This window comes from Coenobita brevimanus, chromosome 33, assembly GCF_032717465.1.
Source record: "Coenobita brevimanus isolate Jiangsu-jjx chromosome 33, ASM3271746v2, whole genome shotgun sequence".
In the NCBI taxonomy this organism is placed as follows: Eukaryota; Metazoa; Arthropoda; class Malacostraca; order Decapoda; family Coenobitidae; genus Coenobita; species Coenobita brevimanus.
This window is the reverse complement of record NC_136986.1, coordinates 23975832-24047920: the sequence shown is the minus strand read 5'-3', so window position 1 is coordinate 24047920 and position 72089 is coordinate 23975832. Positions and strand designations below refer to the sequence as shown.

Genomic DNA, 72089 nt, shown 5'->3' with positions numbered 1-72089 from the left:
TCTGTTTCAACCCAACCTTCAAGGAGAAAAATTCACTTAGTTCCTCATCCACACGCCCTGCAGCCTGGTGATGAAGTCATAAATTTACTTCCTAGCAAAAGCAGCAAATATCTCATTGCCTGGAAGGGACCATACCAAGTTCTTGAACAACGTGGAAAGGTTGACTAACTCATCAAAGAGCCATTAGGACCTAAACTCTGCTACCTCAACCTCCTGAAAAAGTAAAATTGTCGAGCCCAGGCAAACCATATCGTAGACAAGGTCCTGACATTAGGAGAGGTGAATTTCCACTATTGGGACGGAGGAATGGCGTGTGTCAAGAAGGACAATGATGAGTCAGCATCAAGCTCCGTGTCTCCAGTTGGCTCAACTATCGAGTCCACCGTCTGTCAACCAACTCTCTTAAAACTTGGATGAGAACCAACAGGTCAATCTCCAGGAACTGTTAAACAACTTTAGCTCTTTATTTTCTGACATTCTAGGTTGTACCACCGCCATCAAACAAGAATCTTCCTTACCACCACTGAGAAATTCCAGGCCAAACTCTACCCTGGCCTATTCACCTCAAGCCGTAATATGAGCAGGAAGTCGAGCAGTTATACTGGCAAGGGATACTCCAGAGATCTTCCTCACAATACTGTTCTCCAGTCGTCATGGTCCACAGGCAAGATGGTATCTACCGCATGGCGATTGACTATCGACACTTCAGCTCCAACACCATTTTTCAAGTTGAGCCATCCTGCCCCATCGAATATGACTTATATATATTCTCTGGGGGCAAATATTTTTCAGAATGACCTAAGTATGGCATACTACCATGTGCCTTTGGCAGAGAGGGCCAGGCCATTAACAGCTTTCCCAACCCATTCAGAATTAGTGGAATTCTGACATTTACCATTTGGCATTGTCACAATCTGTGCAACATACATACAACTCATGTGTATATACTGTTTTGGCAGGATTACATAATGTATCCTTTTTTTTTGTAACATCTTTGTTAACTCCAGAAGCCGAGACAAGCACCTTGAAGCTCTATAACTAGTCTTCGAGAGACTAAAGGAACATCATCCCATGCTCAAGATCTCAAAGTGCCGGTCTTGTGTACCATCCATCCATTACCTTGGTTTCATTCTCGGTGGAAATCATCTCCAGCCTCGGCCTGACAAGATCGGTGCCCTCTTACAACTGGGGCCATCTTCGACAAAGAAGCTGCTCCAAAGTTTTCTTGGTATGGTCTTATTTTACAGGATGTTCATTCCTCTGGCATCTGACTACACTGGACCACTCGCAGACTTGTTGATGAAAGGAGTGCCAGAACTTCTTGCCTGGAATGAAGACCTCCTGACGAACTTTTGGCAACTGAAGGTTTCCCTCTCCTCATATCCCATTCTGAGGTTGCCTGACATAATCTAACCTTTGTTTTAAGATCTGATGCTCCTAATTATGGTCTTGGGACCATGCTGTTTCAATATTATGATGGCTCTCCACAACCCAAAACTTATGCTAGTAGAAAATTGATAAAAAAAGATGTTCTCCACTATAGAACGGGAATGCCTTACAAAAGTTCTGGTACACTATAATTTTATTACTACCTCAGGGGAAAGGTGTTCATTTTCGATGCTGCCCACTAACCTCTCGTTTTCCGCACCAACTTCAAGGGACGGAACGATCACATCCTACGGTGGTCACTCAGCCTCCAGCCTTACAAGTTCAAGGTCATCCACGTTTCGGTGTCGACAACATCGGTCTGGAACCGCTGAGTCAGTCACCAGGGTTCACTACTGATGATCGTCCCTGAAGCGTCCCTGATATTTTTTCAGAGGCTACTCTCGATTAACGTCTCTGGGGAGATCTGTGTAAGGGGGAGAATGCCAGCTTCCTCCCAAATCATTGTTACTGCATTAATACGAGTGCTTGAGTCCATGGGTCGAACAGGAGGAGTTGGTGGCAGGTGAGCTGCTTCATTGACAGAGGAGCGGAATGAGGCAGAAACTTCCAGATAGCAGCGGGATGCTGCCCACACCACACACACTCGCTCGACTGTCCCCTGCCTTCTAATGTAGAGGAAATATGGGCCGATTTTCCTCTCCCCCTTTTATCAAGTGGAGGCTATCTCCATTATTATTTGTTAACAATCCTCTTGCTCTGTCATATATGTTGTAAATAGTGTAAATATTGCGTACACCCGTTTTTTTCTGGGTTTCCTCTTATCTACCTGGAGGTAAGCACGGTGGACCTGGTACCTTTGAGAGCAACGTCGACAGACACACTTCCCATAAGAGTCACACAATTATTGTTTCACATCCTCACACTCCACATTCATTTGCGCACAGAGTCATGCAGATTATGGGAGATTTAGGTTTCTCTGCAGTGTCTCTGCCCTGTCCAACTCCCCAAAATCGCTCCTTGGTGTCTTCTGGAGGTGCAGATGGGCAGCGAATCTGAGGCTACAAAGTCTTCTGCCTCTTCTCTGGCTTTCCATTAGTTGTTCTGGAACATTCGTCCGTTCACCGAGGAACTGTCCTTGTATATAAAGATTGTTCAGAGTCAGACACTGGTGTCGGGTCTGGGGTGAATTTCCCAGACTTTGTAAGGGCAGGAATTCTTCTAAGTTCCACTATTTTTACTGCAAAATTGAATTCAGTTCATCTCCTATCATTGCCTTTTTCGAATGGCTTTTCCTAATTAAGAGAAGAAACAAACTAGTCAGATTTTGTTGGGTTTATGCACATGTCGGTGTGGTGGGCAAAGAGATGGCAGATACATTAGCAAAATCTGCTTCTTCTTGATGACTCCTGCCAACTACCTTTTTCATGCTTCTGATATGACACTTTACTAAGTGGTTATAATTTGTTGGCAAAACCATTGGGATGCTGTTCTTAATAATAAATTAAGGAATGTTTTTCAGAGAATGGTAGTGCCGAGGATTCTCCCCTCCATGTCTTAGAGATTGAAGGTGGCTGTTTCCCGTTTTTGCAATTGGCACTCGTGGCTTAGTCATGAGTTCCTATTGTGTGGCGAGGCTCACCTGTATTGTGATGCTTGTGTTACTGTCCGTCACTTGCCAGTCCTGTGTCCGAGTCTGGGGGACCTGCAGTGGAGGTTTCTCCATTGGTATAGTAGGACGGATGGTACCTACTTTCTGTCCTTCATGCATGAAGGAGCCTTTGGCTATCTGACTGATATATTTTTCTTAACCCCTACACCGCGGGCTTGTTTACCAATTACTTGCGTGTGCCGCGGGGTTATTTGGGCTCCGACAGACTCTCAAAAAATATTTGCCAAAAATCAGTTATTAGTCCAAGAATAATAAAATTACATATGCTTATGGCACATACCTTCAGCTTTCTCTTGGAATGATTGTTGAGCCTTCGTCGGTTACCGTAGGACTTGTGGAGACCTCTGATGTAGGGTAACGAAGTCTCCACTTTACACTTCCCGACAACCCGTAATATGATTACCACAGCCAGATACAAACACTATAAACACTATTCTACAATTTCCAAGTAGTTTGGGATCCATACTAAAAAAAAAAACACTGTGAAAGCAATGGAAATTACGAGCGCGTCTGATCGTTGCACTGGCACTAGTTCGCTCTTGGTAGTCTGTTATTTATTATTCATAAAACCCCTCACACTTTATATTTCTATTACTATATAACACATATATATCTACAGTCTTTATCCATAAGTTTCCTTCAGTAGTATTAGTTTATTGTCACTGTAGGGATTCAATTTCTTTCAGTAAAATACGTAGCATTCACTTTCTCGTCCTGTATACTGGCATCGAGAGTGAATGTCACTTTCATCTTCACTCTCATAACTCATAGCATTCAGACATGCTAGAGTGAAACTTTCACTTTCATTACTCCTAGGGTATATACTCGTATTCTTATAATACTACTCATTTACATTTCTATTTACGTTCTCTATTTTATTTACGTTATTTACATTTCTATTTTATTTACACTGTGTTGTGCACTGTCACTTGAAATAACTTATAAAACTATTTTCCATTGTTTACGTATATTTACATTCATTACTTTCACTTGCTGTTTACACATTATTTACACATTATTTACAATTCCACTTGCACTGTTTTACTCAATACAAAGATCGTAGTCACTCTTTTATCAATTGTCAGCCCTTTACCTCTTTCCACACGAGGTTTAGTAGGGGGTAAAGGTCACAGAGCCATTTGCATGGGGGTGAAAAAAGGCCTTGAAGTCAGCAAGAAGAAACATACGTCCTCTCACTTCGGAAGATGACACTAAACTGATAACGCAGGGCCAGCCAGCCAGCCTGGAGGCCTTTTTAGGGGTTATTCAGAGTTACCAATATTACTTCTTGAAACAGCTAAGTCTAGCACTGATATGATTGGCAGGAAATCTAGACAATACATTATAAATTTGGTAGTTCCAGGTGAATGTAAATATCACTTAGGCTTCTCCCTTCCCTCCTTACATGTATATTTATTACGAAAATAGATTAGAGGCCTACTTAGGAAATATATAATCAGAGCTACCAACGTTAAATCTTGAAACAGCTTTGTGTAGCACTGATATGATTGGCAGGAAATCTAGACAATACATTATAAATTAGGTAGTTCCAGGTGAATGTAAATATCACTTAGGCTTCTCCATTCCCTCCTTACATGTATATTTATTACGAAAATAGATTATACGGCATATATCAAGGGGAAAAAAACAGCGAAAATTAGCGAACGAGTGCACGTGAGGTGTTGTCAGGTGATAATTAGCCAATTCCAGGTGTATGGCACTCTCACTTACCTGATTTCTTTCTTGTATATATTATTTGGTATAAGAATACGACATAGGGCTTATTTCAATGGATGAAATCAGTGAAAAATTCCAGGGATGATTTACTTAGCGTAGCATGGCCGGGCAGGCGAGAGGATAGGGTAATGGATGGGGGGTAGGGAGGGTAGTCAAGAACGGGGAGAAATGGCTAAATTGTCAACAATGGATGGGAGTACAGATGAGATTAGGAGTGCTGACTAGTGTTGGACATTGTCAGTACTGATAGATGATACAAGCCCCCACTTGGAAGCCCGGGTGAATTCAAAATAACACAGAATCACAAAAGTGACGCCCCGCGGTATGATCCCTTGCTCCCAAGCGTCACGAAAGTGACGCCCCGCGGTTAAGGGGTTAAGGATAATTGATAATTTATTTACTTTGTTGCATGTTTTATCCTTGATAGAGGTATTGATTTTTCTTTTCTTTTTTTTTAGGACACAAGTTTTTACGTTTATTTGGTGTCATATAATCTTTCCAGTAATTCAGTTCAATTCTCTTGTCATCTACAGATAATTTTTATTCCTCTCAGGATATAACTCTTCGAAGGCTTGAAATTAGTGATGATTCGTTCACTACTAGGGATTTATCCAACAATGGATCAAAGTGCTTGGAGGTTACAAAAACACAATATGTAAAACATCATCCTTGTGAAATAACTAACCGAAGTTCTTTACTACAACGATATCTTCAAAAATATTATCTGCAGTCATTGTTACTCAGATAATGAGTGATTTCGTATAAACAATGTATTAAGCTCAAAGATAAAATTCTCTTACCCACCTGTGATATAATCCTCAGGCATTTATCAATCTCAGGTGTGTACGGGGCATCGTGAGGCACTGGCCAGGCTAACGAAAACCATAGCACAATTTCCTTGCCTACATACAAGGGGGAAGTGCCGTCTAGCTTAGCAAAGTTCCGGGATGCTATCAGCTGCATGTTTACGGGGACACCAATATGAGCACTCCTGAAATAAACACAAAAATAGTAAAAAGTATTAATTCACCTAGACGCTTTCCCCACCTAGAAATAGCATGACGTAGGGTATATAAGGACATAATATTCGATACTGAGAAAATTATCAATAGCATCAATCAATCAATCAATCATTTCCTGTGGCACCCTCGGGGATGCATAGGACCTCGATGAACTCACACCACCACATCCTATCTTGTGCTAACTCCTCAAGATCTCCCCAACACTCATCTCCAGCTTCCTGTCTCATTGTCCTCACCCACGTCTCTTTTGGCCTTCCTCTACCTCTCCTACCAAGTGCCAACCACCCTGGTGTACCTCGTACTATTCCCTGTCTCCTATACACATGTCCTAGCCACTTCCATCGTGAGAATCTAACATATTCATCGATCGGCTGCACTCCCGTTATTTCTCTAATTCTACTATTTGGTATCCTTTCCCACCACTTAACTCCTAATATTCTTCTAAGTGCTTTATTTTCAAACACCAAAAATTTATTTTCCATAGTCACTGTGCTGTACCAAGACTCGTGTCCATAAATTAAGATACTCCTAACCATTACCTTATAAAGTTTGATTTTTGTATGCACAGAAAAATTGTTATTATTCCAAATATTTTAAAGCATTCCCATTGAATTCAAAGTTCAAAGAACCATCCTTGGCTAAATAAGTACCTAAATATTTAAACCTATCAACTTGCTTTACAACCATACCTCCAATTACACATTCCTGCGCATTTTCCATATTCATATTGATTATTTCAGTTTTTCCACGATTAATAACCAAACCCACCTTGCGACCTTCACTCACCAAACAGTCCAACACTCTCTGCATCTCTTCTGGCCCATCACAGATCAAAACTATATCATCTGCATAATCTAAATCCAAAAGTTTCCTGTTCTCTCCCCAAAGTATACCTGCACCGGTTTCTGTTCCAACGCGTTTCATAATGTAATCAATGACCAATATAAATAGTAAAGGCGATAGAATACCACCTTGAATTACTCCGGACTTGACTTCAAACGAATCACTCAGACAACCATCAACCATCACTTTACAAAATGTGTCCTCATGCATGTTCATAATGACCCTCACAAACTCCTCTGGTATTCCATAATGTCTCACGATCTTCCCCATAGTCCCTCTCGAAACACTATCAAAAACCTTTTCAAAATCAACAAAACAAAGACTTAACGGTACTCTCATTTCATTAACTTGCTGCATCAGATGCCTAACTATAAAGATCTGATCATTGCAACCACGTCCCTTTCTAAAACCAGCCTGTTCATCCCTCAGAATACCCTCAACCACCGGCTCCAACCTATTTAACAACACTCCACTGAAAACTTTCAAAGCTATCGGTGACAAAGAGATTCCCCTCCAATTACCACATTCACTCAGGTCTCCCTTCTTCGGAACTTTAACAATTACCCCATTCTTCCAAACTGATGGTAGCAACCCCGTCACCCATATCTTATTGAATAGCTTGGTCAAGATCATTATTAATCTATCCCCCTCCACTTTAAACATTTCCGGAAATAAACCATCCTCCCCTGGTGCCTTATTATTCTTTAACTGTTTTACTGCTTTCTCCACTTCTGCAAGCCTCAACTCTCCTGTTTCTATATTTAAAGCTTCCTGAGTAGACGGTATATCCTCTTCTGGTGGTATTGGTCTATTAAGAACTGCCTCAAAATGCTCTTTCCATCTATTTTTAATATCTCCATCTTTGGTCAATAAATTTCCTTCCCTGTCTCTAACTAGTATTTCCTTGCGTTTACCTGCATTACCACTCAGTTCTCTAATCGATTCATATGCTATTCTTTGACTCTGTCCATCATATTTGTTTATTAAGATTTCAGTCTCTGCAATCTTTTCATCCACACATCTTCTTTTATCTCTCCTAGCTAACCTTCTTACTTCTGAATTCAAACTCCAGTACGCAGCTCTTGCTAATTCAATCTCTCGTTCATCAACGCATTGCATCTCACTCCTCAATTTAGCCTCACCTCTCTTTTTTATCATATCCCACGTTTCCTCTGATATCCATTTCTTTCTCCTGAATCTATGTCTCCTTCCAATCGTACATTCAGCAGTCTCATGCAAAACTTTGTTCACATCCTCCCACATCTCATCTACATTTCTCTCCCCCTCTTCCAACGTTTCCAACACCAAAAACCTATTTCTGCATTCTAATCTGAATTCCTCCTTTTCTTCTCCTTCCCTTCTAAGCTTAACAATGTCGTATCTACCAACACCAGATTTTTCCTTCTTCTGATTTTTAAGTTTAAACCTTATTTTTGCAATGCTGAGTTGATGGTCACTACCAATATTCGCTCCCCGTTTAACATGAACATCTAGCAGAGAACTTCTATGCCTCCTGCTGATAGTGATGTGATCAATCTGATTTTTATATTTTCCACACGGCGACACCCAAGTTGTCTTGTTGTAATGCTGAAAGAGTGTGCCCCAGATGACAAAGTTGTTTCCTAGACAGAAGCTTCCAAACCTCACTCCGTTTTCACTCATCCTACTACCAACTCCCATCTTACCCATACATGCCTCAAATCCCTCATTTGAACAGCCCATTACTGCATTAAAGTCTCCAAAGCAGATCAAAACATCATGTCTAGGTACCCTTCCTACTCCTTCTTGCAACTTTTCATAAAACGTGTCTTTCCTTTCATCGAGTGCATCATTAGTAGGTGCATAACACACAAACAGACTGATGTTGCCATGATTTGATTTAAACCGTGCATATAACAATCGCTCATCTATAGGATCCCACTCACATAAAGCCTTATTTGCCTTACAACCCAGCAACAATCCTACTCCCTGATAATGCATTCCGTCCTGTCGGCCAGATATCAATAAACGTATACCATCCTCCAAATCCAACTTATCGACTCCAGTCAATCTAGTTTCTGTCAGAGCACAAATATCAAGTCCGTAATTTTGAAAAACCTTCACTAACTCATCGATTTTACCGTCATGATTTAGCGTTCTCACATTCCAGTTACCAATTTTAATTGTATTTTTTGCATTAACAAAGGAATTAGATTGTAACTGGGGCAACCGTGAGATTCTTAGCACCCCCTGCCCATTTAAGGGCTGCACGGGACTGGGGGCCATTATTGTTCTTTCAGAGTCCATCAAGGTTTCTTTGGCTAACTTCCTGAACACCTCGCCATTGTGTTGCAGTCGCCTGATTGCCCACACCCGAAAGACCCAGCTATGCTGTAGCCAGTCACGTGCCGGCATGCTTCCCAGCCATTTCACTCTCAAGGAGTTCCTCTGCCTGAGAAAGCAACCACCCACCTGCTCCCGAGGGCTTTTGATCTGTGTAGGTAGAGGGCGATCACTCCCTCACTAGCCATATACAGTGTATACACAGTCTATAGGCTACACTCACCACCATATATATCTATATATATATATATATATATATATATATATATATATATATATATATATATATATATATATATATATACACACACACACACAGTGTGTGTGTGTGTGTGTGTGTGTGTGTGTGTGTGTGTGTAATATATATATCTGTCACAGAACATGTGAAAGAACTACAATTACAAAATTAATTCCTTAGTTCATTACCAAAGAATTTAAAAAATATATATGAAGGTCAATATAGCATATAGAATAACACAGAAACTACATTTCTACTTCAGTAACAAAAATGTAAGTCTTGCACAATGTTGCTACAGATTTGTAGTAAATTTCTAATACCTATTTTTAGTATTCTATGTAAAACACTAAGTTTTCCTTCCCAAGCTGTAAACAAAAAATACTACCTCAGTATACAGTACCAAAAGAAACTTGGATTGGAATATAAATCAATATTATCTACTCATGCTAGCCAGAGGTGTCCTTGTTACCTTCACAAAACAGGAAGTTTTTTTTTTTTTTTCATTCATTGCCAGACGCCATGTATCCCAAACGGGGTGGCCAAGGGCTTAGAGTTAATTGTTTTACAGGGAGGGGCACTAATCCTCCACCAACCCCACTTGACACGTAGGGAAAACGTTATGCCAACAGCATCTGGTGTTCCTAGGCGGTACCCATCCAAGTACTAACCAGACCCAACAAAACAGGAAGTGCTACAAAAAAATATTATGATACCTAATCTAGAGTTTTCTTGAGGCTCAGGACACTATTAAAGTGGGCTGGATAACTAATACGTATATACTCCTTTGTTTACATTTTACTGCCACAGGAAAATCCACCACAAAACTAGCCTTTTAATGGATGGTTCTTTCTTCATATCATGCTGAATCATGTGAAAAAACAATATCAAAGAACTAGAAAACTTAGATAAACAGCCTAGCTATTACTGTATATTATTCTTTATCCATTCTCACCTTACTTGTCAAAGGCCTTAACCGCTGCCACCCAACGACTGTTCATATCATGAGACCTTTCAAACAACAGGCAAACTTCAGTTTAACAATGTAATTGGTTAAGTAAAAAAGAACCATCGCTAGGTGTCGTGAATCAGGGACGATTTAACATGTAAAGTATAGGGATGCATTTTTGAGCCTTGGACTTCCCCCAACCATGTCCTAAACCCAGCCAAAAAAAAATAATAATAATAATTAATTTAAAAAAAATTAATAATGCCAATCTAAATGGCCTAACAACTGTTGAAGAAGATATTCTAAGCCTAACACCATTTAATGATGCCCTAAAACCAACAAATAAAATTTGGAAATCATAAAAAATAGGTGAGAAAATATCAAACACCTCTTATCACTTACTTATTGTAAGTCCATGTTCGGTCCTGGTCATCACAAGGTGGTGATGGAGTGTGATGCCCATCACAAAACTTGGGGGCCTTCGATAAAAGGGGTAGGGTGGTATTTCTACCCCATCACTATTCCAGGGTATTGCACTTACGGGTATCGTAAATTGGAGTTTGCCTGTGCTGTATTTCGACAACTTTCTCTAAAGCAATGTGTTGGCTAGAGGCAGTTAAAAAAAGGAAAAAGTACTGTATGGGCTTATTCACCAGTACATAATCTAACTACTTGTTCACTGGCTGGAGGAGGTCCAGCACTTGGTTGATATCACCCTGTTTCATCTCCAGCAAGTTGGTCAGCCAACCACCTTCATTGTTGTAACCCATTGCCTGCATCTGCTCCAAAGCTCGCTGGATCTCTGGGTTTGGGTGAGGCTGAAGCCATTGAATCATTCGTACACCATTCAGTCCTCTGGAATCCTGGCGCCTCGTCACATGCCAACCATCTACACGTTTTGGCTCTTTCAAATTCAGCTGCCAATTTGCATTTCAACTAACTATACATACATACATATATATATATATATATATATATATATATATATATATATATATATATATATATATACATAGATTATATATATATATACATATATATATATATATATATATATATATATATATATATATATATATATATATATATATATACATATATATACTGTATATATAAAAATATATCTATCTATCTATCTATCTATATATATATATATATATATATATATATACTGTATAGATAAAAATATATCTATCTATCTATCTATCTATATATATATATATATATATATATATATACTGTATATATAAAAATATATCTATCTATCTATCTATATATATATATATATATATATATATATATATATATATATATATATATATATATATATATATACTGTATATATATATATATATATATATATATATATATATATATATAGGGGGGTTTTCAAGAATACTCCCCCAGTATCCCTGCTTGTCGTAAAAGGCGACTAAAAGGGTTGGCGGAGGGTTAGTGCCCCTCCCCGGAAAACAACTAACTAAAAAAACAAACAAGAAGCCTCGGACAAGGACTGACCAAACGATGACGACCCAGGACCGGACAAAGGACTTGGTAATGAGTACATGGAATGTAAGAGGAGCGAATGATGAGGTGAAAGAGAGAGAGATTGTCCAGGTGCCTGAGGGTGCGAAAGTGGATGTATGTGGAATAACTGAAACAAAATGGAGAGGAGAAAGTGTGAGAGAATGGGAGTATGGATGGGGTATATGTGCAGGAGTAGATGAGAATGAGAGGGCAAAGGAAGGAGTGTGTATAGTTGTGAGTAAAAGATGGAAGAAGAGCATAAGACAGTATGGATCAGTTGGGTCAAGGATTGTGTGGGTAAAGTTGAAAGCTGGAATACAAATGTGGGCGATTGTGTGTGTGTATGCGCCAACGCAAGATCGTGCTAGAAGAGTGAGAGAAGAGTTCTGGACAAATGTGGAAATGTACATGGAAAAGTTTGGAAGGAATGAGAGAGTGTTTTTGATTGGTGATATGAATGGTAAAGTTGGTAATGTGAAGGTGGATGGAATAGTTGGTGAGTGGGGTGTGACTGCCGAGATAGATGAGAATGGGAGTGCGTTAGTGGACATTTGTGCTGGGAGGGGGTTGGTGATAGCCAATACCCTCTTCAGGCATACAATGATCCACAGGTATACATGGCGAGTGATGAGACGGGTGGGTGGTGAACTGAATGAAAGGAAGGCAATGATTGATTATGTGTGTGTGGATGAAAGGATGCGAAGATGTGTAAAGGATGCAAGAGTGTATAGAGGTTGGGGGAGTGGACTTTCTGACCACTACTTGGTGGTGGCCAGAATTAGGATGCAAGTGAGATGGAGGAATAGAAGAAGGGAAAGACGAGAGGAAGGAGTAGTTGCAAGGAGAGTGGAAAGGTTACAAGAGGATGGGAAAAAGGCAGAGTATAAGAGAGAAGTGGAGGAACGATTGGGCAAATATGAATTGGAGCAGATGGGAGACGTGGAAGGTGTGTGTAAGATATTTACAGAAGAAATATGTGCAGCATGTGATGTGGTGTGTGGAAGGAAGAGAAGGCGGAGGGGGGTGCAAGGAACAGCGTGGTGGACTGAAGAGGTGAAACAGGCTGTGGCACAAAAGAAGAAAGCATACAATGAATGGGTGAGAAACAGGGGCGTGGAAGAAGTTGAGAGGCGGAAGAGAGAGTTATATGTGGAAAGGAAGAGAGAGGTGAAAAGATTAGTAAGAGAGAGTAAGAAGAGAGTGGATGAGGAATTTGGAAGGAATTTGAGTGTAAAGTGGAGGGACTGTAAGAAAATGTTCTGGAGAGAAGTGAAAAGAGTAAGACAGGGTGGAAGTGAAGTTAGCAGGGGAGTGAAAGATAAAAATGGTAGATTACTAGTGGAGAAGGGAGAAAAAGTGAGCAGATGGAGAGAACACTTTAAGGAATTGTTGAACATAGAGGATGGAAGTAATGCGAGTATACGTGGCTGGGGAATGGGTGGGAGAAGGAGGGAGGTGAGAAGACAGGAAGAAATCAGTAGGATAGAAGTTGTGGAAGCAATGAAGAAAGTTAAATCGGGGAAAGCCCCAGGAATTGATGGAGTGTGTGGTGAAATGCTGAAGCATGGGGGAGAGATAGTAGTAGAATGGATGTGGAAGATGTGCAGATTGGCCTGGGAGGAAGGTAGAGTCCCGGAGGATTGGAAGTCAGGTATAATTATTCCCTTGTACAAAGGAAAAGGGGAAAAAGAAGTGTGTGGTAATCATAGGGGCATTTGTCTTCTTAGTATAATAGGAAAAGTGTATGGTAGGATACTTATAGACAGAGTTAGAGAAAGAACAGAGAAATTAGTTGGAGAAGAACAGGGAGGCTTTAGGAAGGGAAGAGGTTGTGTAGATCAGATATTCATTCTTAGATCTTTAGTTGAAAAGTTTCTAGAGAAGGGAAAGAAGTTGTATGCGGCTTTCATGGATTTGGAGAAAGCATATGACAGGGTGGATAGACAAGGATTGTGGAAAGTGTTAAGAATATATGGAGTAGATGGGAAGTTGTTGAATGCTGTGAAGAGTATGTACGATGGTGCGAAGGCTGCAGTGCGTGTGGATGGTGAACTAAGTTAATTTTTCTCTTTGAAAGTTCGTTTGAAACAGGGATGTGTCATGTCTCCATGGTTGTTCAATCTGTACATGGATGGGGTAATTAAAGAGGTACAAGGTAGGGTAGTGGATGTTGGAGTGGCCCTGGTGAGAGAGGATAGTGTTTGGAAACTCCCTGTACTGTTGTTTGCAGATGATACTGTGTTGTTGAGTGAAGACGAAGGGGAGCTGCAAGGCTTGGTGGATGAGTTTGAGAGAGTGTGTAAGAAACGGAACCTAAAGGTGAATGTAGGGAAGAGTAAAGTGATGGTTTTTGAGAGAGGTGAAGTTAGTGAATGTACAGCGAGGTTAGATGGTGAGGAATTGGAAAATGTGAGTACGTTTAAGTATTTGCGTAGTGTGATGAGTAAGGATGGAGGTTTGGAGGGTGAAGTGCTTGAAAGGGTACAGCAGGGAAGAAAGGTTGCTGGTTCCTTGAAAGCAGTGATAAGAAACAGGGAAGTGAGCATGGAAGTGAAAAAGTTACTACATGACAGTATTGTGATACCAACTCTAACGTACGGAAGTGAAGCTTGGACAATGTTGGAAGGACACAAGTCAAGAGTGAGAGCAGTGGAAATGAGTTATTTAAGAGGAGCCTGTGGAGTCACGTGGAGAGACAGGCTGACGAATGAGGATATAAAGGAGCGTTGTGGTGTGGATGTGGATGTGATAGGAAGCGTTATGAGGAACACACTGAGGTGGTTTGGCCATGTGGAGAGGATGGAGGGTGAAATACTGACGAAGAGAGTGTATGTGAGTGAGTTGGAGGGGGGAAGAGGGAGGGGGAGGCCGAGGATGAGATGGAGGGATGGGGTGGAGAGGTATATGAGAGAGGGGGGTGTGACCTGGGAGCAGGGCAGTGAAATGGCGGGGGACAGGGCGACTTGGAGGCGATTTGTTTGTGGCCACCCCAAACGGGATTGAGGCGTCTGGCAATATATATATATATATATATATATATATATATATATATATATATATATATATATATATATATATATATATATATATATACACAGGGTGTAACAGAAGGTTATGTCAAAACTTCACAGGGTGAATAATTGGGTTAATACAAGTATGATCTATTATATGACTATTTGTGTTATTTTCAATAGTAATAAAGTTATGGCACTGGAATGTGGCTTACAGGTAAGGAAGCTACAATAAACCACACATGTAAATAGCACCAAAGTATAACACATTTTGTGGGAAAACTGTGTTTCACTGTGTGAACCATGTATTCGAATCACTGAGCACATCAATACGAGACTTACGAGTCATGAAGCTTTAATAATGAGCTACATCATCTCAGTACCACAGAGTGTGGTCATAGTCAGGAACTGGTTCAACTTGACTGACAATAGTCTTGGAGATCCCATTTTTGTTTACAAACGTGGAATACACAGATATGCACTATACAGTATTTATGGGTTTTGTGATGGGAATGCGGTTGCAGCCGTTGAAGAATATCGACAACGGTCTCCAGGACGACGAACTCCTGATCGACGAGTGTTTAATAATGTCCATCAAATGTTGCGAGAGTCTGGATTGGTTCCTGGTGCGAGGAGATATGTGGAACGTCCCCAACAAAGAAATCGGGCACAAAGGAGGCAAATTATGCGAATGATAGAGCGTGATCCACGAACCAGTACCCGACGACTTACTGCCCGTCTACGCACACTGCATATGACTGTTTGGCGAACACTGCACAGTGATGAACTGTATCCATATCATATTCAACGTGTACAACACCTGGAACCTGCAGACATGGATAGGCGACTAGAGTTTTGTCGGTGGTTTGTTGCACACCATCAACAGTGCCCCTACATTTTATATACTGATGAGGCGCAGTTCACCCGTGAGGGAGTTCATAATACTAGGAACTCTCATGTTTGGACGCATGATAATCCGCACCCAACAGTCCAACGTAATCACCAACGCCATTTTTCTGTGAATGTATGGTGTGGTGTCATTGGAAACCAGTTAATTGGACCATTCATCATGCAGGAGCGTCTGACAGGACGGGTTTACGCACAGTTTGTGGAACATGAGTTTCCAGCCCTTCTTGAGGATGTTCCACTACAAACATGAGCACAGATGTACTTCCAGCATGATGGAACACCCGCACATTACGCATTAATCGTGAGGAATTACCTAGACCAACACTTTTCTGGCCGATGGTTTGGCCGTGGTGACCCAGTGAGTTGGCCACCACGTTCCCCAGACCTCACCCCTTTACACTTCCACGTATGGGGATATATGAAGGAGCTGGTGTATGAACGTCCAGTAGACACACGAGATGATCTAGTACGTCGGATATTTGATGCAGCGACACGTGTGAATGACCCTGCTGTTCTCCACACTGTTACAAGGTCGATGTTGCACCGTGTTGAGATGTGTATGCAAGAAGATGGTGGCTACGTTGAACACCTACTTAACTAACTCTTCCATAAGACTATAAAACCCATACACGTGTGTTACAATAAAGCTTGGTGTTACGTGTGTGTTTTCCTCTACCTGTTTTACCTGTAGTCTACCTTCCAGTGCCATAACTTTGTTACTATTGAAAATAACACAAATAGTCATATAACATTTCATATTTGTATTAACCCAATTATTCACCCTGTGAAATTATGACATAACCTTCTGTTACACTCTGTATATAGATAGATAGATAGATAGATAGATAGATATAAACAACTTCATACTCTTCACCTCCTCGGAGTAAGGACGTTAATAATGGTAAATTTAGACTCATGCCAGGAATTATTTATTCAGCTGAGAAAAAATATGGGCGATGAAAGGATTAAACAACGGTTGAAAAGCACCTCACTTTTTTTTTAATCCTTCCCCTTCAAAGTCTCTCTTTAAATCCTTTACTTAGAGAACGCATTTCCCATTTAGTTCTAATTAAAGTTAGTTTACTGTATTCAGCCTGATAAGAGATTATTGAAACTTGTATCTCTTTTCATTCTCAAAATGTCTTCAATTTAATCGTATGGAGGATACTAAGATGATAACATTGTGTAGTGAACAGATAATGTATGAAAACTAACGTGAACTGTGGCGATTTAGTCCATGGTTTCTTAGTTTAGACATTTCTGTCATTATACCACCAAATATTTCAGTGCAAAGGGAAACAATTATGGTAAGCTTGTTCTATTTGCCCTCTGTATTATCTGATAGTACTTTATGTTCACTCTGAATGATATGTAACAGACTTAGTTTATATAACAGGGGTCACTGTTCAAATTGCCATTGTTGCCCGTACCGTCGTTGGACAAGGGAGCTCCTTAACATCTTTTCCTAAGCGTGCAATTTATAATGATTATTTCACCTTACTAGCATACGGCCATAATCTGCATAAATAACGTAATATTCACCAGCCACATCCAAAAATAAATCGCTACTTATGAGGTGCTAGGAAGCCTTCTTACCCAACGAGAAAACGGCTCTGTGTCTAAAAGAGATGCATTGCTTTGGGGAAGCGACTAAACCTAAAATATGTACGTTTTCACCATGCCGGAGAATCACTGCAGTGTGTTTACCTGCATTTTTTAAACTCTCGGAACAGTATGTTAAAGTTTCAGCGATTCTGAATCATAGGGAAAAATGCATTTATAAAATATACAGTATACTGTGAAAAATTACAAATGTATAGAAAAAATCTTCAAAAGTTTTGCATAATTATAGTTATTAATTTGTGTTTCTCTAGCTTTATTTCTTTTCAAACTATTGCCATGACTTTCTATGAGGTCATAACTACTGGACAAATTATCACCAAACAGAATTATGGTTTGTCTTCCTTGTATAATAAGTAATTGTTTTAAGTAATTACATCACATGGAAGTCACTGCTGTAAATGGTCGAGAATAAATACAGTCGACAAAAGCACTAGCCAGACCCCTACGTTCTACTGTTACCTTCAGTCTGATGACATTTGACTTTTCATCCATGCTGTCTCCAAGCAATGTCATTCAGGTCTGGAAAGATTATTCAAACAGATGAGGACGGATGGGACATCCATTTACCTCTTCATGACAAGAGATCTGCCTAAAGCTGAACAATGTCGTCTGATGAAACATGAATAAAGGAAACAAAAACATTCAGAGGCCGAATGCCAATCGCCCGCCAAAATAGGTCGCTGGATAAGGAACAAATTAGCTACAAAATAAATTTTAAGAAAATTCGCAAAACTCTTCGGAAATCAGTTGCCACGCTTCGCAAAAAGCCCGTCCATTATTGAAAAACATAATGGCTGTTGGCATTCGGCCATCATTGATCAAATCCACAACAAAAGTAAAAGCTTCAGCACAGCCACACAACTGCTAATTCCTGAAAGGTTGGTGAAAATTCATCCACAGCTTTTTGAGATATGTTGGGAACAGATACACAAACACACACACACACACACACACACACACACACACACACACACACACACACACACAGACGCTGGCAAAAAAAAAAAAAAAAAAAAAAAAAAAATCTTTACGCGGGCAATAATGAGGCTTAAGAATCGGACCCTGGGTGATAATTATCGTTATCTATCGGCGGCCGAGTCGGTAGAAAGGTGTTCACGTATCCCAGTGGATGAGAGTTTAGATCCCTGCTGGGGCAGGGAACAGTTTATGGATTTGAATTTAGAAACAGACTTTACTGACCTGGTATCAGACAAGCTAACATGTCGTAACAACCTCGCTGATACCAGTAGACCAGTCCCGTGTGAGACAGCGCATGTTTTAAATATGGATGGCGGATGTTAGGGCAGAAGTGGTGACATGCGAAGGTGTATGGTACAGCACTTAGAGGGACTGCTGGACTTCAAGGAACGGGATCTGGTGCTTATTTGGACACATTTAAAAAAATCATCACATTAAATTATCTTACTTTAAGCAGTAACGTAAAATGATGTATAAAATACGGTATGTAAAGTAGAACAAACAGTTCTCGTAAATAATTAAGAATGCCAGTACAGTTTTCCTTTTCTTTTTTCTTTTCTCTTTTTTTCATAATCTGTACAAGTTTTTTTTTTCTACTGGAAATGTATGTGACAAAAGATTTATGTACATAAAAAATTCAAATTTATCCATGCAAACTGCCCAATAACTTCAATTATCTTATGTCAGCCAACATATCTCCGAAATACCAATAATTTATGTAACAAGTCGTCACCCATTCCCCCACTAAAATCTTCTGACGATAACATTACAAATGACCCGCGTAGTAAAGCAAATATTCATCCCAGAACATTTGCCACATTTTTTTTCGTTACAGGAAGTCAGCCAGAACGTCCCAGTACCAGAACCTGATATTGCTCCACTTAAAATACAGACTAGATACAAAAAATCCATCCTAGACAATTTACCAACCAATAAAGCTCCAGCACCGGATGGAATTCCTCCAATTGTTTGGAAAAAGTGTTCCCCAGAACTTGCTTCCGTTCTGGCTAAATTATCCAGGCTATGCATACATACATCTTCACTCCCCAGTTTTTGGAAAGAAGCCAATATCCACCCCATTCCGAAAAGAGGAAGCTCCTCTGACCCCTCTAATTACAGACCAATAGCTATCATGATTTCTCTTGATAAAGTATTTGAAATTGTAATGAATAAGCACATAGATAAACATCTTGAATCCAACATCTAATTACTGTAGTGATAGTATGGTTTTCGCCACGGAAGACCCACCATTAATATACTCGTCTCCTGGCTCACACCATCCATCAGTCAATACATGAAGAAATTCATGCAGCAACCCTTTATATTTCTAAAGCTTTTCATAGAGTGTGGCACCGTTCCCTGCTATCCAAACTCCCTTGCTATTGACTAAGGTCTTTTGTTCCTCTGATTTCCTCATATTTCAGTGACAAGAAGATTAAAGCAGATGATGTATATTCAAATTTCCACTCAGTTAACGCCGGTGTGCCACAAGGATCAGCTTTGGCTCCAACCCTATTCCTAATTCATATTAATGATCTCTCATCTGTCACCCGGAATCCCATCCATTCATATGCAGATGACTCAACACTTCACAGTACATTCACATTTACACACCCATTCACAAAGTTTATTATATCTAACTCACAACTCAGTACAGCAATCTCCATAAATCAAAACTTATCTAAGATCACTGGATGGGAACAAAATAACCTTGTCTCATTTAATTCTTGTAAAGCCAAATATATACTATCTGTCTATATACCTAGGCTGCTTCCACCAAGGAAAGGGAGGTAGCCGAGACAGGACAACACACTCCCCATTTACTCATCCATTCAAACAATTCATTCGCATCTTAGCCCCAAAGGAGAGAAGGGACAGATCTTCACCGCACCACACCGCACAAGGGTCAACTGCGCAGTGCAATCAGTGACATCCGCAGCAGGGCCCAACAGCAGAGCTAGTTTATCCATGCCACATCATAATAGACCCATCCCCTTACCCGCACCTGACCTGACTAGCTGATCAGACCAAATGCGGGAGAATATCCCCTCAGGGTTGCATCATCATTTTTTCATTCACAACTTCTCTCCATTTATTTCTGTTATGCACAGCCACTCTTCCTTGCTCAACAGACATCCCTCTCACATCCAGCGCTCTCTTCACACTGTCCATCCATACTATTCGTGGTCTCCCTCTCAGTCTTACACCTCTCACATCAGATCTAGTTATCTTTTTCACCAATCGCTCATTATCCATTCTCTCCATATGCCCAAACCATCGCAACACCCTCTGCTCAACTCCACAAGCCATCTCCCAAACAACACCAATTTTCCTTCGCACTTCATCATTTCGCACTCAATCCATACGCGTCACTCCACACATACCCCTCAGACAGCTCAACTCCATTACATTCAAAGTTTTCCTCTCTGATACACCCATAGTTTCAACCCCATATAACGCAGTCGGTACCACAACACCCTTATACAGCCTTCATTTTACATCCATTCTAAGCGAAAGACTTCTAAACACCTTTTTCATTCCTCCCAGCACCTTTCCTGCTTCATTCATTCTAAACTTCACTTCTGCATCTTTTCTTCCATCCACAGCAACATATGACCCTTAATATTTAAAACACTCTACCTCCTCAACCAACTCAACCATTCAAAACTATTTTCATCCTCATACCATCTACCAACCTCATACACATCATCGCTTTACTCTTATTCTCATTTACTTTCAATTTCCTCCTTTCACACACCCTTCCAAACTCCTCTACCAACTGTCTCAATCTCTCCTCTGAATCAGCCACCAGTGCAGTATCATCTGCAAACAGCAGCTACTTCAGATTCCACTCTCCACCATCAACTTTCACCAGACTCAGACCTCCTCCTAAAACTTTTGCATTCACCTCCCTTACAACACCATCCATATAAATATTAAACAACCAAGGCGACATCACACATCCCTGTCGCAGCCCCACTCTCACGGGAAACCAATCACTCACAGCATTTCCCACTCTTACACACGCTCTACTATATACATAACAACTCTTCACCCCTTTTAGTAACCTACCATCAAGTCCATACAATCTTAAAACAGTCCACAAAGCCTCCCTATCAATTCTATCATACTTTTTCTGTAAATCCATGAATGTCCAAAACACATCCCTGCCTTTCACTAAATACTTTTCACACACTTGTCTCACAGCAAACACCTGATCCATGCATCCTCTCCATATCCTAAAGCCACACTGCTCATCACCAATCACTCCCTCTGTACCCTCTCTAACTCTCATAATTAACACCCTACCATACACCTTACCTACAACACTCAAGAGACTTATACCCTTAAAGCTAGTAGATTCATTCTTATCACCCTTGCCTTTATTCAATGGGACCACACAAGCACTTGCCTAGTCAGTTGGCACCATACCTTTTACAAGGCACACATTCAACAATCTTACTAACCAGTCAACAATAGTCACTCCACCACCCTTCAGGCATACCACAGCACACCCATCCATACCTGCAGCTTTCCCTGTTTTCATCTCCTTTACTGCCTTGTCCACTTCCTCCTTCGTGATCAAAGAATCATTCAACTCTCCCAACACATTTATTCCTTGCATCCTTCCATCCGCCCCAATCTCAGCCACTCTTTCCTCCTCTACATTTAACGATCTTTCAAAATACTCTGCCCATCTCTTCCTTACTCCATCCATCTCAATTAACACCCTTCCATCCTCTCCTTTTACTCTCTCTTCCTTCCCAGTCTCTCCCTTTCGCACCCTTTTCACCTCCTTCCAGAACATTTTCTTATTCTGTTGAAAATTCTCAGTCAGCCGCCTACCCCACCTCTCATCTGCTACCACTTTAACATCATGCACAGCCCTTCTCGCCCTATTCATCTTTTCCTTATACCTCTCATATGACACCTCATCCTTCCTCTGCAGCCACACTTCATATGCAAGTCTCTTCCCAGCCACAGCCATACTTACTTCCTCACATCACCATTCACTTCCTTTTCTCACACCACCACCCAAACGTCTCACACCACACACCTCTTCTGCATGCCCCACCACAGCACTCTTAAACAACTGCCATTCCTCCTCCACACTGCCATTTTCCTGAACTCTCACTGCGTTCCACTCAGCTTTCGATTTCTCCTGATACTCTATCATTTTCTCTCTTTTATACAACTCACTCACTTTCAAAACCTCCCTGTCACACCTAACCCTCCTAGCTCTCACCCATCTCTTACCTACTCTTAACTTTCCCTCCACCAGGTAGTGGTCAGACATACCTCCACCCTCTCCTCTCAGAACTCTCACATCCAACAATCTTCCTATTACATTCCTGGACACAACCACATAGTCCATCAAAGCTTTATCAACAACCCTTCCACCCTCCTGTCTCACCCATTTATACTTATAAATATCTTTCTTCTCAAACAGTGTATTTCCGATCACCATCTCTCGCTCAACGCACATCCCTATTATTCGTTCCCCATTTTCATTTCTTCCAGGCACACCATGCATACCAACTACACCATCAAATGCTACATTTCCCACTCTAACATCCAGATCTCCCATCATTACGACATTCACATTCGCTCCAAAATTCTGCAGACTTCATTCCAGAAAGACTCCCTCTCTTCCTCATCACTTTCACTACCAGGCCCATATGCACTCACAAACACCCACAACTCACGTTCAATTTTCGCTTTCACCCACTTCAGTCTCTATGACACCTCCTTCCATTCAATCACACACTGCTTTACTTCCGGACTCACTAACAAGGCCACACCTTCTCTTGCCCTTCCTCTATCAACACCTGACAATCTTCCATTCACACTTCCAAACATAGACTCACCTTTCCCTTTCATATTCGTTTCACTCAAAGCTAACACATCCAACTTTCTTCTCACAAACATTCTCCCAATCTCCTTTTTAGCCTCAATCGTACTACATCCACGCACATTCATAGACCCAATCTTCAGGGTACGGGGATAACTCAATCCTCCATCCCTTTCTCTGGCCTGTCTCTTTTTAGGAACTAAAAAACAGAGGAGGGGGTTGCTAGTCCCCTCATCCCGCCTCTTTTAGTCGCCTTTTGCGACACGCAGGGAATACGTTGGCAGTATTCTTCCTAACACAACCTGGCCGCAGAGTAGTAGTACCACTCCATAGTGCGGCCAGATTGTGTCCCCCCCGCCACTACTAATATTCCTGCATACAAAAGTATTGAAATTCTCGGCGTTTCATCTAACAATGCTTGACTTTTCATGTGAAATCACTTGTTAAAACTGCCTCGAAGAAACTTGGATTATTGTACAGAGTTCGTAGCTTATGCATTGACAAGCAGTTAGCCATAGTTTATAATAGACTCAGCTGGAATATTGCTCACCCTTGTGGAATGGATGTGGAGACGTTGCACTAAAACAAAAAGACAAAATTCAGACCAAAGCTGTTAGAATTATTATTTACCCTGCTGTTATAATAAACTACCTCCCCTACAGGTAAGAAGGAATGTTGCCTCCCTTGCATTATTTTGCGGATAATTTTCAGGCAAATCTCAGACAAAGTTGCAACCATTGTGCCACCTCTCCATGTCCTCCCTCGTGCTACACGGGCATCTGGTAGCGCTCATGGCAGGAATATCACACTGTCATATTGCAGAACTTCCGCCTATCAGAAATCTCTTTTTCCCCGAACTGCATCTCTTTATAACTCGCTTTCCCAGAGTTGTTTCATCCAAAACTTCAACCTAATTCAGTTCAAGTCCAACTGTTGTTAATTTTTTTATGAATGGAGGACACCAGTTCTCTGGTGTATGGATTATTTTTCTTTATTCATTTGTTTTTCCATCCTCTGTTCTGTTATTTAAAAAAGAATAAAATAAAAAGTATCACTGGAAGTAAAACCAACTCACTTCATCTTCAGAGCTGCGCTGAGTCCGACCATAGCATCTCCCTCGACCATAATTTTCCCAAGTTCTCTATAGGCACTTGATTCAGAGTTTAAAAACAACTTCTTGTATGGACCATCAACATATTCTAATGTCACCCTGTAACATGAACAAAAAATAAAAATTATTTACTTAGTATTATAAGTGAGACCTTTAGAATAACGCAACACCAAAACGCAACTCCAAGACACATTTAGTAATATTTTTCTCAACTTTAAAATTGGCCTAAAATTGCCATCTTTGCATATCGAAAGCTAACTTGTGACAATAAATTAAAACCAAGATATGATGCTAGTAATGATGAAGTGTTATGGAAAGGAAGCGAGATGTAGTATCGTTTCTTCCTGCCACTGAGTTTCGTGAAATAAGCTACAAATGGAAGACAAAAAATCTGGGGTCAAGTTAAATTGAAAAATATAGTGCACTTATTTGGCCTTTCTACCGTTCATTACTACACATTCCTTGCATTTATCCTATTGTAGTAGAGGAGTAATACTGATAAAGTTACACAACTGTCTGGATAAACGATAAGCTATGAACTGGATAATATCCAGAGTGCTACAGGATGTGCGGATCCAGTCCATGTATTAAGGCAGATAGAGGAGGGAGCCTAAACAAGAGACTGTGTGGCTGTGATGTCTCTGCTGAACAATGCATGTGGAAGTGAATAAGGTTACGAGAGCGGTGAGCACAAAAGTAGAAAAAAAAAGTAATGCTGGAGATAAATATTGAGGGATGGAATATCTCCAGTATGGTCTAAGTGGAGGATGTATTACTTGGTACTTGAGAACACCATTTGTAGATTTCTTCAGTGTTGCCCTGCTTGTGAACAGTCAGGTGTGAAAGTAACATATCGATGAATATGAATAAAACACCGGCTGCTGGGTGAAGACTAACTCACTGTGTGATATGTTGGTGAACAGGGGGAGAGTTTAAGAACTCAGATGCAGTGACAGAGCAGAGATAAATAACCAAAGGGACCAGCATTAACTTATATTTCAATTTCATCCAGAACCTTTGCATCCAAACATTTGTTCTTCGATATCTCACCTGTCAACTACTTTGACCAGCTCCTCAACTGTCTCTGGTCTGGGTGGCAGCCTTGGGAGGGTGAGGGAGGCGATGAGACTGGCGCGATATGCTGTGCCCACCACCACACTGAAGAACAACCAAATGCCGACCAGGATGTGGTTGGACTGGCTGGTTGAGAGGCGTCCATACAGTCCCTGTCCCAACAGGGTGCCCACAGACTCCATCACCACCGACCCAGTACTCAGCACTCCATGCCGCGTTTGCCACGTTTCTCTCCTCGTAATCTGTAAAACATATACATACAGTGATATACATATAAAATGAAATGACTGCATAGTTGTTTCTTTATTACCCATCCCCTTCCGGGGGGGGGGGGCTCGGGGGCGGGTATTTTTTTCACTCGGTTTGTCTGTTTGTTTGTCTGTCCTTCTGTCTGTCTTTCTGTTAACAATTTTTCGCAAAAACTACTGGTGCGATTTTAATAGATGGTGGGCTATGACGTTCTAATCACCAGAATAAATTTGGGGCCAAATTGAGCCAATGCCCATGCTGTGGGCCCCCAAAAGGTAGATTTTTTTTTGTTGTTGTTCACCATAACTCCTTTCGAATTCGTCATATCGATATGAGACGAAAACCTAAAGGTGCATCTTTCAAGCCTGCATCCTATAACATGCCTCATTACATCAGGGGGGTCAACCCCCAGTTAGCTATATGGGGGCCACTGTCAGGTGGGTAGGGCCTTAGATTTCAAATGAGCATTAAATCGGCATTTTTCACCCGATGAACTCCAGATTTGATAAGCAGCATCTTTGAATAGATATCCTGTTGTGTTTATACATCAACACTAAAATGGCTGCCGGTGACAGGTTTGCTGTGCCTTGGCACTGCTTCCTGTTTTGTCCTAGGGGTGAACAGTGATGTTTCGGACAGTTGAATGGTTTAGACAACAGCAGTCATGAAAGGAAGTGCACTTCCGTGCATAATACCGTAAGGAAAACACATAATTCTAATGGGGCCATTCGTGTCATTTTTTCCCGGAGTTGCTTGGTATGTCCAATTTCGTAAGGTATTTTTTTTCCTTTTTCTGCTTTTCCAAATGTAATTTCCTGGCAACATATTGCACTCTCTATAATAGTTAAAATGCCATGCAATAGTTAGATACTGCTTGCAGTGAAGGTATGATGTGTTATTATTAATATTATTTTTAGTTTATTTTTTTTTTGAATGGCTAAAGTTCTTTGTTCGTCAAAAAAAAACACCCCGTAATAAAACTGCATGAAAGCAGAATTAATTAACAATGCCATGCTGTGGCTTCCAGAAATCAACACGTGCGAAGTAGCCTACCACTTACTTGACAGTGGCGGCTGATGGGGGGGACGGGGGTGAGAAGTAACAATCCGAACCCTCCATTTACTCATCTATACCATAATAATGTGTGCCAGCAGAGTGTTTAACGATATGTTGTATAAAAACAGTAATATGTATTCGTTAATTTCTTTCTGCATGAATGTGACATCATCCAAGAAGAGTCACTGCATTTATAGCTGCAAATGAATCTAATATTTTTCGATTATATTTCATTATCTCTTGCTGTGATTTTCACCAGTGAGTCTCCTGTTAAACGCTCACCTGAACCTATCGTCTGGAGTTAACTGGAAAAAATAATAGAATTTACTTGACCAAGAGATGGTTGATGGTACCAGAATGAATACTTGTCTCCAATGACTCACTCACCTGAATACAAATCATATACTGTTGGCTCATGTTATATACAAGGGATGCATATGACAACGCGACCATGAGAGGGTTAAATGCATCATTGTCCTCGGTGAGTATAAAACAATAAAAAACAATGGCAAGACATATTTGGCACCATACGGGCCTTCGCTAAAATGAAGAACCATATTGTGCTTCGCTAGAGTAAAGCACATTTGTGTAAAAATCCTGAAGGAGCTAAACAGAACCACTTGCCTTGTGAAAATATATTTACGTGTGCGACTAACACTGGAAGACGGCCCCGGGCTGCTAATTGAGACTGTTCCATATCTAAATTAAATATGACAATGATAATGACAGTGCTACTACTACTACTACTACTACTACTACTAATAATAATAATAATAATAACAATAATAAATTAATAATATTATTATTATTATTATTATTATAAAAAGAACCGCTTTCTGCTCCTGTTATTACTAATACTGTATGCGCCCGTGCCTGACCACTTGCATGTTTACCTTGACAAGTGTGAAGCAGACAGTCAGCGTACAAGCCAAGACACCGATCCACACTTGGCCACTCAGAGGGTCGTAGAAGCTCAGCCAACTGGGTGTTATGACCGGCGTGGCCATGGCGAATTTACCAGTAGTTTGATCATAGGAGAAAGTCAAGTCCAATCTGGAAACGTTATTAGATTTAAAAATGCTACGTTTGTAGATGTTATAGCCATTTGTTACATCTAACCATAGGAAAGAATTTGTTCTCGAATAACAACAACAACAACTATAATAACAATAATAATAACAATAATAATAATAATAATAATAATAATAATAATAATAATAATTATTATTATTAATATTATTATAGCTGAAAGTGAAATCCCATCTGGAAACAGTGCCGGAATATTACAGAGTTTTTACATTTCCGGCTTCGTTATCTCCCCATAGCTCCATGCATACCCTCCACATCTGTCAGACCACAAGAAGCGACAGTATATTATTTACAACTCCATCATCTTTCCATCCATCTGTCCTTCCCAGTTCTGCTTTTTATGTTGGGAAGACGAAAGTAACCAAGAATCAGGAGCAGATAATACATTTTTATCGCAGATTAATACATGTCCTTCATGGACGCACTGCCAAAATATAATGTGCTGCAACTGACACTTTTTTTTCTCGGCTAAAAAGAGAATCTTTTTAGCAGTTAACTGACGCCGTTTCTAACCCTTTCAGTTTAGGATGGACTAACTTAGGCTTACTAATGTTGCCTAGTATCATAAGTGAACCAAAAGAAGTGTCATTATTGTGAACAAGCAAAAGGAGGTAATATATGCAGAATGCAGTTTCACATTTGTAGGCAGTCAGTAGAAGAATGCTCTTGACTTTTGTGCACTGAGAGGTTCATTATCTAATTACTTCACCATAACAAGTAAAAAAAAAAAAATGAACCGGAAATTACTTTCATCACTTACGTTATCTCTGATTAAAAAGACATAAGGCAATTTCAAATAAGATATGCTATCACTATCTTTTGACAATGTATAGTTTTTCTTTGCTGCATAAAACAATCTGTTTTTAAATTGGATTATCAGTAATAACAGTGAAAACTGCAGTGCAAAAGTTGATCTTAGCTTAGAATCTCACCTTTCTAGTTGTTGTGGAATAACAGCATATAACACTGGTGCCATGAATGATTTACGAATCTCCACCTGATGTGTCACCTACAAGTAAATATAACATCAAAATAAAGAAATGAAGACCCCAATATATATATATATATATATATATATATATATATATATATATATATATATATATATATATATATATATATATAATTTCATTTTTACCATAAACTTCACAGAAATGTTTGGAACTAAAAATTATGATGTTGCTTTCCTTAAACCTTTCCAGCAAGATGCCACTCCTAATTTTAAAGAAACTGATAATTTTAGTGCATATTAAAGTACGAACCAAAGGCGTCAAGTATAATAATGTATTTTTCTTCCTAGGAAGAACTAAAATAATCATTACGTTTACTTCGAGATATCTGGAATGGACACATAGTGTAAATGTTTGGAGGTCATAGGCAGAGGGAAATATAGTATGACGAAGACGGTTCCTTAGTTGATCAACTGTATACATGAATGACTGAGAAAACCCGGTACCTCTTGCAAGAAAGAGCTGGACAAGAAAGAGGACTAGGGTTCACTGCTTAGTGAATGCTATATGGCTTCCGTAAATGGGGAGGGACAGAGGCATTCACTTCAAAAAAGTAATGATCTCTGAAATGCCAGTAAAAGAAGGAAAGAGATGTAACGCTGTAGTGACGTGTGAGAAGTAGCAAGCCACTAAAAAGAGGGAGGATGGCGAGAAGTTTTTCCTTTACCTCCATTGTGTTTAGAGAGAGAGAGAGAGAGAGAGAGAGAGAGAGAGAAAGCAGAACTCCTTAGAGTAAAAAATATCGCATGGACAAAGCCAGCAAACTGTTCAGGGATAATGGACGAACTAAGGCAAATTTCCTTTTATTTTCAAATTTTCAGTCAGGGAATACTAAGTCAGAATGAAACATAAATTATTGCTTTCAGCACCAAATTGTTTGAAAAGAAATTTAATAACACCTGTAAATAATGAGATATGTATCGAAACAGAGATAATATGAGGCCCTGTGCAGAGTATGACACACAAGCGCCATCCCCTAAACATCAGATTCAGATTTCAGATTTCAGATTTTTTATTATCCACCAAAGTGGTTATTACACAAATTACAATGAATATTCAGTAATTGCAATAGGTAAACGAATTACAATACTTACAGATGCATAGGTCTCCTACAATTATTATATGTGGTAACATAAAATTTGATAAATTGTTTACCACTAAACCTCAAAGGTAAAAAGTTAAAATAAAAGAGACACACATACACATACACAAAAACGTAAAAATAAAATAAAATAAAATAAAGTAAGATAAAAGTATAAAGTAAAAGAGACATACTAGAGAGTAAATTTTTTAAAAAGATGACAATAAAAACCTAAGTCTAACTTAAACATTATTTGTTAGCAGAAATTCCTTAAGTCTAGCTTTAAAAGTCTTAAGAGAGGGCGCGTGTGTGAGGGAGGGCGGGAGGGCATTCCATAGCTTGGCTCCCAGTACAGCAGTGCGCCTGTCTCCACTGTGTGTCTTAGTGCGCGGCACATACAAGCTGTGCCTCTGTCTGGTGATGCTGCTGGTGACAGCTTGTCTACTGCTTAATGGTAAAAACCAGTCTGGATAAAATCCTCGTAAAACTTTAAAAATAGTTACACCTACGTCAAATACATGTTTCTGCTTTAATCTTAGCCATTTCAGTTCCTTGAAAGATGGAGATATATGGTCATATTTCTTTACTCCTCCCACTGCTACCCTTGCTGCAAAATTTTGCAATTTCTGCACCCTAGATATTACCGTGTCACTTGTAGTCCCCCATATGCTAATGCAATACTCAATTAAGCTTAGAACGAGTGTCTGTACAACAATGACTCTGGTTTGTTTATCTAAGCTGTCACTTATTCTACTGATATACATTAAAATACCCATAGCTTTTTTATTTAACTCATTAATGTGGCCGTCAAAAAGCATAAAACGGTCAATATAGACTCCTAAGTTTTTCACATGTTTGCTTGGGTATATGATGTTCCCATTAAAATTTATCGTTGTGTTTGGTGGAATGTTAGATAACAGCTGACGAGTTCCTATAAAAATACATTGAGTTTTAGATGAGTTGAACATCAAACCATTCTTTAAAAAATAATCTTGACATTTAACATGAGTGTCCTCAGTGTCTTTAATGATTTGATTAAGATCTTCTATAGTTCCCGAGTGCAAAAATTGTGTATCATCAGCATATTGTATCATGAAACAGTCAACGTGTGCATGTAAGTCATTTACATAGATGCCAAATAAAATTGGACCAAGGATCGAGCCTTGTGGGACCCCATAGCTAATAATTTTCTTTTTAGATATGTTGTTTTCGAGACGAACTGACATACTTCTATTCTTCAAATAATTATCGAACCAAAAGTAATCAATATATAATAAAGAACATTTATTTAGAAGGATATTATGGTTAACAGTATCAAATGCCTTGGAGAGGTCACACAAAGTTAACAAGGATACTTTCTTGTTGTCCATATTTTCATATAATTTATCTGTGACGGTAGTAAGGGCCGTCTCAGTAGATAATTTGGGTCGAAAGTCATGTTGACTCTTAGACAATAAATTGTTGGATTCTAAGTAAAATGACAGCTGTTTAGCAACAATTTTTTCCAGTACTTTAGATATGATGGGTAGTATAGATACGGGTCTATAATTATTCACACTGTCAGAGTCACCATTTTTGTATATCGGGACAACCAGTGCGTGCTTCCAGGTCTCAGGGAACACTCTCGTCACCAAGGATGTATTGACTATACACGTGAGGAAAGGAACTATGACACATAGCGCGTCCCGGAGAAACAGTAACCCTATACCATCAGAGCCAACAGAGCTGGTTGCATTAAGATCTTTGACTGTTAATATAACGGTGTTAGTATCTACTGGTTCTGGTCTAAAAGCAGAGACAATATTGATATTAGAGTGAGGAAGTTGGACGACAGATTTACCTTCATTAGTTAGTTCTTTCTGTGAGCGTTTAAAAGTGGATTCTCCAACGCTAGAAAAGAAATTATTGAACTCTTCGGCTTTCTCACTTAAATTATCAAAATTATAGGCATTATATTTATTTTTCTGACTAGGGATAATTTCTCTAATGACGTTCCATGTGGCCGAAGTGTTCCCTTTACTGTCTTTAAGACGGTCGTGGTAGTGATCCGTCCTAGTTTTATTAATTAGTTGCTTTACCTGTTTCTTGGCTATCTTGTAACGTTCCCGTAACCGTGAATTACTTGTGTCGATTTTAAGCTCTCTTTGTAAGTTATTACGTTCCTCCATTGCCTCACGGATATCGTCATTCATCCATGGTGTTGGTTTTCCTCTCACTGCTCTAGTTACAAAAGGGGCACACATATTAAGACAATTAATAAAAACGTCATTAAAAATGTCTACTTGTTTGCTGACATTGTCAGTTAAAAATATATCATTCATATTATGAACATTGTCAAGGAGGAGCGAGCAGAAAGTGTCTCTATTATAGTTCTTCAAATTACGAAAAGTTTTTACCACAGGCAGTTTTCTAGGTTTTCTTACATTTAAAACAACAGATACTAGATCATGGTCAGCTATGACTTGAGGAACTACATCTTGTGATAGAATGACATCAGGTTTATTAGTTATTATAAGGTCTAGTAATGTAGCTGATGTTGATGTTGTTCTTGTGGGTTGATCTATTATTTGTGTCAACTTGTTATTTTTTATTATCTTACTGATTTTATTGCCCGTTGTCATTATGTCATCATTAAAATCACCTAGGATAAAGACACTTTTGTCACGCAAACATACCATCTTAAAAACGTCTTGAATGTAGTCAAATGATGTGGCTAAAGCCTTAGGATGTCTATATACACAACCAATGATGATGGCCGGCCACTTCCTACACTGTATCTTTACCCATACATCCTCCACGCCTGTCGGCCTTGGCATATCTAGGTTAATGACAGAGGGATTGAGGGTACTATGGACATATGTGCATACCCCGGCTCCTCGACCATTGTCGCATCTAAAAATCTTGTAATTAGGAATTTCTACACAGCCATCTGGGGTGTTTGCTTGAAGCCATGTTTCACTTATACATAAAACATCGATTTTTCTATCTATTATCAATAACTTCACCTCGTCCAAACTCGATATCAGTGATTGTGCATTAATGTGTTCAACAGTTAGCAAATCCTTTTTAAACTCCTTTATTTCAACAACGGCAGATGCTTCTTCGCCATCATCCTACGCCCTATACTGTTGACATAAGCGGCTCTTATGACCTAAACGTTGACAGTTGCCACATAAGAGTTTGTGGTCAAACCTACAATTTCTTTGAATATGATTGAATTCGCCGCAATTGTAACACCCTGTTTTATGTCTCTCACTAGCATATCTATTTCTTTCCCTTCTGTAACCATACGAGTTATCACTGTGCATTTTCTGCGTTTCAAACACCGCGGTACTCTCACTAGCATATCTATTTCTTTCCCTTCTGTAACCATGCGAGTTATCACTATACATTTCCTGAATTTCAGACACCGGGGTACTTGCGTGTTTCTGCACTGGGTGGCCTCTGTTCCATCTGCCCACTCGTAAGGTATAGGCGGGAGCTTGATTATAGGCTGTATGGTGTCTATCCTCCCGCGTTCTCCTCAGGGCTACATCGTGCAGCTCGGGGCTGAATGCATCCTCCTCGCTGCTCCAGCCTGTCTCATGTTCTCTTGTCATTGTTCTGGCAGGTGTGAGATGGAAAGGGCCTCGTGGTTTAGGAGCAGTAAAGGACTGATGGGAAGCTCTATGGGTGGGAGACTTTTGAGTGTATGGATTTTCTTGTTGTGTTGTTCTGCTATGAGAGCATAGGGAAACCACACCTGTGTAGGTTGGCGGGCCGCGGGAGCCAGCGCTCTGGGCAGGTTCACGGTTTACTGATCTGAGGTTATTATGACCCATGTATCTATTTTCACTTCGTTGTGGTGTTTGTGTGTTTATACTTTTCTTGATATCCTCCCAATTACTGCAGAGATGGAAGTCTGGACACTGCCTTTTAATGGTACTGAGTAACTTGACTGCGCCCAGTCTATTCAGCGTGGGATATGGACTAATTTTCGTTTCGAAGCAGAGATCATCTATCTCACCTGTGCTCAGTGTGAATGAAGGAACAGTTCTGATTATATTTATACCGTTGGCTTCACCCCATTTAATTAGCTGTTCGTTATAGTCTTGTACTCTCGCCTGTATTTCATGTGAACTGGGAGGTGACACAATCTGACAAACATGTACCTTCATTTCACTGTTTGTCTCCTTCAATTCAGCGATCAACAGACTTAAGTTGTTCAGTATTGTTGTTGGTGACTTCTCTTCAAATATATCTGTGATTCCGTTGTATAATATACACTGAGATGGAATATAACTTAGTTTTTCATTTATCCAGCATCTGAGTAAATCCATATTTGCTTCAAAGATTGTCCTTATTTGGCAATTATTTTGGAGATCGGAACGTAAAATCGTTCGTAAATTTGTATCTCCAAGGAGGAGGCAGTTGTAAGGTGGTGTAGAGCATGTTTCCGATGCATGATGATGTGCTTCACTCCCACAGTGATGCTGTTCCAACTCAGCAATACGGTTCTGAAGTTGCTCGATCGTGTGGTAGGCCGTCTTTATTTCAGTATTTAGCAAGTCAATTTCAGAATCTTTAGTTTCTAGCTTGGACATGATTGTCTCGATTTTTCTGACGATATCGAGCATGTCCACTCTGTCATGGTCTAGGTTAACCTGCTGACGGGTGTCAGAGGGAAGAGTCTGCGTAGCCTCATGGGGTGTGGGCGGTGAGTGGCTGGGTGAGGGTGGTGTGTGCGTACCATCACGTACAATATCGTTAGAAGGTGGCCGTGACTTTTCAATTATCATCTCAATGAGTTGGCTTTTGCTACTTGTCCAAACATTTGTCAGTCCCAATTCACGGCATCTTTTTTGCAGGTCTGGCTTACGAAAATGTTTGTTCAAAAAATCCCTAGTTGGTATCTCAGGGGATGGCTCTACCACAGTCTGCGTTTGAGGTGATAACAATGGTGGCACTTCCGTTACTGCTGTGGGTTGTGCTGTAAAGTTATCCTCTAACATGTCAGGCCCATAAATTACCTGGGCTTCAAGGCCTTGAGGGTTGTTTTGTGAATTCTCAGTCATTTTTAAATATATAATGTGTGGTGGTTTACAGAGGTGGTATTACTAAGGGTGGTTGCTAAGGACGCTCAGTCGTTGTCAGGTCTACTGCGCATGCGCAGAAAATGGCCTGCTGGTCAAGGGGGGAGTGGTACTCAGCTACAAAATTTTGGCCTTATATTGTAACAAAGTCCAAAGACCCCCCAACTCTATCTTAGCACCAACAGTTCTTCTTATAATCACGCACCTCTGGTCTTAGTAGTTGCTTCTTGGGCCCTCTACTTTTCCCATTTATTGTGTTGAAAATAGGAGCTCCTCGATGCGTTGTTTACACCACCACCTCGCACCTCCCACAGTCCCTCAAAGTATGTACTTTCATGTGGAGGTAATGGATGTTATGAAACACCACTGACCGCAAGGTTGGAAAGCCATGAAAACAAACACGATTTTCGTTCAAAGAATGCTCAACCCGCATTTGAAAAAATGTTGGAAAAGTATGATACTTAAACACCAACATATTGTACAGATGCGACGTGTGCTTGGCTGAAACATGAGCGGGATTTGGTTACCAAGTGCTCGGAACATACCTGTGTGGCATCGTTCACAGCCAGTGTGGTTGCTGATAACAGTGGTTCCAGGTTTCGTCCCCAGCCTGGGTACATTGCTAAGAACACTCTCTGTGGCTTTTTATTCTTTATTATATACTATGTAAATAAGGTTATTTTTCTTATTGCAACACTGTTTTTATTGCAATAGCGTTTTTGAGTTGTATTTACATTCTTCTTATTATTATTACTGTGTTCCTTTGTGTTTATTGTATTAATATTGCATTGTCCCCGTCTGTGGAAATCCCGCGGTATAGGAAACTTTCTTGTTATTATTACCACGTTTTGCTAGTACGTGTACAACTTGTAAAACACTATAACACTTCATCAAAGTAAGTGAAACCATGGTGTTGTGGCTGTGCAATCAGTTTTCATAGACAAAGGAATGTCTATTGTTCACAAATGAAACAGTGCAACTAAGTACCAGGTATTCAGTTGTACCTTACATTATTCTTCTTATTAATTTTCTCTTGTTTTTTTTTTTTTTTTAATTGCATAGTACTGCATTATCTCCGTCTGGGAACATCCCGTGGTATAGGAAGCTTTCTTGCTATTATTATCAGGTTGTGCTTGCACCTACAACCTGTAAAACACTGTAACACACTGTCAAAGTATGTAAAACCATGGTGCTGTGGCTGTGCAAACGGCTTTCATGGACAAAATTATATATATTGTTCACAAACCACAAAGTGCAAGAAGTACCGGGTATTCAAATAAAACGGTGATTATAAATATTCATTCCAAAATGTTGTCAAAATTACTTTGATTAATATTAATTTTGCATATTTTTTTCTCCAGTCTAGTGACATTCAGCTTCATTTTAAAACATTAAGGAACCCTGTAGCTACAGGCCATCGTATTAGTGTTTGCATTATTGCAATGGGAAAATCGCACAATTGCATGCCCCCCCCCAAAAAAAAAACTGTGGTTATTTTTTTCAAACTAACAGAGAAAATATAAGAAATAAGAGTTTCTTTACCAAAAAGTTGTTGGATAATGTACAGACATTCAGCTTTACAATGCTGCAAACAGCATCATCCTAGCTATAATAGTTTTGGCTTCATCGATCATCACACGTTCAAAAACTCTGACCGCTTTTTTTTTTTTTTTTTTTTTTTTTTTTGGCGCTTTAAAAAAATTGCCCTTGTATATCGCCCTCCATGCAGGGCCTCATATTATAGGCGAAAGAAACGTATCGGTCCATATCAAATCAAGAAAAAAAACGATGTCATTCTCACAGACAGTGGTGTACTATGGTTAAAATTATCTATGTACATACTGGGGTTCAAAAAAGACAAAATAGCACAGATATCCCTGGGGTTTATCATGCAGTTTTAGGTGGGACTGGCGTGATCGATGCTAGCGACAGTTTGTGCGTTTCATTGATTGACATTGATCATCAGTGACGGCAGTGAAGAGGTCATAATGCTGTTTGAATGAGACTATATATTACATCTAGGATGATACTGTAGAACACTGATATACAAGAGATGAATGGAGTTTGAATAACACCTTAAAAGAGATAACGTGGAATTTGACATAATGTCTCTAACTATAGCAGTCATGAAAATGGGATTAAATCCTACCTCTCGCAGTGAATACTTACTGAACTTGAATTTTGTGAAAAACAATGTAGTTTCTGCAGAGATGGCACTTTAACCCCTTAACCACGGGGCGTCACTTTCGTGATGCTTGGGAGCAAGGGATCATACCGCAGGGTGTCGCTTTTGTGATTCTGTGTTATTTTGAATTCACCCGGGCTTCCAAGTGGGGGCTTGTATCATCTATCAGTACTGCCAATGTCCAACACTAGTCAGCACTCCTAATCTCATCTGTATTCCCATCCATTGTTGACAATTTAGCCATTTCTCCCCGTTCTTGACTCCCCTCCCTACCCCCCCTCCATTACCCTATCCTGTCGCCTGCCCGGCCGTGCTACGCTAAGTAAATCTTCCCTGGAATTTTTCACTGATTTCATCCATTGAAATAAGCCCTATGTCCTATTCTTATACCAAATAATATATACAAGAAAGAAATAAAATAAGTGAGAGTGCCAAACACCTGGAATTGGCTAATTATCACCTGACAACACCTCACGTGCACTCGTTCGCTAATTTTCGCTGTTTTTTTCCCCTTGAAATATGCCCTATAATCTATTTTCGTAATAAATATACATGTAAGGAGGGAAGGGAGAAGCCTAAGTGATATTTACATTCACCTGGAACTACCTAATTTATAATGTATTGTCTAGATTTCCTGCCAATCATATCAGTGCTAAACAAAGATGTTTCAAGATCTAACATTGGTAGCTCTGAAAATATATCTCCTAAGTAGGCCTCTAATCTATTTTCGAAATAAATATACATGTAAGGAGGGAAGGGAGAAGCCTAAGTGATATTTACATTCACCTTGAACTACCAAATTTATAATGTATTGTCTAGATTTCCTGCCAATCATATCAGTGCTAGACTTAGCTGTTTCAAGAAGTAATATTGGTAACCCTGAATAACCCCTTAGCAGGCCTCCACGCTAGCCCTCCGTTATCAGGTTACTCTCAACTTCCGAAGTGAGAGTACGTATGTTTCTTCTTGCTGACTTCAAGGCCTTTTTTTCACCCCCATGCAAATGGCCCTGTGACCTTTACCCCCTACTAAACCTCGTAAAGGGCTGACAATTGATAAAAGAGTGACTACGATCTTTCTGTTGAGTAAAACAGTGCAAGTGGAATTGTAAATAATGTGTAAATAATGTGTAAACAGCAAGTGAAAGTAATGAATGTAAATATACGTGAACAATGGAAAACAGTTTTATAAGTTATTTCAAGTGACAGTGCACAACACAGTGTAAATAAAATAGAAATGTAAATAACGTAAATAAAATAGAGAACGTAAATAGAAATGTAAATGAGTAGTATTATAAGAATACGAGTATATACCCTAGGAGTAATGAAAGTGAAAGTTTCACTCTAGCATGTCTGAATGCTATGAGTTATGAGAGTGAAGATGAAAGTGACATTCACTCTCAATGCCAGTATACAGGACGAGAAAGTGAATGCTACGTATTTTACTGAAAGAAATTGAATCCCTACAGTGACAATAAACTAATACTACTGAAGGAAACTTATGAATAAAGACTGTAGATATATATGTTATATAGTAATAGAAATATAAAGTGTGAGGGGTTTTATGAATAATAAATGACAGACTACTAAGAGCGAACTAGTGCCAGTGCGACGATCAGACGTGCTCGTAATTTCCATTGCTTTCACAGTGTTTTTTTTTTTTAGTATGGATCCCAAACTACTTGAAAATTGGAGAATAGTGTTTATAGTGTTTGTATCTGGCTGTGGTAATCATATTACGGGTTGTCGGGAAGTGTAAAGTGGAGACTTCGTTACCCTACTTCAGAGGTCTCCACAAGTCCTACGGTAACAGACGAAGGCTCAACAATCATTCCAGGAGAAAGCTAAAGGTATGTGCCATAAGCATATGTAATTTTATTATTCTAGGACTAATAACTGATTTTTGGCAAATATTTTTTGAGAGTCTGTCGGAGCCCAAATAACCCCGCGGCACACGCAAGTCATTGGTAAACAAGCCCGCGGTGTAGGGGTTAAATAATCACTAAATGTTATGCTGGGTGTTTTTAGGTCGACTTCTTGTCCTAGAAACACTAGCAATAAAGCCGGGGTTCTCGTTCGAGACTGGAGCTAGAACGCACTGCGAGAGGAACAGGGAATAAAAATGCTGGACAACAACTTTACACGTGTATTATCTTAAATTCTCCACACAGTACACAATATGGGTACAAGTACAACACAGTACACTATTCAATCACAAAGGCACTAGGTAGACTAGGGGACTCCAACTGGGCTGCTGAAGTCCTGTAGGCTCTCCAGGTGTCGGCCAGGTGTAGGAGGAGTCCCGTCAGATGTTCCTTCAGGGGACACGGGACAATCCTCAGTGGCGACGTCGTCTTTAGTGGGCTGCTGGGCAGCACAGTGAGAGGCCCTCCTCTCGTGGAGCCTCGAGGAGGGGTCTGGTCCTTGAGGTTTGGGCCAGGGTAAGCAGGCACACTTGTCTGCACCCACCTTGGGGAGAGGGTTGCCATTGTCTGGGGTTGGGGAGGCTGCACCCCAGAGTCACAGGGGCACCTCTGGGAGTCAAGCGGCTGCAGTCTTCCTCCCATCGGGCCGCTGTCAGGGGGAGTCTACGGTGTTGCCTCCAGTGGGAATCCGTCAGCTGGTCATCTTCCCTGGGCGCCAGCTGAACTGCACACACTCCTGGGGTCGCCACGGGGCCTCGCCAAACCTCCTCAAGCCAGGGAAGTTCCTCCTGGGGGCTGCTTCTGTGGGGAGATCGGAAGGACGCTTGGCTACTGGAGAGTGGAGCTGAGCAAGGGTCGTCCTCTGCGGGGGAAGTCACAGGGGATGAGAGGCGTTCAGTGGGGTGTCTCTCCCTGGCACGGCTGATGACCATCGCTGAGGTCCTGTGGGCAACAGGAGGAGGGCGGCTGATAACTATCCCTTTCCTGTAGGTGCGGCTGAAGGCTGTCACCGGGGCCCAACTTCCTGACAGGACCATGGGCGAAATGTGGCTGAAGGCCATCACCTGTCCACAGGTGCAGCTGAAGGGCTGTCACCGGTGTCCTGTGAGGAGAGTTGATGGCAGTCGAGGTGTGGCTGAAGGCTATCACCGGAGTCCAGCTCCCGAAGGCAGCTGCAGGAGAACGGGTGGTACTGACTCTCCCTGAGTGCAGCTGAAGGCCGTCACAGGTTTCTGCAGGGGACAGGGGTTTTGCAGCGGTTGAGCGGCTAAAGGCCGTTTCTGGGTTTGTGTGGCTGAAGGCCGTCACTGGCTTTGTGCAGCTGAAGGTGTCACAGGTTTGGTGCAGCTGAAAGCCGTCATTTGGTTGCTGCATGGGACTAAAGAATCAGCCCCACCCTGAACTGGTGAGGGCTAGTCTGGCTGGAGGGTAATGCACTCAGACTGCAACGTCCTCGCTGGGTCTGTTCCAGGAAATAAAGGTGCAAGGTATTTGAGGACATAGGTCCGTACTGACTGGGCAGCGCGCGCACCCTCAGAGCCCCTCCGTGGTCTCCTCCTGGGGGAGGGTGTCATCAAGCGTTGGTGGTTTTCTGTTGCTACGGCGAATATTTCACCACTGTCTTGGAGGGAAAAGTCATGTCCCCGTGGCTGGAGGTAGTAGGTCTCTGTGATGGTGGTGCTGTGGGTTGGTGTCATGTGCTGGAAGAGGGTGGTCCAGTGTTGGGTGGCTAGGTCCGGGTCCTGGTGATGAACATTGGTGACGTATAAGGTGGAGGCCTGAGGTGTTTCCCGGAGGAGTCGCAGGAGGTGATGTGTCCCACAGAGGCATTGTTTTCTTCTGTAGGTCGGGGTCCAGGTGACATGCTGCACCTTCATGGCTGGTGGTGGTTGGTGTTCAGCATGTACTACCTGAATGCTGGCGACCAGTGAGGTGGTGGTGGTTTTATGTGGTTGCTGAGGGCTGGTGCGGCTCTTTTCCCTGGGGATAGGGGCTGGTGGAAGTTTCCACTGGGCCTGGTGTAGTGTTAGTGTTATGGGGCAGTGTTGGGTGTGTGTGAGGTAGGGAAAGTCTGTTCTGGTGGTGCTGGAGAGGTTGGGGGCTAGATGATGGTGTGGTGGAGTATCTGGCCAGCGGGCATGAAAGACGGCCAGAATGGGTGGTGGTAGGGGATTGTACTCGTGGTGCAGGGTGGGCAGTGGGTGTGGAGTGAGGTGTAAGGGGTGGGGGGGACGGTGCAGATGTGGAGGTGGTGGCAGGTGGGGTGCAGTGCTGGGATCATGGTGGGGTGGTTGGAGGTGGACTTGGGGCCCCTGGGTCGGGTGGTTGTATTACCATTGGTGATGAGGTGGCGGGAGGTGAGGTGTGAGGTGCGGTGGGGGAGTGGGCTGGAGGGGCAGGAGTGTGGAAGGATGGTAAGGAGGAGGAGGATGTGATATAGCAAGTGTACGATTCTGACGGGGGGTCCAGAGTGGCAGGCGGAGGGGAGGGGGTGTGGATGGTGGGGGGAGAGGGTTTGTGGCATGGGGCGGTGTTTGTTGAAATCGGGTGTACATGATGATTCCAATAAGAGTTTGAGGTGTTGTAATCTATAGTGACATGGTAAGGATTTGGGATGTAAGTAATGATATAGGGTCTCATAAACTGTGGGGAAACTTTGTTGGGTGTGGGTAGCTTCGCCACTACTACTGAGTCACCTGGTTTGTAGGGGTTGGAGGGAGCAGTGTCCGGCTGTAGGTCTAGATTTTTCTGTAGGCCGTGTAGCCGCCTCTTGAGGTGGTGTAGGGGGTCAGACGTGAGGGACGTGGAGGGGGGTTGGAGGTGTCATCACAATGGCAGAAGGAGGGGGGCTTCCCCGAATACCCGTTTGTCGGGGGAGACGCCATCATCTCAGGGGCAGGAGTTTATTCCCACTGTAAAATCTTGACGTGGGCTGGCCAGTCCTCATTCTTGGTCTCTTCTATCCGGGCTCGCACCTGGTTTAGGAGGGTGTGATGGCTCCTCTCGCATATTCCATTCCCTTGGGGCCAGTAGGGGGAGGAGTGTGAGATGCGGTAGCTGAAGATGGTCGTGAGCTCTTGCCATATGGCACTGGTGAACTTGGGGTCGTTGTCTGAGTGTACAGCTTTGGGAATCTCAAAGTATGGGAAGATGTGGTGGACAAGGGCATCAGCCATGGCAACGGCGTGGTGTTCCTTGGCTGGGCAGGCAACGAGCAATTTTGAATATGTTTTTATGATGGTGATAATATACTTGTAGCTGGATTTTGGTGGTAGGGGGTCTACTACATCCACGGATAACAACTGCAAAGGTTTGTAAGTGGTGATGCTCCCCGATGGGCCAGTTGTGTGGTTGATGTCTTTGCCTAGTGCACAGGCCCGGCTGGACTGGGTGACTTGTTTGGCCAGGTTGGAGAGTTAGGGGTTCAATAGGCATCGCTGAATACTTGCAAAAGTTTCTCAATGTCCATGTGAATCCCGTTATCAGAGTGGAGGTGAGTCATGGCGTCTAGGGCAGTTTTGGGGTCAAGCACTATATGCTCTGGATGGGTAAATAGGTGGTTGCCCTGCTGGTGGAGTTGGGAGAATAAGCGTGGTGGTATCCAGTGGGGGCAATCTTTGTTGCGCCATTGTTATAAGAGATCTGGTTCGATGTGGATAGAGTTAATTGGTAGTCGGGATAGGGTATTCGCACTGACGTGTATAGGGTATTCGCACTGACGTGTAGCTTGCCAGGGCAATATGAAATTTTGTAGATGAACTCCTTGAGAGTTTCCCTCCACCTAATGAGTTGGGCGCTCTCCGTGTTGGACTGCTGTAACCATTGAAGTGACTGGTCCTCAGTGATGATGGTGATGTTTGTACCTGACAGGTAGGCTCGGAAGTGTTCCAGTGCCCATATGATGCCAAGGCACACTCGTCTGGTGGCGGCGTAGTTCCTCTTGGCTTGGTTTAGGGTGCGGCTGGTGCAGGCGATGATGTGCTCCCGTCCTTCCTGCACCTAGGCAAGGACAGTGCTAATTACTACTAAGGACACATCGGTATATAGATGGAAGGGAGGGGTGTAGTCAGGCAATGCAACGATCAGGGCGGTGATGTGTTTGTTCTTCAGTTGGTGGAATGCTGCTCTCCGTTCATCGGTCCAGATAAAAGGCTTGCCCTTTTTGGTCAGGTCATGGAGGGATTGGCGATGTCTGCAAACCCCTTCATGAAGCACCAGTCGTACGAAGTAAGTCCTAGGAAGGCGCAGACTTCATGGACATCACGGGGTAGGGGAAGGTCTGGAATGGCGTGTAGCTTGACGGAGTCATGTGATATTCCTTCCTTGGAAATAATGTGTCCCAGGAAGGAGACGATTGGTGTGGCCAGAACGCATTTCGAGGGTCTGAGCTTGAGGCCCGCCTGGCGAATGTGTGGGACGACTTTCCTGAGGCATTAGAGGTGGTCGGCCCATGTCTGGCTAAAAATGATTATGTCATCCAGGTATGCCAGGCAGATTTCCCAGGTAAGGCCGTTCAGGACTGACTCCATTAACCTGGAAAAGGTGGTGGGGTGTTACAGAGTCCAACTGGTAGTACGTTAAACTCATAGTGTTTCCCATTACTGGTGGAAAACACGGTCTTCCCCCTGTCTTCTTGGTGTACTGGGACTTGCCAGCATCATGATTGGAGGTATAAGGTGGAGAACCAGGAGGCTCAGTATAGGGAGTCGAGAGAGTTGTCTATCCTGGGAAGGGGGGGTGGCATCTTTAGTAGTCACGTCATTCAGTCGGCGGTAATCCGCACAAAAGCACATGGTGCTGTCTTTCTTTTTGACCAGGATGACAGGGGAAGACCACAGGCAGGTGGAGAGTAATGCAACACTGGCATTGAGCATTTCCTGGACCTGCCTGCCTTCCTCAGCCCGTTGTTTGGGGGTCTTCCAACGTGATGGTTGGCGAATGGGTGGTCCTTTGGTGTGGATCTCGTACGTCAGGTAGGTTATGTGGCCAATGTCAGTAGGGTCTGACGTAATGAGGTATTGGAAGTCCAGGAGAAGTCGGTGAAGGCTGTCCACTTGGTGCTGTGAGAGGTGTTCAGGTAGTGAGGGTAGGGTGGCAGGGGGGGAATGGACAGTGCACAGGGTTCGGCCTCTTCCATCTCTCCCACCACTAATCCTTTAGCTAGCTTGAGGGTGGTGGTGATGTTTACTACTTGGACTGCTGCAATGTGAGGGGGGGGGGGAAGGTAGGCTACAGCAGACAGGCCGAGAGGGTTCCAGGTGACATGTTGGGGGAGAACAGGACGGAGGCTCTAGTGGGCCTGTTGAGATGTAGTCAGGCCTCCTGGTGGGGGGTAATGGTTAGGGTGGAGAAGATGGTCACTGGGAAGGTGGGATGTGAAGGGCGGGTGGAGAGATGAGGGGGGGGCTGGGGAGAGGGGGGTCTGCACGTGCAGAGGGGCTGAGGGGAGAGGTCCGGGAGCTTCTGAAACTGGAGATGTCACTTATGACAATCGATGTTCATGCGTAGCTTCTGCAGGAGGTCCAGTCCCAGGCAGCCATCATATGCGTGGCAGGTTGAGTCAAGTACGATGAATTTGTGTTAGGTAGAGACTTGTTAGTGGATGTTGGTGCGCAGGGCCCTGGTTTCCCCACGTATGGGCAGGAGGCCATCCCCTGCATCCACGGAATAAGCTGACGTAGGGAAAAAAGGGTCAAAAGCCAACTTATGACAGGAGTAAAAATGGCTGTAGAGGCAGGATTTGGCTGCTCCCGTGTCGACCAGTAGCCTCATTTTCATCCCATTCAGTCTCATCTTGTTGTAGACTGGGGGGCGGTATTTCTGAGAAGTGGCTTCCGACACTGTGGGGGGATTTGTGGGGGCAGGCCTAAAAATCCAGCTGTTGCGGGATCTTGACTTCCTCCTGCTCCGTTTCTCCTGGGTTGGTGCCCTCGGCTGGTAAGGTGTTGTCCTCAGTGCCCTCATTATCAAGGGAGGACACTTTCCTAGGTGGCTGGTCTGCACTGGGCAGCCTTTAGTCGTTCTCGGATGTCATGGAGTGAAGATCTGTGGCTACAGGTGGAGAACTCCCACTGGTTGATGGAAAGGCAGTTTGTGCGTTCTTTGAGGTTGGGGTGTCTGTTGGTGGGGTGTGCCCTGGGTAGGTTGGGTGTGGAAGGGGGAGTTGGTGTGGGCCGAGGGCATCTGTGGTTTGTGGTGTGGTGCTGGTCTTTGGGTGGGGAATTTGCTTATGACGTTGATCTGCTGTGGGGTGGAGCGGGAGGCTAGGAGATGCCGTATCAGTTGAATGTCTTTATATAGGTCTCCCACTGGGTCATGTATCGGAAAATGTTCCCTAATAACACTGGGGAGGACCCTTAAAAGTGTGTTGAATGTATCTTGTTCCTGGGTTGCTGTTTCAGTCTCTGGGTATGCGGTGGTGACGAGTCACCTGGCCTAGATGAGTGTATCATCTAGGCTCCCATTGTAGGTTAGATTATCGAGCTGTGATAGTGCCACAGCTCTTCCTAATGATGGTGTGACGGCCTGAATCACTATTTGGTGAAATTTGCCCATGTCAGCTCTAGGATGATTTTGGGTGTGATACTGGCTACTGCTTTGCCCAGGAGAAGCAGGGTGACTGCTATTTTTTGTTTGTCATCTTCAAACACTATGTCGAGGAGTAGTGTGATCATGGATAGGTATGTGTGTTTGTCTTATTGTTCTGGGTCATATTTAGGTAATTTCACATGGGGTTTTGCTGTCATTTTGCCGATGCCCCTGTTTTGTTCCTCCCTGTATTCTGCCTGGTCAAGAACCACCGCTGGCCACCAGTGTTACTCAGGGTGTTTTTAGGTCAATTTCTTGTCCTGGAAACACTAGCAATAGAGCCGGGGTTCTCTTTCAAGACTGGAGCTAGATCACACTATGAAAGGAACTGGGCATAAAAACTCTGGACAACAACCTTACACGTATATTATCTTGCATTCTACACACTGTATACAATATGGGTACAAGTACAACACAGTACACTATTCAATCACAAAGGCACTAGGTAGACTAGAGGGCTCCGACTGGGCTGCTGAAGTCCTGGTCTCTACAGGTGTTAGCCAGGTGTAGGAGGAGTCCCATCAGGTGTTCCTTCCTTCAGGGGACACGGGACAATCCTCAGGGGTGACGTCGTCTTTAGTGGGCTGCTGGGCAGTGAAGTGAGAGGCCCTCCTCTAGTGGAGGGTCTGGTCCTTGGGGCTCGGGCCAAACAGGGCAAGCAGGCGTGTTTGTCTGTGCCCACACTGGGGACAGGGTCGCCGTTGTCTGGGGCTGGGGAGGCTGCACCCCAGAGTCACAGGGGCACCTCTGGGAGTCCAGCGGCCACGGTCTCCCTCCCGTTTGGCTGCCATCAGGGGGAGTCTGTGGCGTCACCTCTGGTGGGAGTTCGTCAGCTGGTCGTCTTCCTTAGGCACCAGCTGCACTGCACACACTCTCAGGGTTGCCACGAGGCCTCATCAAACCTCCTTGAGCCAGGGAAGTTCCTCCTGGGGGCTACCTCTGTGGGGAGAAACAGAAGGGCATCCCGTTTGGCTACCAGAGGGTGGAGCCGAACGAGGGTCATTCTCCACCGGGGATGTCACAGGGGATGAGAGATGTTTGGTGGGGTGTCTTTCCCTGGCGTGACTGATGCCTGTCACTGAGGTCCTGTGGGCAACAGGAGGAGGGCAGCTGATGGCTGTCCCTTTCCTGTCAGTGCAGCTGAAGGCCATCACCAGGGCACGACTTCCTGACGGGACCATGGGTGAAGTGTGGCTGAAGGCAATCACCGGTGTTCTGTGAGGGGAGTGGATGGCAGTCAATGTGCGGCTGAAGGCTCACCTGCCTGCTGGTGCGGCTGAAGGCTGTCACCGGAGTCCAGCTCATGGAGGCAACTGCAGAAGGAGAGGGGGGGTACCATCTCTCCCTGAGTGCGGCTGAAGGTCGTCACCGGTTTCTGCAGGGGTGGGGGGTTTTGCAGCAGTTGAGCAGCTTAAGCCATCTCTGGTTTTGTGCGGCTGAAGACCGTCACTGGCTTTGTGCAGCTGAAGGCTGTCACTGGCTTTGTGCGGCTGAAGGCTGTTACTTGGGTGTTGCTTGGGACTGAAGAATCAGCCCCACCCCGAACCTGTTTAGGGCTGGTCCGGCTGGAAGGTAATGAGGGAGGACTGCAACATCCTTGCTGGGTCTGTTCCAGGGGATGAGGGCGCAAGGTAGTCGGGGACATAGGTCCATACCATTCTGCCTTGGCACTGCACGCACCCTCAGAGCCCCTGCATGGTCTCCTCCTTGGAGGGTGTCGTCATGCCTTGGCAGTGTTCTGCTGCTATGGCAGGTATTTCATTAACATATCTCACACAAAATTGATTGGGCTACTAAGTATTGCAAAATGATGGTGATACAATATTCGGATGTAATGATCAAATTAATTACTTTCTCACAACAATAAATAGTAACAACAGAAATTTTAACAAGTATATAATTCTCACCTCGATCCAACTGCGTGATGGAAGGATACGGAAATTGAAATTGAGGGCCTGGGCAACCGCAACCAGCTGGTTATAGTCAGTGCCTGAGTACTTGGTGATGTTGCCCTCGATGGACTCTTGCCAGTAGGGTTCAAATGGAAACGCCGTCACGTTTATCGACGCGCCATGGAAACTGCCAAAAATAATGTAATATTCTAAGCTTAAGGAAGCTATAGTGCAACAATAAGAGTGGAAGTGACTTTTTATTCAGTTTATGAAAAATCTTTAGGAATAATGGCTACTACTAATTATTCAAGGCAAGTAAAGATACTGCATGATAAATTTTTATAATTGTTTATTAGTTCTATCTATCTATCTATCTATTGCAAGACGCCTGAATGCCGTTCGGGGTAGCCACAAACAAATCGCCTCCACGTCGCTCTGTCCCTCCCATTTCACTGCCCTGCTCCCAACTCACACCCCCTTCTCTCATTACCTCTCCACCCTATCCCTCCATCTCATCCTCGGCCTCCCCCTCCCTCTTCCCCCCTCCTCCTCACTCACATACACTCTCTTCGTCAGTCTTTCACCCTCCATCCTCTCCACATGGCCAAACCACCACAGTGTACTCCTCCTAACGCTTCTTATCACATCCACATCCACACCACAACGCTCCTTTATACCCTCATTTGTCAGCCTGTCTCTCCATGTGACTCCACAGGCTCCTCTTAAATAACTCATTTCCACTGCTCTCACTCTTGACTTGTGTCCTTCCAGCAACGTCCAAGCTTCACTTCCATACGTAATAGTTGGTATCACAATACTGTCATGTAGTAACTTTTTCACTTCCATGCTCACTTCCCTGCTTCTTATCACTGTTTTCAAGGAACCAGCAACCTTTCTTCCCTGCTGTACCCTTTCAAGCACTTCACCCTCGAAACCTCCATCCTTACTCATCACACTACCCAAGTACTTAAACGTACTCACATTTTCCAATTCCTCACCGACCAGTCTCGCTGTACATTCACTGACTTCACCTCTCTCAAAGACCATCACTTTACTCTTCCCTACATTCACCTTTAGATTCCGTTTCTTACACACTCTCACAAACTCATCCACCAAGCCTTGCAGCTCTCCTTCGTCTTCACTCAACAACACAGTATCATCTGCAAACAACAGTACAGGGAGTTTCCAAACACTATCCTCTCTCACCAGAGCCACTCCAACATCCACTATCCTACCTTGTACCTCTTTTATTACCCCATCTATGTACAGATTGAACAACCATGGAGGCATGACACATCCCTGTTTCATCCCAACTTTCAAATAGAAAAATTCACTCAGTTCACCATACACACGCACTGCAGCCTTAGCACCATCATACATACTCTTCAAAGCATTCAACAACTTCCCCATCCACTCCATATATTCTTAATACTTTCCACAATCCTTGTCTATCCACCCTGTCATATGCTTTCTCAAAAACCATGAAAGCCACATACAACTTCTTTCCCTTCTCTAGAAACTATTCCACTAAAGATCTAAGAATGAATATCTGATCTACACAACCTCTTCCCTTCCTAAAGCCTCCCTGTTCTTCTCCAACTAATTCCTCTGTTCTTTCTCTAACTCTGTCAATAAGTATCCTACCATACACTTTTCCTATTATACTAAGAAGACAGATGCCCCTATGATTACCACACACTTCTTTTTTCCCTTTTCATTTGTACAAGGGAATGATTATACCTGACTTCCAATCCTCCGGAACTCTACCTTCCTCCCAGGCCAATCTGCACATTTTCCACATCCATTATACTACTATCTCTCCCCCATACTTCAGCATTTCACCACACACTCCATCAATTCCTGGGGCTTTCCCCAATTTAACTTTCTTCATTGCTTCCACAACTTCTATCCTACTGATTTCTTCCTGTCTTCTCACCTCCCTCCTCCTCCCAGCCATTCCCCAGCCACTTATACTCGCATTACTTCCAGCCTCTATGTTCAACAATTCCTTAAAGTGTTCTCTCTATCTGCTCACTTTTTCTCCTTTCTCCACTAGTAATCTACCATTTTTATCTTTCACTCTCCTGCTAACTTCACTTCCACCCTGTCTTACTCTTCCACCCTGTCTCTTATTACTTGATTACTAATATTAATTTCATTTAAGTAATGTTTATAACATGTATACTGCAGACTACAAAATATGCCTGTTTTACACTAATCTGCACTGGATTCTCAGCCTTGCGCATTATATTTCACATACTTCAAATGCAGAAAAATACAAAGCTATGGTTCTACTTCAGTTCCATTACACTTTCTCATGACTAGCACCATAGTCTAGTGTTAACCTCTTGTTATGCCTAAGCATAGGAAATGGAGAGATGACAACTTTAGGTCAGGTTAGAATAAAATGATTATAGCCCAATCTATATTCGTGAGTCATTTGGATGCGTCACTTATATTTTTCCAGTTTTGTAATGCCCACTAACTTCAGCAGAGTACATAAGAGCCTCAAGTTCTGAAATGGCTAGAAATCTATACACATTACTTGGTGTATTTCTCCGGGAAAAGGGTGTGAGGTGTGAGATAGCGTAGACCTGATGTGGGGGTCCAGGAAGCCACTTGCAGCACCCGGGCACCGTCAGGACTGTACGGCAAGTGAACCAACATGCTGTACCTGCACAATACGTTTATAGTTTTCAGATAGAATAAATTATCTTTATTCCTGCGACAGTACAAGGGTGAAATATATCATTTCTTTTAGCTAAGGAGGGGACAGTTTAATGTTTTCTCTGGAAGAAGTCTTGTGGTGAAAGTTATATCTAATCGAGGCAGTCATATAACCCATTCGTTAAGGAAAGTTATAACGAACCGCTCAGTGTGAAAATTGTCCTGAGTGACATTCTCTGGCGGTTGCAATAATGAACGAAAAAAAATGTATGAAGTTAATTCCACTTATATTCTGTTCATCACATACGGCCGTCTTTTCGATGCCATGGATGTTTCCTAGTAATAAATCTTGTCCAGTTAATTGTATCCTACAGTATGGCAGACTCGTCAGCCATTGGCTCTATATACTCTCCACATTTTTTCTCTTGCCGAAACAAATTCATATCCAGGGTTCCTCACAGGAAAAAGACCAGTTACTCTACCCTGTTCGCTTTAACTTGGCCTAATATTATCATCTTTCCATATCGAATGCTAAACTGTAACTAGATACAGTATTAGCTTTATGATACATTGCTAGTCATGAAAATTGTCACTGAAAATATGATGTATAACCACAAAATTGTTATTCTGCCACTTAACTGTGTGAAATAGGATGCAAAAGGAAGAAAAATCTGGGACAAGTTATAATGAAGGGCAAAAGTGAGAATATAGACTGACAAGTAATAATATCATTGTGCATTGTTCTCTCTTTAGTCCAACAAAGCTTTGAACTACAAACTCAGCACTGAACAGCAGCCTTTTATTCAGTGTGGAACTCTGGCTACGATTTCTTTGTATTTGTTGGGAAAATTAGAGGGTTGACAGATACTATTGCTCAAAAGTTTGCGTGTATATTAGCCAACTAAATATTACAGCGATTACAGCCTCTTTTCTTTTTCTATATATTTTTTCTGGAGGGTAAGGGGGGATTCTTTCAACCACTAGACGATTTTATAGTTGGTATAGTTGGTATAGTTGGTATCACAATACCATTAACTCTCACAGCGGAAACTCATTCCAAAACTCAACGTGAATTCTTTGGTTTTACTCTTGATTAAAATTTATGAGACGTTATGTTTCTGAAGTTGCAAAGATATCAACTATGATTACGTATATGCCGTTCTTAAAGCTAATTAAATGACAACAAACGAATAAGAGAGTGTTTCGTGGGAAAAAAAAAAAATAGTAATGAAGGAGAATATATCCTCTCTCATCAGGCAATGGAAACTCGACACAAACAGCATTATACTTAAATTACAAAGGAGATTATGGACTCCTATATAATAACAGAGATATATGCATGTCTGTGGCCGTGGGGTACGTGGTGCACGAGACCAACGCCCCAGTTCCCACAAGAGAAGTGTTAGGACAATCAAAATTATCATGTGAAAAGAGGGGAATGGGTTTCAGCCCACGGAGGCTGCATTTGATGATCTCCAGGCATGTACTTGGGCAGATTTTCTTGGGATAGCCAGCTCGTGCACCATGGATTTTTCACGGCATTTTTTCATTGTCCATGATGGAATAACTGATCACGAAATCAGTATCACCAGGAAATATCACTACCACTACACTGGCTTCACAGCCCTTCCTGTGACAAAAGCCAACATGACGGAATCGTATCCTGTTGAAGTCGGTGAATTATACGTGTGGCAAGCTCTGACCGTACTGATGCCACACAGTGGCGTATCGGGGGGGGGGGGGGGGATGCGGCCATGTCCCCCCTTATTGCACTATATATATATATATATATATATATATATATATATATATCTGTTGCCAGACGCCTCAATCCCGTTTGGGGTGGCCACAAACAAATCGCCTCCAAGTCGCCCAGTCCCTCGCCATTTCACTGCCCTGCTCCCAACTCACACCCCCCTCTCTCATATACCTCTCTACCCCATCCCTCCATCTCATCCTCGGCCTCCCCCTCCCTCGTCCCCCCTCCACCTCACTCACATACACTCTCTTCGTCAATCTTTCACCCTCCATCCTCTCCACATGGTCAAACCACCTCAGTGTGTTCCTCATAACGCTTCCTATCACATCCACATCGACACCACAACGCTCCTTTATATCCTCGTTCATCAGCCTGTCTCTCCATGTGACTCCACAGGCTCCTCTTAGATATATATATATACATATATATATATGTATATATATATATATATATATATATATATATATATATATATATATATATATATATATATATATATATATACATATATATATATATATATATATATATATATATATATATATATATATATATATATATATATATATATATATATATATATAGTGTAATGCTAGGTGTTTTAGGGGTCGGCTTCTTGTCCCTCTAACGCCTAGTGTATAGCTGGGCTCTCTTTCTAGACTGGAGCTTAGACAAATAGGAGAGAGGAAGGACACAAAAACCCAAGGCAACAACCTTACACGTGTATTACTAAGTTATACAGTGGAACGGGAAGATGTCACGGATACATATACACTGGACAATTACAACTCTTATGTCTAGATATAGGTTATTAGTATCATGCAGGATACTGCTCACTTAGGGCAGAGGTGTATATATATTGGTTGCAGGAAGTCAAAGTTTTATATATTCGTGGAGCAGGTGGCACTGTTTCACTGTTGGTAAGTACTGCTTTAGCACTGGGATCTGGGTACAGTTCTAGTATTATACGGTGTTATCAGATGGTAACGTATTCACTGTAATAGACCCGTATCTCACTGCTTGGCCGTGTTCACGGTTGCACTGTCACTTTTATTCACTCCACCACTTGATATTATCACTAGGGTTTTTCTTACTAACTTCCTTAATGTGGTTAGTTCACTGCTCTGCCTTCATGTCACTGAGTCACGGACACTGTATTATCGCTGTCACTCCTTTCTGGTCTGGGCATCATGGCAGTCAGGTACAAGGGCAGCGGAGGTGTCACAGCCTCGCTACTGACGGAGCTGGGTTCCGCTGGGGGCCTCTGCGTCCAGAGGCCACGGGATCACTCGCAGGGGTATCCTTTCTTGTCCAGGGCTGCGGGTGGCGAAGGGCCCTGTGCTTTCAGGGCTGGGGGCAGGAGTATGACCCTCAGGGCAGGGGCCAAACAACTGCCTGAACTTCTCGCTCAGGGGACTGATGGAGGATGAAGATCTCCAGCATCTGGGTGTAAGGGGATCCTGCCCGGGGGTCCTGGGGGCAGTCTAGGGTTCCCAAGGGCTGCGGTCCCCGGTGCTCGTCTGCGCCATCAGGAAGGGGCTGTGGCACTGGCCTACGTCGGGGTCCATCAGGTGGGTCCTCCCCAGATCTGGTTACAGGGAGAAGAGGCCAGGGAAAGTCACAGGGCCTCTCCAGTACTCCTCCAGGCTGGGGACTCCCTCTGAGTCGTGGGTTGGGGAACAGGAGTCAGCTCCTGACGGACGAGCGGCTACAGGCTGTCTCCTGCCGTAGGGCCCGGCTACTGGCTGTGGCCTGGAAGAGGAAGCAGCTACCAGCAGACCCAAGGGCATCTTCAGAGCGGCTACAGGCCATCTCCTGACAAAGGTGGGAGCGGCTGCAGGCCGTCTCCTGATTTCCCTCAGAGCTGCTGCAGGCTGTCTCCTTTAGGAGGGTTGAGCGGCTACATGCCGTCTCGGGAAGGGCACCTACAGAACGGCTACAGGCCATCTCCTGATGAAGGCGGGAATGGCTGCAGGCTTTCTCCTGATTTCCCTCAGAGCGGCTACAAGCTGTCTTCTTCAGGAGGGTTGAGCGACTACAGGCCATCTCAGAGGTGCTGGTAGGAGCTGGAGAAACAGCTCCATTCCGATGTTGGTTGGGGAAGGCTCGCCCAGAAGGTAGTCTTGTATTCCTGCTATGGTGGCAGCAGGCGAGCTCCAGATCATAGGGGCTCGCGGCCCAGGCGGACTTATGCCGTTGTCGCCCTGAGTCCCAGTGCTCTGTCATTGTATGCTGGGAAAAAGTCACATCCCTGTGACTGGAGGTGGTAAACTTTGGTGTCGTAGGTGTTGTAGACTGGCTGTAGGTGTTGGAGGAGGGGGTGCCAGGTTGTGGTGGTGGAATTCTTGTCTTGTTGTTCGTCACAGGTGAGGAAGAGGGTGGATGAGTTGGTGGAGGAGCAGAGGAGTTGTAGGAGGTGGTGAGGTCCTCGGACTCGTTGTTTCTGTCCAAGGGGCGGCACCCATATGGCTGATCAAATCCTCATGGCGCAAGGTGTTGTCCTCTGTGCAGGAATGTGTCGAATGCTGCAGATGGACGGTGAGTGTGGGTTTTATGTTGGGGTAATGCGTTGTGGTCTCTCTAGGGAGTGTAGGTGGCCGGGATTTGTGCCTGGTGTATCACGAGTGTGAGACGATTTAGGGCAGGGGTAGGGGTGTGATTTTGTGGCGAGGTGGATGGGATGGGAGAGTGGGCGGGAGAGACAGCCAGAGCATATGATGGTTGTTTTAAAGGTAGGTATGGGTGGTGATGTAGGTGTGCAGTGTCAGCGTCTGTGTGAGGTGCATGGGGCAAGCGAAGGCGGCTGTGGGGTGGTAGAGGTGTGGGCAGCACGGTGTGGGAAGCGGGATGTAGGGTGAGTGGGTGGTGGTGTCGTGGAGGCATGGCCGGCACAGGTGGAGTTGGGGGCGGGTGGGGTTGAGGGTGTGTGTGCAGGCGGCGGGCTGGGAGATGCAGTGGCGGTGGTGGATGGCGGCTGGGGCCGGGCTGTTGTGGGCGGAAGGGGTGCGAGGGTGTGGGCAGGACACGTGGTGCTGGGTGTGGGAGAGGAGGCGGCGGGTGGTGAGGAGGTGGGGGAGCAGCGGGAAGTTGGTGGTGTTGTGGGTTGTCAGGCGAAGTGCAATGCAGCGTGATAGAAGGTGAGGTGGAGACGGAGGGTGAGGGGGAGGGAGAGAGAGATGGGGAGGGGGAGATGTAGCAGTCGTAGGTGGTAGGGGGGAGCGGTGCAGGGGCAGTAGGTGGGGAGCACATTTCGGTTTTAGAGAGTGCAGGGAGTTCCGTGGTACTCAACGATTACCTGATAGGGGTTAGGGATGTGAATGATGGTGTGGGGTCCCGTGAAGCACGGCACGAATTTGTGGGGGGTGGGGAGCTGTGCTATCATAACCGTGTCTCCTGGCTTGTAGGGATTGGAGTCAGTGTCGGGGTGGAGGTCCAGGTTGTTTTGGAGTGGGTCAGGCAACGTTTGAGATGGTGTAATGGGTCTGTTGTGAGGGTTGAAGTGGGGGGTTGCAAATGCTGCCGAAGGGGCAGGAGGAGGGGTGTTTCCCCAAACACTCGTTCATATAGTGAATTTCCATCTTCTCGGGGGCAAGAGTTGATGCACCATTGGACAGTTTTACATGGGCGGGCCAGTCATTGTCTTTGGTGGCTTCTATCCGGGTGTGGAGTTGATTCATCAGAGTGCGATGGCTGCACTCGCATGTGGCATTTCCTTGGGGCCAGTAAAGGGACGAGTGGGAGATTTTATAACCGAAGATGTGAGACAGCCTCTCCCAGATCTTACTGGTGAACTCAGGTGCGTTATCTGAGTGGATCGCTTGCGGGATGCCAAAGTATGGAAACATGTGCTGAATCAAGGCGTCGGCCACTGCGACAGCGTGATGTTCCTTTGCTGTGCAGGCCACAACGAATTTGACGTATGTGTCGACGAATGTGATCACATACCTATAGCCTGAAATTGGGGGTAAGGGTCCCACTACGTCAATCGTCAACAGCATCCAAGGCTTGTAGGTGGTAATATGGTCCAATGGACTGGCGGTACGGGTTATGTCTTTACCAAGGGCGCATGCGCGGCAGGTTTGGATAATTTCCTTGGCGAGGGCGGAAGGATTGGGGACCCAGTAGGTGTGCAGGAGTTTTTTCTTTGCCCAGGTGAATGCTGTTATGGGTGTGCACGTGTCGTAGGGCGTCAAAGGCGGCATTGGGGGCTAGGAGGATATGCCCTGATGGGGTAAGTAGGTGGTCCCCTTGGCAATTCAGTTTCTTGAAAAGGTGCTGAGGGACCCAGGAGGGTCATTTCCTTGTGATGTCACTTTTGGAGGAGGTCTGGTTCTGGCTGGGCGGTATGAATGGGGAGCCGAGAGAGAGCGTCTGCACTGGTGTGGAGCTTGCCGGGGCAGTACAAGATTTTGTAGTTGAACTCCTCCAGGGTTTCGCACCATCAGATGAGCTGGGCATTGTGGGTGTCAGATTTCCGCAATCACTGGAGGGACTGGTGTTCAGTGATGATGGTGGCTTGGGTTCCTGATATATATATGCCCGGAAGTGCTCAAGTGCTCAGATGATGCCTAGGCACTCTCGGTGATGGCATAATTTTTTTTCGCCTGATTTAGGGTACAGCTGGCGCAGGCGATGATGTGCTCGCAGCCCTTTCAGACTTGCACCAGCACAGCACTGATCACAATTAGGGACACATCTGTATAGAGCCAGAATGGGAGGGCATAATCGGGAAAGGCAACGATGGGGGCAAAAACGAGCTTATCCTTAAATTGTTGGAACGCGGCTCGTCTCTCATCTGTCCAGATGAATGGTTCTCCCTTACAGGTCAGGTCGTGGAATGGCTTGGCAATGTGGGCGAACCCCTTCACAAATCGGCGGTAGTAGGACGTCAGGCCGAGGAAGGTTCGGATCCCACGAACATCTTGTGGTGAGGGTATGTCTGTGATGGTGTGGAGTTTATCTGGGTTGGGAGATATGCCGACCTGGGAGATTACGTGCCCCAGGAATGACATGGTTCTGGTGGCCAGGACACATTTCGTGGGCTGGAGTTTGAGGCCTGCCTGTTGGATCCTGGTGAAAACCTGGCGGAGGCGCTGCAGGTGGTCGGCCCAGGTCTGGCTGAAGACTATGACGTCACCCAAGTATGTGAGACAGATCTCCCACGTGAGGCTGCTGAGGGTGGATTCCATTAACCCCTACACTGTGGGGATGTTTTTGTGCTCCTTGTGCGTCCTGCGAGGATATTCGCGCTCTGACTGACTTTTTAAAAACATTTGCCAAAAATCAGTTATTAGTCCTAGAATATTAAAAATATATATGCATATGGCACATACATTCAGCTTTCCCCCTTGGATGTTTGTTGAGTCTTCATCAACAACCGTAGGACTTGTGGAGACTTCTGAATTTGGGTAATGAAGTCTCCACTTTACACTTCCCGACACTCCGTAATATGATTACCACAGCCTGATAATATCACTAGAAACACTATTATTTTCAAGTTGTTTGGAATCCATATTCCCAAAAATATACTGTGAAAGCAATGTAAATTACGAGCGTGTACGAGCTTCCCGCGTGTGCTCGTTCCCCGCTGGTATTCTGTCATTTATTATTCATAAACACACACACTTTATATTCCTATTACTTTATTACACTTATATATATCTACAGTATTTATCCATAAGTTTCCTTCAGTAATAGTAGGTTATTTTCACTCCAGGCAATCACTTTCTCATTCTGTAAAGTACCTAGAGAGCCAAGATTTCATTTTCACTGTCATTACTTCAAGTATTTGTACTCATATTCTTATAGTACTAATTATTTACATTTCTATTTACATTTTCTATTGTATTTTCAATATTTATACTTCTATTTTACTTACATTATGTTATGCACTGTCACTTGCAGTAACTTGTAAAACTATATTACACCGTTCAATCATATTTACATCCATTGCTTTCACTTACTATTTACACATTATTTAACTTTTCCATTGCACTCTTTTAGAACTGCTTCAGGCTGTGGTAATCGAAGAAGCAGGTTATGCAGAGGGGAACCTGGCACTCAGCACACTGCCAAGAGGTGCGTTTGTGCTCAGGTGTGCTTCTGGTGATATGTGCATACACCTGGCACCTGTGGATCACAGCCTTCCTCTTCGCTGTGGTAGGCATTTGCATCAGTGTGTGGCGATCCATGTACGCCCTCTGTTCAAGTCTGTTAGGAAGTCTAACAGAATGGCGCCTTGGTGCTGCTGCTGTCACCCTACCATACCTCTCAAGCAGCTCCTGAATACAAGCCCTGGCGAACAACCTCATGGAGAAGGACCTGGGTGGCTTTACCTTGATCTTGTACAGGATGAAGGCGTTCAGCATCATCATGTCAATGAGATGGAGAAAAACTTTCCTGTACCACCTAGTATTCTTCCTGAGGCAGTTGATCTCTCCAATCATCATGTCGAACTTGTCCACCAGTCGCATGTGGACAGGCAAGGATATTATAGTCGATGACAGCATCAGGTTTCCTCACAGGTTGGCCTGTCCTACGGTCGACCTTCCCATTGTCTTTCAGTTCCCCCTTGTGTACGGTGGTGAGCTTGTGCACGACCCTCTTGTCATGCCACCGTATTGTCAGCATCTTCTCAGATTTGTGCAGGTGCATGTCTCCTCGCTGTGAGTTTCCTGCCTCGGGGAATTTGGGGAAGTTGGCAACGATTGCTCTTCACAGTGCTACAGGAGCCAATGCCGTGGTCTGAAAGGTATTTAGCAAATTTCGGTGCTGTAAAATAGTTGTCAGTACACAGCACATGATTTCCACCAATATAACTTTCAAGCAGCACTTCCACTACACAGCCTTCTGAGAAGCCAAGGGGGTGTGTTTTATCTAGATCAACAGTGCTGGCTGAATAGATGACGAAGTCAAGGATGTACCCTATCTTACAGTCGCACAGTACAATGAACCTGATTCCAAAGCTATGACATTTGCTTGGAATGTACTGTACGAACCTCAGACATCCTCTGAACAAAACCAAGGATTCGGCTATGACAACCTTCTGAAATGGGTGGAAGAATGACATAAATTTATCCTTCATTCTGCTCAGAATCTCCCGGATCTTCCAGAGTGGGTCAGTCTGGGAAAGTACATCGTTGTTGGTGAAGTGCAGGTTTCCCATGATGTTACAGAAGCGATCTCCGGCCACGTACTTATTGAAGGTGGTTGAGGGTAGTAAGGTGTCCATGGACCAGTAATCTTCCAACTCGTGCATCTTTGAATGTGGCATGAAAAGCATGAGGGCGAAGAACACATACAGCTCCTGCACTGCAAGCATGGTCAAACTGTTGCATTTTCGCTGCACCTGCACCACTTGCAGCACGTTGTGACTCATACCTGTTGGTCTCATCACATATGTGCTGCATGACTTCGTCATCAAGGATGGCCAAAAGGAAGTCCACATACTCAGCATCCTCATTGAGAGTGAAGGGAGGCTGTATCCCTGAGGAACTTGCGTCAAAATGGAGTTGTTCAGGGATGAAATCGGAACCCTCCGTCCACACGATGGCGTCCAGGGTTCCCTTTTGTGGTGGTGTAGGTTGGGTGAGGGTGGAGGGTGGAGGGTGGCTGTGAGGCAGGCTGGACTGTTTCAAGGTCACTCTGACTGACCCTAGGTTGCCGTGTAGCATTAGCAGCTCTAGTTGTTGCTCTACTGTAGTTTTACGAGTCAGGGATTTACCTTGTCCCCTACAGCCTGCCTTCACTGTAGGTGCTGGTGGAGACTTCGACAACAAAGACTCAAGAGAAATTTCCGTTGAAGAGGAGGAAGAAATTAGTGAAGTGAGGCTGGGAGAGAGGGGAGGTGATTCACCTCAGGACCTATGGCGGGCTGGGTCACGCGGGGCCATTGTTCCGGGGCTAACCCACCTCCTCTTCACTCTCTTCCCAAATTCCTTCCCTTGCTGCACTAAGGGCTCCTTTTCCTTGGAGCTAGGACGAACTTGGGACACTGACGCACTCATACTTGCAGATTCTGTTACGATTTCCTCCCCAGGCTCATCACACAATTCACCTGAAGGATCAAAGTCACTATCCATCATTACCATAGACAATTCTGCCAGTTCACGTTCCACTGTTGAGTCACTTAGTCCTTTACTGCTTCCCACACGAGTTTTTCTAGGGATAGAGGTCACAGGGCCCTTTGCAATGGGCGCAGAAGCGGCGGAAATGGCAGGGCATGAGTGCGACATGATTTCACCTCAGAGGACGACAAGGAACTGAATGATGCGGCGTATATGGGCAGCTAAGGGTTGACAATGTCAGTAGGGTGACAGCTGCTAATTTATATGCTATGAAATGATTGGCAGGAAATCTAGACAATACATAATCAACTAGGTAGTTCCAGGTGAATGTAAATATCACTTAAGCTTCTCCCTTCCTTTCTTATATATATTTTTTTTACGAGAATAGATTATATGGCATATTTCAAGGGGAAATTACCAGAGAAAATTAGCAAACGAGTGCATGTGGGGTGTTGCCAGGTGATAATTAGCCAATTCCAGGTGTATGGCACTATCAGTTACCTTTTTTTTTATATATATATTGTTTTGTATAAGAATAGGGCATAGGGCTTATTTCATTGCAGGAAATCAGTGGAAAATTCCGGGTAAGATTTGCTTAGCGCAGCGCGGCTGGGCAGGCAAGAGGAGAGGGTAATGGAGGGGAGGTAGGGAGGGGAGTCAAGACTGGGGGGGAGGACCAGGGGCTAAATTGTCAACAATGTATGGGAATACAGATGACATTAGCAGTGCTAACTAGTTGGACACTGGCAGTACTGATAGATGATACAAGCCACCACTTGAAGGCCCGAGAGAATTCAAAATAACACAGAATCACAAAAGTGACGCCCCGCAGTTAAGGGGTTAACCTGGAGAAGGTGGCGGGGGCGTTACAGAGGCCAAAAGGCAAAACATTAAATTCATAATGTTTCCTGTTGCTGGTCGAGAAGGTGGTTTTACCTCTGTCCTTCGGGCGCACCGGGACTTGCCAATATCCTGACTGGAGGTCGAGGATAGAGAACCAGGAGGCACCGTATAGGAAATCCAGAGAGTCGTCTATGCGCAGGAGTGGAGTGGCATCCTTGGTGGTTCGATGCAGAACTGCATCGTGCCATACTTTTTCTTCACGAGGATGACGAGGGAGGACCAGAGGCTGGTGGAGGGGGAGATGACTCCGGCTTCGATCACCTCCTGTACCTGGCGGTCTTCCTCTTCCTGCTGTTTGGGGTTCTTCCACCGGGATGGCTACCAGATTGGTGGGTCTGTCGTAAGAATCTCGTGAGCCAGGTAGGTGGTGTGTCCAATGTTGGGTGGCCCCACCACAAACAGATCCTGGAAATCCAGGAGGAGGCGGTGGAGGGTGTCAGATTGGTGAACGGAGAGATGGTCGGGGATGGGGGGGCAGGGGGCGGGGGAGTGGGAGGGGGAGGGGACGCAGGGCTCAGCTTCCTCCCTCTCACTGATTATGAGCCCTTTAGGGAGGGTGAGGGGCGAGGGGGCGAGGTTGGCAATCCAGACTGCCGTGTGATGAGGGGGAAGAAAGGTTGAGGGCTGAAGGCAGGCCGAGAGGGTTCTGGGCAGCAGGAGTGGGGAGAACAGGACAGAGGTGCCAGAGGTCTGGTTGAGGGGCACCCAGGCTTCATGGTGGAGGGGAATGGTGACGACAGAGGAAATGATGGTGGGAAAAGAAGGGGGGGAAGGAGGGGGTGATGGCGGAAGGGGAGGAGCTGGGTGCTGAGCCTTCCGGCCAGGGCTGGGGCGTGCAGGTGCAGACGGCCCGAGGGGGAGGGTTGGGTGATTTTTGGAACTGGAGCTGTCTGTTGCGGCAATCAATGGTGGCTCCTAACTTCTGCAACAGGTCCAACCCCAGGTATCCCCATGGATTGGCAGGGGGCCATACCCCGCATCCACGAGGTGAGTAGCCATTGGAAATAATGGGCCAAAAGTCAATTTGTGACGGGAGAAGTAGTAGCTATACAGGCATGATATGGCCACTCCCATATCGACCAGAAGTCTGGCTTTCACCCCGTTCAGCTTCATCTTGTGGTAAACTGGGGGTCGATACTTGGGGGAAATGGCCTTCACCACTGTGGGAAGGTGTGGGGGCGGTCCTAAAAATCCAACTGTCTGGGGCCTCCTTCTTCTTCCTCTGGCTCCTGTTCCCCGGGTTTGGTCTCCTCCACAGGTGCGGGTTCGTCCTCTGTTACCTCATCCTCTAGTGAGGAAATTTTGCGTTGGCCTGGGGTGGTGGTTCTTGGTCGTGCAGCTTTTAATTGATCTCTGATATCATGCAGTGGGCACCTGGAGCTGCATGCGGAGAACTCCCAGGGATTCACTAGGATGATGTTGGGGTTCTCCCTGTGGCTGGGGCGTCGGTGGGTGGGGTGTGCCCTCGGCGGGCTGGGTCCTGGGGTGGGGCTGGTACGGGGCATAGGCGGACGTGGTTTGACTGGGGGATGCAGAATCTTTGTGGGAAATTTTCTTACCACGTTGATTTGCTAGGGTGCAGGGCAAGAGGTCAGGAGGCGACGTATCAGTTGAACGTCCTTATTCATGTCTCCAGTCGGGTCATGGATCATAAAGTGCTGTTTGACCATTCTGGAGAGCACTCTCAGAAGAGTATTAAAGGTGTGTTGTTCCTGCAACCGGGTAGGCAGCAGTGACCAGTCATCTTGCCTGGATTAAAGTATCGTCTAAGTTGCCATCGAAAGTTAAACTATCCACTTGGGATAGCGCCACCACTTTACCTAGTGATGAGGTGATGGCTTGGATCACGAGTTTCGTGAAATTCTGCCAGGTGAGCCCTGGGACGATCTTGGGTGCTATATTAGCTGCCACTTTGCCCGGTAGTGGGAGTGTGACTGCAATTTTCTGCCTCTCATCCTCAAAACCGATATCTAGCAAAAGTTAATCATTGCCAAGTACGTGTGAACATCATACTGTTCTGGGTCGAACTTAGGTAATTGCACATGGGGTTTGGTTGCAATTTTTCAGTATTTCTTGCTTACCTCTCTCGTATGCCCGGGTCAAGAACCACCGCTGTCCACCAATGTAATGGAAGTTATTTTAGGAGTCAGCTTCCCGTCCCTATAACGCCTAGTGTATAGTAGGGTGGATCAAAAAATATAAAATGTGAAACTTTAGAGTGGGGTATGCTATTATTTTGCGTAATGATGCCAATATTAAGTATGCAAAATCTTATGACAATCAGAAAATATTAACAGGTGCCCCAAGTCAAGAGTATCTTAATCAGAAATCAGTATTTGATGTATATTATGTACATTTTTAGAAGCCTTGTTCATATTACTGGTAATGTTTACTGTGTGCCTTTTGCTGTATATATGCTCTAAAAAGAAAATTGATCTAAAATATAAAATACTTCAGGTGCCCCAACAACTTGTAAAAAGTGGTATATTATCATCAATAGCGGAATGCTTACTTTGCACACCCAGAGAACCTGTTGCTTGCAATGATTCAAGATGAGAAGGAGGTATTGCGTAAGCTTGGATGGCGGCGTATCCTAAAAGCCAGAAAGGATGTCCGAGAAGGTGTTGTACGGCAGTTCATAATTCGAACACTCAAATTTCACTATCAAGATTATACAGAAATGATTGACTGGCAAAATACCAAACTAACAGAACCTCCCATGACAATGCACCTTTCAGATGCTGACATTACTGACAACATCAGGACAGGAAAATTCTATGAAAATGAAAAATTCCCAAATCATACCCAAGCAGTTGAAAGTCATTAAACTTGTGACAGAGGCATCTTTGGCAGTTTGTGACCCTGAGAACAGAGATGGCTGGATCAGGTCCCGACTGACTTCACGCAAACGCATGCCATATTTTGACTCAAAAAAACAGTATATACCAAAGTAAATAGCCTTCATAAGGTAGGGTGGTTGGGTTGGGCTAGGGTGGAACTCCAAAACAGCTACCTCCACGTGGTGAGTTCTGGGTTACTCAAATTTCTCATTAATTGAAATTTACTGACAGCTAAATTGCAAATAAGAGCTAGAATTAGAGCAGCAACAAACTTTAATGTTTTATTATTACTTGAAATTAGAGTAAGCAAAAGGCTGTTGTATATCATATACCATATTACAGAAAAAAACTAAATAAAGTTATCTGTTTGTGAAATTTCCCCTCATAACTATTTTGGGGCCCCTAAAAATATGACAAACACATTGAAATATCATAGGCATTGTTTATGAACCAATGTGCAAACAAGTATTCTACCCACATGCAGTTAACAAAACCATTTGGAACATATAGGTAAAAATATGAAGAAAATGCAACATTTTGTTATGAAATGAAAATACTAATGCTTTGGGTCACCTGAAAATATTGAACAATATTTTTCAAATTTCAGAGGAGTGCTTTTTAGGCCAGTTCCCAAAGAAATAACACTCTCCATGGTCAATTTCTGAAAAAAAGTTAAAATCCCCCTAAAAATGATCCACCCTAGTGTATAGCTGGGCTCTCTTTCTAGGCCGGAGCTTAGACAAATAAGAGAGAGGAAGGACACGAAAACCCAAGGCAACAACCTTACACGTGTATTACTAAGTTATACAGTGGAACGGGTAGATGTCACGGATACAGATACACTGGACAATTACAACTCCTATGTGTAGATATGGGTTATTAGTATTGCGCAGGATACTGCTCACTTAGGGCAGAGATTTATATATATGTTAGTTGCAGGAAGTCTAAGATTTACATATTCGTGGAGTAGGTGGTACTGTTTCACTGTTGGTAAGTATTGCTTTAGCACTGGGATCTGGGTACGGTTCTAGTATTTCACTGTGTGGCCATGTTCACGGTTGCACTGTCACTTTTACTCACTCCACCACTCATTGGTGTTTTTCTTACTGACTTCCTTTTTTTAGTTAGATTACTGCTCTGCCTTCATGTCACTGAGTCACAGACACTGTACTATCACTGTCACTCCTTTCTGGTCTGGGCATCTTGGCGGTCAGGTACAAGGGCAGCAGAGGTGTCACAGCCTTGCTATTGATGGGGCTGGGTTCCACCGGGGGTCTCTGCATCCGGAGGCCATGGAATCACACACAGGGACGCCCTCTCTCGTCTGGTGCTGTGAGTGGCAAAGGGCCCTGCACTTTCAGGGCTGGGGACGGGATTACGACCCTCAGGGCTGGGGCTGAACAACTGCCTGAACTTCTTGCTCAGGCGCCTGATGGAGGACGAAGATCTCCAGCGTCTGGGTGTAGGGAGATCCCGTCCGGGGGTCCTGGGGGTGGTCTAGGGGTCCTGAGGGCTGCAGTCCCCGGAGCTCGTCGGTGCCATCAAGAAGGGGCTGCGGCATCGCCCCACGTCGGGGTCTGTCAGGTGGGTCCTCCCCAGATCCGGTTGCAGGGAGAAGAGGCCAGGGGAAGTCACGGGGCCTCTCCAGTACTACTCCAGGCTGGGGACTCCCTCTGAATCATGGGTTGGGGAACAGGAGTCAGCTCCTGACGGAGGAACAGCTACAGGCTGTCTCTTGCCATAAGGCCTGGCTACTGGCTGTGGCCTTCTAGGGGCGCAGCTACCGTCTGTCACCAAGGCCTGGCTACTGGCCGTGGCCTGGGGGAGGGAGCAACTACCAGCATACCCAAGGGCACCTTCAGAGAGGCTACAGGCCGTCTCCTGACGAAGGCGGGAGTGTCTGCAGGCCGTCTCCTTCAGGAGAGTTAAGCAGCTACAGGTCATCTCGGGAAGGACACCTTCAGAGCAGCTACAGGCCGTCTCCTGATGATGGTGGGAGCGGCTGCAGGCCGTCTCCTGATTCCCCTCGGAGCGGCTACAGGCCATCTCCTTCAGGAGGGTTGAGCGGCTACAGGCTGTCTTGGGGAGGGCACCTTCAGAGCAGCTACAGGCTGTCTCCTGACGAAGGTGGGAGCGGCACCAGGCCATCTCCTGATTTCCCTCAGAGCGGCTACAGGCCGTCTCCTTCAGGAGGGTTGAGTGGCTACAAGCTATCTCAGGGGTGCTGGCAGAAGCTGGAGAAACAGCTCCACCCAGATGTTGGTTTGGGAGGGCTCACCCGGAAGGTAGTCTTGTATTCCTGCTATGGTGGCAGCAGGCAAACTCCAGGTCATAGGGGCGTGTGGCCCGGGCGGATATATGCCATTGTCGCCCTGAGTCCCGGTGCGCTGTCGTTGCTCCTCCATGGGCTCCTTCTGGCGGTGTCGGTTTGCCCCCTGTGGCACTATACTGCATTATATATATATATATATATATATATATATATATATATATATCATCAGCCATTGAGGTCCACTGCAGGACCGGCCTATCTCTACCGAAGCAGGGACGATACAGCCAATGTATCTCTACCCAGTGGCTTAGGCTGTCTGGTAGAGACTGTATGTAAAGTGAGAAGTGCTTGTGAGTGTGATTGTTGTGTTGTAGTGGCTTTGGATGTGTGTGTATTATGTGAACCAAGTGAATCGGCCCACCTTAAACCAATTGGGTGGAAGCATACTAGTATGCGACACTGGTTCAACCACAGCACCCTTTGTGTCCGCCAAACTAGGAAGTGGCTTGGTGAATGCTTCCCAAAGTTTTTACAACTCTGGCGGGAGGCGAACCCGTACTCACCAGCGTGCAAAACGCACACTGTACCACTGTACCACAGAGGCTCCATACATATATATTTATATATATTAGACCTATTGTTGTAGGACCAGCTTGCCCTACCCACCGTCTCAGTCACTATTACATGAAAGAAATAATAATCAGAATTTTTTTAAGGAGAAATCAGAATTCGAGGCAACTCTGAAAGTAGACCCAAAGATAATAAACCTTTCAACTTACACACTGAGTGATAATGAAAGATTCTTACTTACTAGGGGACCAAAATATTGACCCACACCAAATCAACTCAATCACGAGGAACTTAATAATGATACTGATGAGTTATGCCGAAAATTAAGATTAAAGGAGTTTTTCCAAAACAGTGTGTTAAATAATGAATCACTAGTAAAATCTAAATCTCCATGGGAACCAAATACTGGTAGAAACTCCATTCTCGATGCTGCAGTTGATTTCCTGAGTGAGTCGATCTACTACCACCAGAAAAAACAGCAAACCTAAGTATAATTTAACACATGGCCAACAAAAAGCTTTAAAAGCCCTTAAGACCTGCACTGATGTTGTAATTAAACACCAGTTGTGCTAATTGTACTAACGGTTACATCATTCTATGAAGAAAAGGTGATGGATATTTTAAAGGATCAGGATACATATGAAAAGATACAAAAAATATAGACCAAAAAAAAAAAAGAATAAAAAAAAGTAATTAATAATTATAAAGATAGGCTAACTAAAATTAAAGTTAAATACTTAACCAACTTTTAATATAAGACAAGCTTATTTTACGGTTTACCAAAAGTGCATAAGTCCAAACTGATAATTGATCAAATTAATGGTTGTAATACAGAAGTGATCTCATAACAAACCCTGTAGACCTTAAAGTGAGACCAATTATTGCGGGACCAGCTTCCCCTACTCATCGTCTCAGTCACTTCATAGACATATTACTGCAACCCTCTCTGAACTAAGTACCTTCATATATTAAAAACAATCTAGACTTTTTAAACATGACTCCTGCTAAATTAGATGAAAATGAAATTTTCGTAATTCTTGATGTGGTAAGCCTACACAGCAATATTCGCCATGAATTTGGGTCTGAAGCTATCACTTACTGGATTGATGAACACTATGATAATATAAGTCGTATACCTGCAAACCTAATAAAAGAAGGATGCAGTTTAATTTTGGAATATAACTCATTCGAATTTCATGGGCAAAATTTCTTACAAGTACCTGGAACAGCACTGGGACAAAAATTGCACCAAATTATGCTAATCCTGTGTTGGGTTACTTAGAATACATCTTATATTCTCAGATGTCATCACATTTTGGTAGAACAATTGCAGATAAAATGAAGAAAAACTATATGCGATCCCTGGACGATATCTTCATGATTTGGGACGAGAGAGATGGATATCTCTCAGCAGTCATAAACATCATGAATAAATTGGACCCCAGACTAACATTTACATGTGACACAAGTGGAGACAGTCACTTTCCTAAACATAAAACTCGTTTAGTATGATAAGAAAATAATTACTGACATTCACTACAAGGAAACTGATACAAAACTTTATCTAACATACAGTTCTAATCATCCCAGACACATTAAAAACAACATACCATTTCATTTAGCACGAAGGATATATACAATAGTTTCAGAAACTGCATTAAAAGAAACAAGAATAAGTGAACTGAAAAATTTTCTTAAGCAACGTGGATATCCCAAAAGTATAATAAGAAAAATAGCATAGAAAGAGGAAAACAAACACCCATAGGCAACCTTCGGAGCTCCAGTAATAAAGAAACAGCCAGTGGTGCACATACAATACCATATATAACAACCTATAACCCGAGTTTGATAACCACTTTAAAGAACTCTCATGTACAATTAATGTTCTTCAAAAGGCACCCGAAAGAGAAGAAATTAACAAAGGTGTTTCCTTAATTAAAGAAAGGCGACAACCTAATAGTCTAAAAAGAACTTAAACAAGGGCAAGGATTAATAATAATATATCCAGTTTCAAAGTGAAGAAATATGAACATTAAAAATGTAAACTCTGCACGGATATAACTGAAAGCAGTCAATTTACTTTTCCCAATGCCAGCTATACATGAAAATTAACGAAAACTTGAGATGCTCGACACAAAAATGCATTTACGTAATTCGCAGCTGTGGGGACAGAGAGATTTATATAGGCGAGACCTCAAATCTTCGGCTCGGTACTAACCTCCATAAGTATCATGCAAGGTACCTATACACCTAGAGTCTTCTATTGTTTACAGATATATCTGTGATAGCTGTTGGGCGTCATATATCGGAAAGACAGAGAGGCGTCTAAAAACCCTCATACACGAACACTTAGGTACATCAGATGGAACAGGTAGACCAATCACTAAACCACCTTATAGTGTCATCAGACAACACTCACACACACATGAACACCCTGTCAAGAGAACCTCCTTCACAGTCCTTGCTAGCAGCAAGTACAGCTCTGACCTCCCCATCGTGGAGACACCTCTACAAACCTAATATCGGTGACAATAGTTTTTCTGTTCAACTGCTGTGTTTTTAAGAGTTTGAATGTATTCTTATCTTGGAAATTTACCTGAATGTTTTTTGCTTTCACTCAACTGAATTGAGCATTTTAGTGTATGAATAAGTTTTAATTTTTCCATTATGACTTAGGTAGGATATTCGTTTGTCTCAGAATATTTTTTTTTAGTTATTTTCAACGATAAGTTTGATCAAAGACGTTAATATTTTGACCATAGTTAAAATATACTATTAATTTTAGGTCTGATGATGCAGTGAGATATTACGTAATGTCACCATTAAAGATGTTCCTACAAGCCCTGGTGATAATATTCCTTATTCGTCAGCACTTTCCAAGCAACCAGTCAGTCTCTCTCTCTCTCTCTCTCTCTCTCTCGAGAGAGAGAGAGAGAGAGACAGACAGACAGACAGACATCCAAATTTCTGCTATTCATTAGTAAACATGCCCAAACGCTTTCTGGTTCTTTTCGGTGCTTGAGTCCAACATACAGTACCGGTATACACACACACACACGGGAGACACCAAGGAATGCAGACGTTCGCCTACAGCGCTCCATACTGAGCCAGCACGACCAGTGGCATTACCTAAATTAGTATCTTTATATGAGTCAAGCTCTGTACCAGGTTAGACTAAATGATTTTTTATTATTTAAAAAAAAAAATAAGAAGAAGTTTAAACAAGACTTGTTCAAACAGAAAAGAGAACCGAGTGGCGAAAGAATGCGCTCAGTCAGCTGAGGTTTGTTTAGACAACAACTGCCCCAGGGAATGTACAGTGAGTACACTGTGCTTTTAGTATTGCAAAATGGACACATACTTTAGTAAAGCAAATTTAGAAAAGAAAAGGGATAAAGGTAGAAAGCAAGATGATGATTTCTACCAAGAACTGGTTGAAGTGGAGACTCACAATAGACTGGTTGAACGTGTACACAAACTGGAGATGGCCTTCCAGAATGAAATTGATGAAATAAAGAAGCAGATGCACTTGCAAAAGAAAGAAATAGAAAAACTAGGAAGGGAGGCCAACAAGAAAGACACAACCATCAGTGAACTAACAGTGGAATTGAGTACACTTAGGAAGAAAATGAGTGAGATGGCAAGTACAGTAGTCAATCATGAGAGTATTACTGAAGAGTTCAAAAATGATACAGAGACAATTAGGCAAGTAAGCAGTCTGATGGACCAGAGCAGTGATATTGAGGAGTAGATAACACAGGTGAATGAAGTTGTGCAAAGCTACAAAAATGATGTGGAAACCACGTATGCTGAAATGGTGAAAGTAAAGAAAGACTTAGAAACAAGGGTAGAAGAAAAAAAACATTAAAAAGGAAGTGAAAAGAATAATCCAAAACAATCCAAAGTTCGTCAGAGATTCAGTAGATATCAACAAATTTATAGTAATCACTGGTATAGAAGAGGAAGAAGTAAAAAAAAGATCACAAGAGACAATAAGGAGATGGCAAATGTAAAGAAGTATCAGAGGAAATCTGTAGTAAAGATATAGAGAAACACAAAAGGTTAGGGAAATACGAGAAAAGCAAGACAAGACCTCTAAAGGTAACTTTCCAGAGTGTCAACACTGTGGAGGAGATACTACAAAATGCAAAGAATCTTATGGAAAAAGAGGAGTTCAATAATGTATGAATAAAAGATGCTTAACACAAGAGGAACTGGAATTACTGAAAGAGAAGAGGGAGGAAGCAAAAACAAAAAATGAGGGAAGATCAGAAGAGGAGAAGAACACATTTTTTTTACAAAGTAATAGGATTGCACGTACGAAAGTGGTACACAAACAGGAGGGAATAAAAAGGAGGAAGGTAGTAGAACCATGGCAAGACAAGTATATAAACAAGATGATAAAGTTGATGTACTCAAATGTGGATGGAATGGTATCTAAATTACTAGAGATGAATGATTATGTGAGAGAAAATGAACCACATATAATATGCCTAACTGAAACAAAATTAACACCAAGGATATCCAATGACATACTAAACTTAGAGCAATACAATATATGGAGAAGAGAGAGAAATATAAAAAAAGCAGGAGGAATTATAATATTAACTAAGAGAAATCTAAAAGCCAATGAAATAAAACTAGATATACCATCACAAGTAGAACTGATTGCAGTAGAGATCAACACATCTGAAGGGAAAGTAATTGTAGCCAATTTGAACATGCCACCTACATCAAACACATGGGAAAGAGACGAATATGAGGACCTGGAAGAGAGTACAATTCAGAGTTTAAGATCATTACTACATAAAATAGAAGAGAAATCGGAAAGAATTATACTAACTGGAGATTTTAATACAAATATAAATTGGAATACTCTAGATATAATTAGCCAAGAAAGCTGTTGGGACCAAAAGCTCCTGGATCTCGTGCAAGAGTTTTTCCTAACGCAACGTGTGAGAGAAACCACCAGAAAAAGAGGACTCGATGTACCTTCAATGCGAGATCTAATATTTACTAGGCAAGAAAATGATATTGACAGTTTAATATATCACCCTCCACTCGGCAAAAGCGATCATGCAGTACTAAATTACAACTTCAGGATAGCATATGACATAGTTAACAGCAATGAAAGTTACAAAATGAGCGTAAACTATAAAATGGGAAATTATCAAGACCTAAAGAAGTATTTCTTGGAAGTTGATTGGGAAAATGAGCTTAGAGGACAAGATTTAAATGCTGTATATAAAAAATTCTGTGGATTTTATGAAATAGGAGTCCAGAAGTACATCCCACAGCACAACGAAGCAGATAAAAAAATACAGAAATGGTACAATACAGAATGTAAAAAATCAAAAGAAAGAAGAGATTTGTTGTGGAATAGATATAGAAGACACAATAGTGAAAGGGCGTATAATAATTACAAACAGGCAAGAAACGATTATACAAGAATATGGAGGGAAGCCCAAAAACAGTTTGAGGAGGATATAATAAATAAAAGTAGTGATCAACCAAAGCCATTTTACAGCTACATCAGAAGCAAAACCAAAGTAAAAGATATAATACAATCCATTACGGACGCGGGAATCACCTATACACAAGAGAATGGTATTTGT

The 72089-nt window shown here is 43.2% G+C and overlaps 2 protein-coding genes across 2 annotated transcripts; both read right to left on the bottom strand.

Moving 5' to 3' along the window:
* Window positions 1-42341: 42341 nt before the first annotated feature.
* LOC145395829 (uncharacterized) lies at window positions 42342-44457 on the bottom strand. Its single transcript, XM_080269361.1, has 4 exons — window positions 44422-44457; window positions 43570-43977; window positions 42638-42916; window positions 42342-42485 (listed from the first exon to the last, which is right to left on the bottom strand). The coding sequence occupies exons 1-4, from the start codon at window positions 44455-44457 to the stop codon at window positions 42342-42344; spliced, it is 867 nt and encodes a 288-aa protein (XP_080125487.1).
* A 12018-nt stretch (window positions 44458-56475) lies between these two features.
* LOC145395828 (uncharacterized) lies at window positions 56476-56835 on the bottom strand. Its single transcript, XM_080269360.1, has one exon. It carries the CDS (start codon window positions 56833-56835, stop codon window positions 56476-56478), a length of 360 nt encoding a protein of 119 aa, XP_080125486.1.
* Between the last annotated feature and the right edge of the window lie 15254 nt (window positions 56836-72089).

What these genes read in the sequence shown, in the direction of transcription:
- LOC145395829 (XM_080269361.1), bottom strand. Translation starts at nt 44,457, where the DNA reads ATGGCTGCCTGGGACTGGACCTCCTGCAGAAGCTAC. An exon ending in GGACCTCCTGCAGAAGCTAC is followed by an intron (nt 43,978 to 44,421) that starts GCATGAACATCG and finishes CACCTCTCACAG; the next exon opens with CACCAAGTGGACAGCCTTCA. An exon ending in ATTGCCCTGGCAAGCTACAC is followed by an intron (nt 42,486 to 42,637) that starts GTCAGTGCGAAT and finishes CAACTCCACCAG; the next exon opens with CAGGGCAACCACCTATTTAC.
- LOC145395828 (XM_080269360.1), bottom strand. Translation starts at nt 56,835, where the DNA reads ATGTCATTCCTGGGGCACGTAATCTCCCAGGTCGGCATATCTCCCAAC.